Here is a 72,089-nt window from a genome sequence, read left to right on the forward strand (position 1 = left end):
AGAAGCACACAGTAGTCTTTGGTACCATCAAAAACCAATGTCACCACACAAGACATCAAGCCTGTACTACAAGCCCACCATTTATCTGAATCAGGGATCAGGTCTCCAGTTTTAGAAGTTTTGGGGCTCTTAAGGGTGTCATTACATAAATGTTTGTAAGTAACTAGTAGATTTCCCAAGCATGTCTCTGCACCTGTAAACTCTGTAAGAGTTAACTTATTACTAGTTCTCCAAGCACAGCTGTCCTGGATAGTTGTGTTGTTAAAACCTCTAGATGTTACAATCCCTTCATAATGTGGGGGTCCTGCTGATAGGCATAGCTAGCAAGATTGTGTCATGCTAAGGTCAATATTATTTAGCAAAGAAAAGGCTCCTGTTATCAGACTAAAGAGTCCCTGGCCTGTATAAGAGGGCAGCAGCAGCAGCGAAGCAGTGGTAGTAGAAGGATTCTTAGGACTTGGAGTGGGGCCCAGGGCCCTGGCAGGGGGGGCTACCTCAGCCAGTAATAGCTGGCCCTGGTCAGGTAATACTGGGTTGGGCCCTAGTGCGATGGTCATGGGAGGTGTTAAAACGACTCGCAAGGTGAACAGAATCCCTATGTCTTCCCTTCCTGGATCATAAAATTGCCTGTTAACCAGTTAGCTCTTTTTCCCTCTTCATTGAAGGTTATTGTGATTTTAGACTTTCATGGTATGGTGTGAGCAAAAGGGACTAAGTCCTTTCTGTTAACCCTTAACTAGGAGACACTGACACTGGTTTCACATTCTCAGGAAGCACAATAAAATACTTCAGGCCCCCTGTGCCAAGGTAAATGCAGGGCATCAAAATGCCCTGGAGGGCATAAGAATAAGGGGAAACCAACCTGATACTCATTGGGAAGGGGGCTTCACTGAAATAAAACCAGGAAAATATGGTAATAAATATCTCCTAGTTTTTATAGACACCTTCTCCAGTTGGACAGAAGCTTTTCCCACCAAAGGAGAAATGGCTCAATTGGTGGTTGGCACAGAGGATACAAGTTGACATCACCTGCTGTATGAGGGAGTTAAGACTGGAATATAAAAATCTGGTTTTTTCCATAGATATTTAATCTTTTTGTGTCCTAAATGTGTCCATCGATGCATTTGGATGACCAGCTCAAAGGCATCTTTCTTGGGCAACATGGTTTTGCCCTGATATTTCCAAGGTTTTTGTTGTTCATAAAAGTCTGCATTAAGTTTTCGAATAGTCTCTAGATCCTAGGTTGAATATTGGAATTATTCTGTGGAGGGGGGGCTCTGCCTGGAGTAATATTTCTGAGTTTAGTGTGGCCTTTTTAGCCATCTCATCTGCCATCTGGTTTCCCTTGGCATTAAGATTATCACCATTCTGATGTCCTGGGCAGTGCATAATGCTCACCTTCTTGGGTAGGAAGAGGGCTTTGGTAAGTGCTTACAGTGGGGCCGCCTATTCAGCGAACCCTGGTATCCATAACCTACAGAAACTGGCAGTTCCCAGAAACTCTCCGACTTCTCATGCCCTTTTGGGAGGGGGAATTTGTGCTGCAGTCTGTTTCTGACTGTCTCTTAACCAACTCTGTCCACCTTCCAAAAGGTACCCCAGGTAGGCTACTTGCTTCTTGCAGATTTATGCCTTTTTAGAGGATGTCCTGTAGCCCAGTTCACCTAATCTGGTGAGTAGGGCTTGAGTCCCTTTGAGGCATTGCTGCTTAGTCTCTGTGTCCAACAGGAGGTCATCTACATATTGGAGTAAGATTACCTCTGGACTGGTGGTGTGAAAACTGGCCAAATCCTGGTGTAGGGCCTCATCGAATAAAGTTCACGAATTCTTGAATCCCTGGGGTAATCTTATCCAAGTGAACTGACAAGAAACACCCAAATCGGGATCCTTCCATTCAAAGGCAAATAATAGCTGACTCTGGGGGCTAAGTCTCAGACAGAAAAAAAGCATCTATTAAATCAAGTACTGAGTGCCATACATGGGTCTAAGGCAGGGTGTTTAAGAGATTATAAGGGCTGGGCATTGTTGAATGAATGTCCAGGGTGCAGCCATTAACATCCCTTAGATCTTGGACTGGTCTGTAGTCCCCCCGCCCCGTGCCTGGCTTTTTTAGTGGGAGGAGAGGGGTGTTCCAAGGGGAATGGCAGGCTTTTAAGATGCCTAATGTTAAAAGTCTATGAATGTGGGGCCTGATTAATTCTTGGCCCTCGAGGCTCATGGGGTACTGTTTTATGGAAACTGGCAGTGGCTGATGGTTTTAATTCTGTTATCGGGGGAGACTGATTGTTTGTCAACCACATACCTGCAGTTTCTGCCCTGGCCTGGGGGAAATCATGGAGCATTCGTCCTCAATGGGCAGCATTCCCCAGGGAGGGGAAGCAGTTCAAACAGCCTATGTTCGTTCTCTAATCTTAACGTTAGAATTTGAAGAGCCTGGCCAGTGTTGTCAGTGACTGAGTCTCTATTTTCTGAGAAGTGAATTTGTACCCCAAGTTTGGACAGGAGGTTCCTGTCCAGCAGTGGGTAGGAGCATTCTGGAACCATGAGGAAAGAGTGGGTCACCTGGCCGGTGCTCAAATTAACTTTTCTTTCTGTGGTCCATCGGTATATATATTTCCCCTGTAGCCCCCTGAACCAAAGAGGTTTTTGAGCTCAAAGGTCTGTTTGCTTGGGGGAGGCCTGAATGCTGGGCTATTGTGTATACCAAAAAAGTGGTAGGGTGCCCCCCCACACTAGAAGGGTTACCCAGGGATCAGGGGAGGGAGCTCTGAGCCCTGACAATCCTAATCGCTGTCTTCCAGGGTTAGGACAAGAACTGGCTTTTTCTTGGGTTTAGCTGGACGTTTTGGGCAGTCCTTAATCCAACGTCCTCTTTGCAATGGGCACACTGATCTCAGTCTACGTGTGGCTGCCTTTTGTCTCCCTTTTTCTTGGGTTGCTCTACACTGCGTACTGCTGTGACCAAGATCTTGCTTAACTCGCAACTATGCTTTTTTTTCATGCTTGTTCTATCTTTCTTCTTGTTCTTTACACCTTCTTTCTTCCTTTTTCTCTGGTGTCTCTCTTTTGTTTCTTTCTGCCTCCTTTAATAAATCTTGGGGGGAGTAACCCTGCAGTCCCTCTATCCTCTGCAATTTGCTCCAAATGTCAGGTGCTGACTGGCTTATAAAAGACATTACTATATCAGCTTGGCAATCTGCTGCCATGAGATAAAAAGGTGTGTACATCCTGTACTACTCCAATAACCTTTCTAAAAACCCTGCAGATGTTTTCTCAGACCCCTGTACTATTGCTCTTACCTTAGCCAAATTGGTGGGGCATTTGCCAGCCCCTTTTAGACCCACCAATAGAATCTGATGATAGAGGCGAAGTTGCTTTTTACCAGCTAGAGTATTGAAGTCCCAATTGGGCCGGGACAAAGGAAAGGCATCCTCTATTTCATTTTGCAACTGGTTGGCCTTCTGTCAGCTCCTGGGACATTTTTCTGAGCTTCAAGGAAAATAAGTTGTTTTTCTTCTGCGGTAAAGAGTATTTGCAAAGGCTGTTGGCAGTCATCCCAAATGAGCTGGTGAGTAATCAGAACAGATTCTATAAGGGCAGTCAGCGCCTGGGGGGTCCTGAGAGAAGGAAGGGTTATGAAGTTTCCAGTTATAAAGATCAGAGACTGAAAAAGGGTAGTATTGAAGTTGGCCAGCCACCGAGCAGAGGGGGAGCACTTGGGAAGTCCATCTTTTCCTTGTAGATGTCACGCCTCTCTCTCAGTTGAGACATAGCTGGCCTGTCGGCTGTGGGCTAGACACCCCCTCCCCCAAAGCAGTCTTAGTTGAATCAGGGCAAGGGGGCATGTCAGGTTTCCTAGCAGGTTCAGCAGATTTCTCAGGAACAGGCATGAGCGGGGTGCCTCAGCCTGGGACAGAAGGGGATGGGGATAGGGAAGAGGAGGGTCGAAAAGCAGGATGTCAGACTGGGTGTCAGAGATGATTGGTGGTGTCTGGGACTTCTGTTTTGGTTGCTCTTGCATGGGAAAATTAGAAGACAAAGGGTTTGAGGGAGGAGCAGATAGGGCTGCCGCCATCCTTGGAGTCAAAAGAGTGATGGATGGCCAGGGGGCCAGTACTGGGTTTCATGTTCCTATAGATAGGACAAATGGTTTGACCCAGGAAACAAGCTATCCCAAGTTATGATGGAAGGAACTTGATCAGGAAAGCCCTGCTGGCAGGGCTGGAAGACTCTCACCTTAAGCTGCAAAATAGTATCCAGATTAAATGTTCCATCCTGTGACCAACCCACTTCAAAAGTGGGCCACTCCAAGGAACAGAATGCTTGCCAGCCTTTCTTTCAGATTTCCACAGACTGGTTGCATGCTCTGTCCTCAACTTGTTTCCAGTGGTCTAAAGTCAAAGTTAAGGGAATAGTTATTTGCTGTTCCGTTGTGCTAGATTTAAACTCAAAAACAAACACAAAAACAAAAATACAAAATGACAGACAGAGACTCAAAACCAAAAACTACACAGCAATAGACAGGTATAGAAGTGATATTACAAATATGGATGGAAGTGGGTGACAAGAGCCACACTCCCTGGGGGAATAGGGTGACCTGGTTGATCCAAGTTTCATAAATTACCCAGGAAGTGTTCTCCAGGGCTAGGCCAGGGAGTTTTACTGGGCATGTCTGCCCCACCACCTGGTCCCGTTCAAATAATAGCCCTGCACAGGTACAATTTTTTTTCCAAATTATTCATGAACATAAACGTAAATCACAATGATGGAGATAAACAAACATTCAGGTGAGCCCGATCTTTGGGTCTGAGGGCAGCCAGAACTTCCCAGCCAATGCACCAAATGTTAGGCCCTAAAGTTCCACCAAGGAGGAGGTTGCCCTAAGAGATACTCTCACCACAGATGATGCAATAGTAAGAGGAATTTTTATTTTGCTGCAGAGGCAGAGGTCCTTCAGCTCCAAGAGGAGAAGGACTTTGTCTATTACAGGCTTTTTAAAAAGAGAAAACCACAGAATCAAGGGGGTAGTACAGAACCAAAAGGGAGAGTCCAGGAATCATTTGTCAACTATTTTTACTAGTTCATTCAATGGTCAGCTAACTCTAATTGATCAAAGCTATGGCAGTTGCTCAGTGGGTTGAACAAGGAGGGATATCTGCAGGTTGTTTCACTCCAGTTCCAAGGTCTGGGTCTATTGAAGAAAAACTACAAAGGGGATGGAAAGTAATCAAAGCTACAGTGCATGTATGGCTTGTTTCCAGGGTCCTTGTTCCCAGGAAGGAGGTGCAGTAATGCTGAGGTGCCCCAAAGTCTTTCATAAGCTCTCTCCTTTAAGAGAGACTTCCTAACTCAGCGTTAGCTATAAAATTCTGCAGCTCTTTTAAGAGGTCCTGCCACAAAACACTTAAATGGTGTTGATGAAAAGCTGAACACATGCTTTTGGTTTTCAGTCATAGCAGGAAAAACACCATATTGTTTTAAAATGCTGGCTTTCTGGGCCATCCTGCCAGGGCAAACGTTGACTCTTTCAGACAGGCGGTGCTACTATGGAGTATTTTAATGTAGTTTATGAGCACACTGCTGCAGCTTGCTTGCTGTCAGGGACCTTGAAATACCATAGAGTTGTGGCAATAAACATGGCTCCAGTGGTACCTCCAACATAAGCCTAGAATCTCAGAAAGCTAAGTATGGGCTAGATCCAGCCATCAAAGCCATGAATTTAATTCTACACATATTGTTTAGCAAATTAAAGACTTATGTGGTAAGAAAAAGAGAGCTATACAGTAAAGAGAGAATCAAAGAAGAAGAAAACCATTAAATTTTTTACAATTTGTTAAAAGTATATGCAGGCTTGGGAGAGAAAAGCAAAAGGTTAAAGTCCTTAAAATAAAAAAAAAAGAAAGAAAGAGAGTAGTTTGGTGTGGTGGCACACACCTTTAATCATAACATTTGGTAGACAGAGGCAGGAAGAATTCTGTGAGTTCAAGGTGTGGTAGCACATACCTTTAATCCGAGCACTTGGGAGGCAAAGACAGGAGGACCTTTGTGAGTTAAAAGACAGCCTGATCTACAGAGTGAGTTCCAAAACAAAGATATATAGAAACTCTGTCTTAAACAGCCAAAAATTAAAAAGAAAAGAAATAGAGGTTAAATAAAGCCACATAAAAATGATAAATATTCATTGAATCTTGATACTGTATGTCATTGTGTTCTCTTTGATTTGTTTGAATGCTGAGAAAGCTGCCAAAAGATATGTGTTTATAAATCCTACTGAATTAATCCAAGATAGGTATTTTGAAAATGCCTTGACTTCAAAATTGAAGTCAAAAGATATGTTACTTTGGAGAAGAGGTTTTGCTTTTGTTTCTACAGAAGATGAGAGGCTAAGTTTTTCTGAGTTAAGAAAAATCAGGTTTAATCAATGAAGACCCCACCTGAGGAACAGGTGGCCCAGATGTCTGAGTTCTACATCCAGAACAGATGCAAGACTGCTGCCTGAGATGATCAAGACGCACAGGATACTCTAGTCAGGACTTGACCATAATTCTAAAATTTTTAGGTCCCCATAAGATTATCAGCATCCCCAACCAGCAAGAAGTAGCCTGGAAAACTATGCCCAAAGTTTCCAAAACTGGACTATGGATGTTCTTGTTTTTTTGTTTTTTTGTTTGTTTTTTTTTCATTTTTATTTTTTAGAGGTGGAAGTGGTATGGGACAATAGTCTATATTCTGTCAAATATGTTTTAAATACTGCTGATTGGCCAGTAGCCAGGCAGGAAGTATAGGCAGGAAAACCAGACAGGAAGTAGAGGTGGGTCAATGAGAACAGGGGAATTCTGGAAAGGAGAAAGCCCATTCCTCCCCAGTCCTATCCAGAAAAAAGATGTGATTTACCCCACTGAAAAATGTACTGAGCCATGTGGCTAACATATACTAGAATAAGAGCTAATAAGAAGCCTGAGTTAATGGACCAATCAGCTTATCATAATTATAGACCTCTGTGTGATTTCTTTAGGAATAAATGGTTGTGGGACTTGATGGGAGGACAGAAACCAGGCAGGACAGAAACTCAATCAACATCAGGCCATCCATTCCTAGGTGAAATAGCAACTCCAACACCTATCGCAGTGCTGAAACAATTGGGAGGGGATTGGCTAGTGATGGCACATTCCCTGGAAAGAGATGGACTCACTGCTTTGAGAGACTGAGACTGAGTCACAGAAGGGGAACCTTGAAATATGAAGCAGGAGGAGTTCTTAATTTTATGGTAGCTAAAGAAGCTGCCCTTGACACAGAAAGGATGAGTCATAGAGGAGGGGTGTTGGGCTAAAATTATCTCTGGGCCTGTACCTCGAGGCCTGTAGGACAGAGAAAAGCCTGGCTCAAGATTGAAGGATATTCTCAATGCTAACCAGTGAGGATGAGACAGCAAAATCTAGGTAGATGGCCCTCGATCCAGAGGGAGTACTTGGATGTCTCTCATTTCTGGAGGTACCCCCACATCACATAATGTCACTTAACCTATAAAAGCTGAAATTTACAGTAATAAACTGAGTTGCTGCTTTGACGTGACTCTCTATTGTGTCTGATTGTCCTGCATCATGAGGCTGCAGGTCTGATTGTTTTTGCAATGTGGAACTGTGGAACAAGCTGATAGTGCATGCACATTTCCTGGGGAATAAAGAAAATGAGGCTTGCCAGAGTGGAGAAGAGGTCAGTCCTGGGTCAGAAGTGTATCCTACTGCCCCAAAGTGAAGAAGAAGATGAAAGAGGAAGTAGCTTGAATTTTCCATACCACCCAAAGCATCCTGGGCCTGACTCATCATTCCCTGTTCTACAATCATTGATTTCTGCACAGCCATAGGCCTAGACATGCCTGACAGGGAGAACACATTTTTGGTTTAGGTAGAAGATTCTTCAGAGCACATTCTGGAGACAGCTGATACACTTCATATGAAGGTCTGGGATTGTGACATTCAGGAGTGCTTGAGTCCAGGAATCTACCTTGCTATCTGCTTTCATCCCATGACCCTTCCCTTGGCCCCTGCCTCCTTCCTCACAAAGGATAACACAGACAGCATGAAGTTGCCCAGCCTAAATCATTTAGAAAGTCTGCAAAGCCAGGATCTGCTGCTGGTGCACAGTGAGAGTAAGGACTTCCTGTCTCAAGAAACTTATGGGAGCCTTTACTACCAACCAGCCAGTGTTCTTCTTCCTACTTCTGCCTCCTTTGTTGCCTCCCACATTGACTCAATGGAATTGTTTTCTCCACAATAGTCCCCTCACATTTCCATTTAGGAGGAGCCCCCAAAAGTGCAGTTCATCTGCTCTTAAAGCCATAAATTCCTCTGGAGATTTCAGAAGCAGCCACAAGGTCATTCCTGTTCCAGTGTGAGTCACAGGTGCCACGAGGAAAAACAACCCCTCTCAGGATATTCTTGGTTCCATGGCATGCTCTCTCAACTCAAGGCTGCCTAAATAGTGCTGGAAGGAGGCACTGGCTCCCTTGGTGTTATGTCACTATTATGTCATAGTGAGACAAACTGTGAGTATGTTCCCACTTTCAACTTTCAGGGCAAGGTCAAGCTCCTACATTTGTCATTGAATTACAAGGGGCTAATATCTGTGGATTCAGTTCATTTTTGATATGCTTTAGCACTTCCATGTGCATCCCATTCCTGTGGACTCTGGAGTTTCCTGTGATATTATCCTTGTCAGTTATGTGCCCTCCCAGTTGCAGCAGGGCCAGGAGCATGCTGGTAGCCATGAAGGTGTGTGTGTGTGTGTGAGGGCAACTGATGCTACCCTGATTTTTTATTTTGATCAAGTACTCAGATAATGGGCCATGCATCTTCAACCCATTGTGATTGGTACTCCATGTTGAAGGCAGTCCTTGACAACTCAGTTTTCCTCCAATGGTGCTCTGCTTATGATGATGTAAGAGACAACCATGCCCATACAAACTTGCAATTTGGACTTCATATTATGCATCCTGTCCACAGGAAATATGCTGATATTGTCTCACACATTATGATTGGCACCCATGCCTATTTCCAACAAGTGTCTGACCTAGCCTTCAAGGCCCTCAAACTTTGTATGCCCCAGGAGAATGTCGGCTATTTCCACAGTCTTGCCCATCAAGTTGCAGAGACATTTTCTGATTTTTTTGACCCACGTCACAAACGCTGTTAAAATGCATATCCCATCTTGCCCTACAAAGGATATCTTTATTGAACAGTTCACCTGAGAGAGGATTAACACCATCACCCACAATATTATCACATCTGTTTGAAATGGAAACATTCATAAGTGGGTCTTGGCCACCCATGACATTGACAACCATAATGAGTCCATTTCTTCTCTTATGGTTTTCATCAACATTTTGGCCAATGCCAAATTTGATGAGAACAATAATTCTTCCCCATCATACTATTCCTTCTGGGGACATGGACAGTCAGGCCACTTACATAGGGATTGTCCAAAGGCTAATCCAAAGACCTAAAGCCCTAAATCACAAAAGGGCTAATGTTGGGAGTGAGACTATAAAAGCTCCCAGTGGGTCCTGATGTGAATTATAGACTGGACTAAGACTTCACTCTCCTGGTGCATGAAGGTAAGTGGTGTGTTGAAATAGGAGTGGTGGGGCTGCGTCCCCAGCACCCTGGCCGCCTGATAGCTTATGCCCAGAAATAACAACACACAAATTGTATTATTTTAAACACTGCTTGGCCCATTATATCTAGCCTCTTCTCTGATAACTCTCGTACCTGGACCAGCCCATTTCTAATAAGGTGTGTAGCACCCCAAGGTGCGCTTACTGGGAAGATTCTAGCCTATGTCCATCCTGGGTTGGAGCTTCATTGTGAGTGCCTCAGAGAGCAGAGCTATCGTGCCTACCTGGGAGAGGGAAGCATGGCGTCTCTGCACTCACTTCCTCTTCCTCCCAGCATTCTGTTCTGTTTACTCCTCCCACCTATGTTTTAACTTATGAGGGCCAGCCAAGCAGTTTCTTTATTTTTTAACCAATGATGTTCCTCCATCATTTCCCCTTTTTCTGTTTAAACAAAAAAGAGAAGGAAGGCTTTAACTTTAAAATAGCAAAATTACATATAACAAAATGGTAATCAAGTAAAAATTACAATATTTACATCTATTTTATCTTTATCATAACTAAGGAAAACTATAACTAACTATCCTTCAACTCCATCAAAGACTCCAGAAAGATACAATATTACCTAAGCACACAAATCCAAAACTCTGGAAATGACAGAGACATCTTGCTGCCCGGACAGTCACCCAAAGTTTTGCTGTACCGTTGGGGCATCCATCTTCGGCCTACATGCCCATGTTATCCAGCAGACATTTCCATGAAGCAGGAAAATTCAAAGGCAGTTCAGTCATTATCTGCTGTGTCCTGCAGAATGTCTCGCAGACTCTTTCATGAGTCAGGAACCCCGAAAGATCATCTCACCTTTAGGCAAGTTCAGTTATCTTCTCTCTGTGGGTTCTCTGTGTCCAGTTTATGCAATAGTCCAGGCAAGAGCAGTTTCTTGCCCAAATGGCTATCAAATTCCATAAGGAGCCTCTTCAATGCCCAGCTTCCTTTTGAAGTAGATTGGTGCTGCCAGGAGCAGAGTGTCTCATTGTCATGAAAAACCCTAAGTTATTAAAACATTTAAAAATGCCATATTCTGTAATCTTTGAAAAATATGAAGAATACCTATCTAAAATATATCTATGCACATCTAGTAAATCTTAACTAACATGACTACAAGCTTGACTATTATTGATTATCCATTAACAGCCTATGTACATTACATTTTTAAGTGAACTACACAATCACAATACCTTAATAAAGATCAGAAATACATATACATATAACAAAATTGACCTTAAATCTCTATCAATAAAGCAAAATCTATACTAATGCAAATTATTCATACCTCTATCATATCCCCCTTTAAATGTAAAAGAACATTTATGAACAATTTTTGGGAATAAGGGCGCAGTTATTTCTTGCCAAACTGCTTCCTGCTGAATGGGGGCGTCATTAATGAGGTCTTTAATGGTATAACCTGTGTGCTAGTTTAATCTCAGTTGGCAGTTGAGTGAAGCAATTTTCTGAAGATGTTTACAGCAACCCTTCAGGAGGGCGTGGTCCATCATACCATATTCGGATAGAAGAAATCCACAGACTCTCACCCTATGTGAAAACAAAATAAGAAACTCCTTTCCAAAGCATCGTGTCCTTAGATCCACATTTCAAAGTCAAGGCATTTTCAAAATATCTATGTTGAGTTAGTTCAGCAGCATTTATAAACAAATATCTTTTAATAGCCGTTGCTCCTTCCTTAGCATTCAAACAATTCAAAGAGAGCATAATAGCATACAGTATCAAGATTCTCTGTGTATTTTTCATCTTTGTGTGCTTTATTTTAACCTCTATTGTTTATTTATTTATTTATTTATTTATTTATTTGCTTTTTGAGACAGGTTCTCTGTATCTTTGACCTGGAATAACTCTGTAGACCAGGCTGTCCTTGAACTCTCAGAGATCCACCATTCTCTGCCTCCCAGGCACTGGGATTAAAGGTGTATGCTACTACACGTTGAACTCACAGAGATCTGTTTGTCTCTGCCTTTTAGGCACTGGGATTAAAGGCGTGTGCTACCACACCTTGAAGTCTCAGAGGTCAATCTCCCTTTGCCTCCCAAGTATTGGGATTAAAGGTGTGTACTACCACACCCAACTACTCTCTTTCTTCCTTATTTTTGTTTTTTACTTTAAGAACTTTAATTTTTAGTCTGCATATATTTTTAACACTGTAAAACATTTAAAAATTTTCTTTGTCTTTGACGCTCTCTTTACTGTATCTCTCTCTGTTTTTCTGACCACATGAGTCTTTAATTTACCAAGCAATCTCAGTAGGACTAAAGCCGTGGCTTTGTCGGCTAGATGTAGCCCATTCCTTAGCTTTCTGCCATTCCAACCTTGTGGCTGAGGTACCGGCCAGAGCTGCATTCAGTGCCACAAGTCTACAATGTTTCAAGGTCCTTGCCATCAAACAAGCTGCAACAGACAACACTCAAGTCCTCTCTCTGTAGCTGGCCCTCCTGCCTCAAACAGTCAGAGTTTGCCCTGGCAGGATGGCCCAGAAAGCCGGCATTTTAAAACAAAACAGGTTTTTTTTTTTTTTCTGCTACTGCTGAAAACAAACAAGCATTCAGTCGGCTTTTATCAACACCATTTAAATGTTTCCTGGCAGGACCTCTTAAGAGCTGCAGGGTTTTGCAGCTGAAGCTGAGTCAGGAAGCCTCTCTTTGATGAGAGCGCTTGCTTGCCTCCAGCAAGCAGAGCAGACCCAAGAAATTGCTGCTACCACGTCAGGCGCCATTTTGTTGAAATAGGAGCAGCAGGGCTGCGTCCCCAGCACCCTGGCTGCCTGATAGCTTATGCCCAGAAATAACAACACATAAATTGTATTCTTTTAAACACTGCTTGGCCCATTATATCTAGCCTCTTCTCAGATAACTCTCGCACCTGGACTAGCCCATTTCTAATAAGGTATGTAGCACCCCAAGGTGCACTTACCGGGAAGATTCTAGCCTATGTCCATCCTGGGTTGGAGCTTAATTGTGAGTGCCTCAGAGAGCAGAGCTATCGTGCCTACCTGGGAGAGGGAAGCATGGCGTCTCTGCACTCACTTCCTCTTCCTCCCAGCATTCTGTTCTGTTTACTCCTCCCACCTATGTTTTAACTTATGAGGGCCAGCCAAGCAGTTTCTTTATTTTTTAAACAATGACCTTCCTCCATCAGTGGTGTGTCTTGGTTTTTCAATGATTCAGCTGAACTAGGCAGATCTCTTTATTTTCAGAAGCATAGTAGATGTAATTTAAACGGACAGATTACTTCAATACTTTTGTTCTCTCATCTGAGGTTACTTGAGTAGTACTGTAATCAAGCTTAATTGAGATTTTGATGTCTTTTTGAATTAGTTTGAAAGCATTATAGAACACTTTTAGGTCCTCTTCCATAGCTAATGTTGGAGCAGAGTGTTTCTGCTGCTCATTCTTTGTATTCTGTGCCAGGTTCCAGGGATAATCTATAAAAATAAGCTGTTTGCTGCCCTTCAGGAAAGTCAGCATTTGCTCATGGTACTTGATAAACTCCCTGATCCAGAAGATAAAGGTATAGTTATAGATTGCAGAGATATTGTTTTAAGTAAATATAAGAGAAACAGACAACCACATAGAGAGCATGTCTGTGATAAATTGATTGCTAGGTCCCAGTATGGACATTCTGAATAATCATTTCCATCAGGAAAGACAACTTTCTGTCTTCCCCACTTATAAATAAAAAATAAAATAAAAAATGCCACACCATCAAAAATGCCATCTTAAACCACTATATTCTTTATAGATGCCAATAAAGCTATTTGGGGGCTAAACATAATGGGAGTTCAACATAAGGAAAGGGCTTATACCCAACCAAATCCTGGATTGGTACAACTATGGACGTTATTGTTGGTCCTTATGGTACTAAAAATGGCCCAATACTAACTCATACATATTTTCTTAGATTGCTGCTATGCCACATGAATATCTAAAATATTACCTTTTGCAAAATTAAAGTCCCCAAAATGATTCTATCTCCAAAATCCTGCAAGCTTTCAAGACTTACTGTAGACCAGAGGAAACCCCTCTCAAATATCCCATATCAGGTCACATACAAGGCTCCAAGTAATGCTACCAACCTGAAACCACAGAGTAGATCACCTAACTATTACTATGACAGCATTCTTGTCTTTGCTGGAGCATGCTAGGTTCCGACATCACCAATTTAATTTGTCCTTAAAAATTTGCACAAGATTTTACCTGATATAACATTGTCCAGGTGAAAACATTTAATCAGAATATTTGAAACTTTACACAATATGAATGGAATTATTGGATCATGTTCTTTGACCAAGTATAGGATCATAGAAGATCACTGCAAGACACCTCTAAACTTGTTGCATGGTGCCTTATGGGAGGGGTGGTAGTGGCTTTAATATTTCTGCTTAAGTGTCTCTCCTATAATATTGCTTAATATCAATGACCTCAATTCACCTATAAAAAGACACAGGCTAAGAGAATGGCCATGAAAACAAAATCCAGCATTCTGCTATTTATATGAAACACACCTCAACCTCAAAGACCGACATTACCTCAGAGTAAAGTGGTGGGAAATGGTTTTCTAAACAAATGGACCTAAGAAACAAGAAGGTGTGGCTATACTAATATCAAAAAAATGATTTCAAATTAAAATTGATCACAAGAGATGGAGAAATACACTTTATAATCTTAACAGAAACATTTCATCAATATGAAGTCTCAATCCTGAATATCTATGCCCTAATACAAGAGCACCCACATATGTAAAGAAACATTACTAAAACATACATCACACATCAAACTCCACACTCTAATAGTAGGAGATTTCAGCATTCCTTTCTCAACAATGAACAGGTCAAACAGACAGAAATTTAACAGAGAAATAATAGAACTAGCAGAGGTAATAAATCAAATGGACTTACAGACATCTATAGAAGATTCCATCCCAACAAAAATGAATATGCTTTCTTCTCACCACCTCGTGGAACCTTCTCTAAAATTGATCACATACTTGGTAACAAAGAAAACATCCACAAATACAAAAATATTGGGGTAATTCACTGTGTCTTATTAGATCATCATGGAGTAAAGTTAGAATTCAAAAACAATACTACTCCTAGAAAGACTACGAACTCATGGAAACTGAATAGTCAACTACTTAACAACCCCTGGGTTAAGGAAGAAATGAAGAAGTGAATTAAAACCTTTGAATTCAATGAACATGAAAGCACAACATATTCAAACCTATGTGACACTATGAAAACAGTGCTAATAGGAAAGTTCATAATTCTAAGTGCCCACATAAAGAAAACTCACATCAGAGACCTAACAACATGCCTCAAAGCTCAGAAAAAAAGAAGCTGACTCACCCAAGAGGAGTAGGAAATAATCCAATTGAGGGTGGAATTCAACAAAACAGAAACACAGAAAACCACACACAGAATTAATGAAACAAAGAACTGGTTCTTTGAAAAAATCAACATGATTGACAAACCCCTATCCAAATTAATCAAATGGCAGAGAGAGAACACACAAATTAATAAGATCAGAAATGAAAAGGGGGACATAGCAATGGGCACTGAGGAAATTCAGGGAATCATTAGGTCCTACTACAAAAGCCTGTACTTCACAAAATTGGAAAATATAAAATAAATGGATGTTTTTTTAGATAGATATCATCTAAAAAATTATATCAAGGCCAGGTGAGCAATTTAAATAGACCCATAAGCTGTGAGGAGATAGAAGCTGTCATCAAAAACCTCCTAACCAAAATGCCCAGGTTCGGATGGACAGAATTCTACCATAACTTTCAAGAAGAGCTAATACCTATAATCCTCAAAGTTTTCTACATAATAAAAACAGAAGGGTGGTTGCCAAACACTTTTTATGAGGCTACAATTACCCTAATAACCAAAACTGCACAAATACTCAACCAAGAAAGAGAATTACAGACCAATCTCACTCATAAACATAAATGCAAAAATACTCAATAAAATACTAGCAAACCTAATCCAACAACACATCAAAAAATCATCCATTATGATCAAGTAGGCTTCATCCAGAGATGCAGGGCTGGTTTAACACACAAAAATCTACCAATGTAATCCATCATATAAATAAAACAAAAGAAAAAAACATACTATCATTTTATTAGATGCTGAGAAAGCATTTGACAAAATTTAACACTCCTTCATAATAAAGGTCTTGGAGAGATTACAAGGATTATATCTAAATATAATAAAAGCAATATACAGCAAGACAACATACATTAAATTAAATGGAAAGAAACTCAAAGTAATTCCACTAAAATCAGAACTATGACAAGGCTGTCTACTCTCTCCGTATCTCTTTAACATAGTTCTTAAAGTTTTAGCAATAGCAATAAGACAACATAAGGAGATCAAGGGGACTCCAATTGGAAAGGAAGAACTCAAACTTTTGTTATTTACAGATGATATGATAGTGGGCATACGTGATCCAAAATCTCTACCAGAGAACTCCCACAGCTGATAAATACCTTCAATGAAGTTGCAGGATACAAGATCAACTCAAATAATTCTGTATCCCTCCTATACAAAAAGGATAAAGAATCTGAGAAGGAGATCAGAGAAACAGCTTTCACAATAGCCACAAATCACATAAAATATCTTTGGGTAACACTAATTAAGGAAGTGAAAAAACCTATTTGTCAAGAACTTTAAGTCTTTGAAGAAAGAAATGGAAAAAAGATACTAAAAAAATGGAAAGATCTCCCATGCTTCTTGGATAGGAAGGATCAACATAGTAAAAATGGCAATTGTACCAAAAACAATCTACAGATTCAATGCAATCCCCATCAAAATCCCAATACAATTCTTCACAGACATTGAAAGAACAATAATCAACTTCATATGGAAAAACAAAAAACCCAAAATACTCAAAACAATCCTGTACAATAAAGGAAATTCTGGAGGCATTACCATCCCTTACATCAAGATCTATTTGAGTACTACAGTAATGAAAACAGCTTGGTATTGTCATAAAAACAGAGACGTTGACCAATGGAATTGAATTGAAGACACAGATATTAAAACACACACCTATGACCACCTAGTTTTTGACAAAGAAGCTAAAATTATACAATAAATAAGAAAGCATCTTCCACAAATGGTGCTGGCATAACTGGATGCCAACCTGTAGAAGAATGAAAATAAATCCATATCTGTCACCATGAACAAAACTCAAGTCCAAATGTATTAAATACCTCAATATAAATATGACCACAAAGAACCTGATAGAGGTAAAAGTAGGAAGTAGCCTTCAATACATGGGCACAGGAGACTACTTCCTAAATATAACCCCAGTAGCACAGACAATAAGAACAACAATAAATTAATGGGACCTCATGAAATTGAGAAGCTTCTGTAAAGCAAAGGACACAGTCAATAAGACAAAAAGGAAGCCTACTTGATGGGAAAAAATCTCCACAAACCCCACATAAGACAAAGGACTGATCATATATATATACTTAAACATTTACTTAAACATTAAAATTCTAAATAACCCAATTAAATAGTGGTATACTGAACAGAGAATTCTCAACAGAAGAATTACAAATGACCAAAAGATACCTAAGAACATGTTCAACTTCCTTAGCTTTAAGGGAAATGCAAATCAAAACAACTCTGAGATACTATCTTACTCCTGTTAGAATGGCTAAGTTTAAAAACACTAATGATAGCTTATGCTGGAGAGGGTGTGGAGCAAGGGGAACACTTATCCATTGCGGGTAGGATGCAAACTTGTACAACCACTTTGGAAATCAGTGAAGCAGTTTCTTAGAAACCTGGGAGTCAACCTACCTCAGGATCCAGCAATATCAATATTGGGAATATACTCAAAAGATGCTCCATCATAATACAAAAGCATTTGTTCAATTATGTTTATAGCTGCATTATTTGTAATAGCCAGAATCTGGAAACAAACTAGATGCATGTCAACTGAAGAATGGATAAAGTATGACACATCTATACATTTCAGCAGTAACAAACAATGACATCTTGAAAAATGCATTAAAACGGATGGAATGAGAAAACATTATCCTGAGTGAGGTAACCTAGACCCAAAAAAACAAATATGGTAAGCACTCACTCATAAGTGGATACTAGTCATAAACAAAGAACATTGAGCCTTTAGTTCACAATCCTAGAGAAGCTAAGTAATAAAGTGAGTCCAAAGACCAGCATACATAGACCTACATGGAAATTGGAAACAGACAAAAAATTTGGGAGCAAGGGGGCAGGGAGTGGAACACAGGGAAGAAGGGGAGGTTGAGGAGAACTTGAGGGAATGGGATAGTCAAGATGGAGGAAGGACAGATATGAGAGCAAGGAAAGAGATATATTGATTGAGGGAGCCATTATGGGGTTAGCAAGAAACCTGGCTCTAGAAAAGTTGCCATAAATCCTCAGGCATGACCCCAGCTAAGACACTAAGCAATAGAGGAGATGGTGTCTGAACTGGCCTTACCCTGTAGTCAGACTGATGATTATCTTAAATGTCACCATAGAACCTTCATCCAACAACAGATGGGAACAGAGCAATGATCCACATAGGAGCACTGGATTGAGCTCCCAATGTCCAGTTTAAGAGTGGAAGAAGTAAGAGTATGTGCAAAGAATTCAAGACCATAAGGGGTTCATCCACTGAGACATTTTGCCTGAGCTAATTGTAGCTCTTCAACTCCAACTGGACGGGAAGTGAATGATCATGGAAACAAACAAGTCCCTTTGAAGGAAGTTGACAGTTGGGGCCAAACTGAGGGGGCACTGATAGTGACACTGGAATGTGTCTCTATTGCATATACTTGCTTCTTGGGATCCTATTCTCTTTGGTTGTATACCTTGCTCAATCTAGATGTAGTAGGGAGGGCTTTGGACTTTCCAGAGGGCAGGGTGTATTACCCCCTCTTAGGATTGGAGAGGGGTTGAGTGGAGGGTCTATAGAGACAGTGAGAAGAGAGTGGGGGGAGGGAGTGGAAATTTGTATTGGTATTTTTAAGTAATAAAATAAATAAAAATAAAAAGTGTCTCTCCTGCCGGGTGGTGGTGGCACATGCCTTTAATCCCAGCACTCGGGCGGCAGAGGCAGGCAGATCTCTGTGAGTTCAAGGCCAGCCTGGTCTAGAAGAGCTAGTTCCAGGACAGGAACCAAAAAAGCTACGGAGAAACCCTGTCTCAAAAAATTAAAAAAAAAAAAAGTGTCTCTCCTATAGCTAAGAACCTGTCATCAGTGGGTGAACAAGTCAATATACTAGGTGTTACCAGCTATGGACCATGCTGGACCAAAACATCCAAGGGAGGTTGTCCATGCTTGGCTAACACAAATACAGGAGGCAATTTAAAGCCCTAGTTCTCCTAAAAGTCTCCCCTTGTTATGACTTCTTAGGACCTTTTGGGAACCCAACCCTTTGAGTATTGGGAATCAAAATATGGGTAAGAGCCTATCAGGCAGGCCAAAGTAAGACAATCACAGCCCCCCCCCAAAAAAAAATGCCTAGAAGATGCTGAGGTGGGTTTATGAAAAATTCATAATTCCCACTTGCTCACCCAATAAAAATCAAATTAAAGGGTGAGATAATACAGGGCAATAGGATAAGCATAAATAACTACATGCAAATTTAAAATGAATAAGAAAAAAATGTCCTAAAAATCCTCTATCAGAAGCATAATAATTAATGGCACACACACATAGCCAATCACAATATGCTGGCAGTCACCGCCAGTTTCAAAAGGACGAACCAAAACTGTTCCTGCAGCAGTTTAATATCCCTAACACGATAAAAATGCCTGACCTTTTAACAATAAAGAGCTTCTGTATTATAACCTCTTAGATTCTGTGTCATTGTTTCCAAGTCTTCTCACCACCTGCCCCATGAAAAATGGGGATCATACAACAGGCAGCAGCAGCAATCCCTCAACAAACTGTGAGCTCTCTATTATGGGTGCTGAGAATGAAATTTATGTTTTCTACAGGAACACTATGTGTGTTTATATGCCAAACCATCCCTCTAGCGCCATTTACTTACTTTAAAATACACATATGAAAATAAAATATGTTCAAAGAATGAAGAAAATTACAAAAAAATACACATATGTAATTCAATGATATATCACTCACTAATTAAAATTCATATAGTATAAAGTATACAATTTTAATATAATAGCAAATCTGTTTTGATTAATTTTGTAATAAATACTCAGGTATATGGTATATAAAATTAATAAATATAGAATGGGCCTTCAGTTTTCTTTTTTTAGTTTACATCAGATTTCAGTTAGAGAATTTCATAAGGTATGAAGATTTATGAGTCATTCATGAAATTATATTTTTATTATTTTAATTCATAACTATCACTGTATTTTATATCCCATTTAGATTTATATAGCCATTTCCATGTTAGTGAGGGTTTACCTTTTTAATTGTATAATATTATAATTTTTGCCATAAAGTTAGATGTATTTACCTCTTTCAGAATTTTTTATTGTAATCACAGGGCACATTATTAATAAAGAGTTTTATTTTTTATTTAGGTTTTTGTTTTTTGTTTTGTTTTTACTTGGAAGAGAATCTTAAAATGTAATCTTATCTGGCCAGAAATTTATAATGTCACTGTCTCTACTGTCTCAATACTGGGATTCCAAGCATGTTCTCACACTTGTACCCACATTCTTGATACAAATTGCAAATACCCTTTCTAAAACATAAGAACAAGTTTTGCTATTACTCAAAGAATGTGGAAGTGACAACTTATTGTATTTTTCAGAAAATCTTATTAGTTTATTAAAATTAGACAATCTTAGTAATATAAATATTACTTGTGTATATATTTAATTGTTGTAGAAAGTTATTTGTTTTCAACTATTATTTACTCAATATTCATAAGATTGTACAACTCTAGAAGAAATAGATAAATAATGGTATTTACAAAGATATAAGTTCAATAAATACTAGGTATGTAAAACTAAGCTATTCCTTAGATCCATTTCTGAGATAAAAAAATGTTTTCAGATATTCATGACATATTTCATTTTATATGATTCAATTACAAGAAATGACAAACTCTTATAAGACCCATGCTATTTTTATAGTTTTGGAGACACTTATTTTTTGAATTGTTTAAAAGTAGTAGCTCAACAACTTTATTAGCATAATATCAAAAAGTTAAGGGAAATCATGAAATTAAATGTTGACCATGAAAACAAGAAATAATTTGGATATTCCATTGACAGATAACAGTGAGATCGATACATCAAGACATTTTGTCACAGGAAATGGGATCTGTGATGAAGGCACCCAACTAGATACCAGAAGAGTTTACCATCTTCTTTCTAGTCACTCTGATACATACCTCCTAATGTTTTATAGCTTTTCTTATTTCAGGTAAATCTCAACTGTGGTTAATTGACAAATTTCTTGTCTCTTAACTTATATATTCTCTCCAAATTTCTCAATTACAGGACTAGATTAATTTCTTAACGAAGTTCACTGAACCTCCTGTGGTCACTTCAACTCTTGGTCATTTTTAACTGTTTTTAAAGACAAAGACCTACTAAGTAAAAATCCTTTTGTTATGCTGGCCATTCTGGTCTAGATAGTTCAGTGTCATGTGATTCGGCAGTTTATATTCAAAAGCACACACTCCAGTTTTATAAGCCCCATTCTGGGACTTCTCCCTTCCTTTCTGAAACTTCATCCTCTGTGTTAAACTGGTTTTCTGTCACCAGCTTATCAAACTGTAAAGATTTCACTTTCTACTGATTAATGTGCTACACGCTGATGGAATTCACAAAAGAACATCAAGAGATTTTAACTCTACTCCCTTTCAGGTAGAAATATCTGGTTAATTTTTTCAGACTTTTGTGCTTTGTGTCTGAGGACAGCATATATTTCACTATCAAACCTGTGACCATAAGTGATTTAACAGTCAGATGCATGCTCTCTGTTAGGCAGGACTTGAAGAGACATTATAGTCTAGTCAGCAATTCATCCCTTTTGTAGGAAACTTGTTAAAGGATAAAATTTCAGCTCTAGAAATTGTAAAATATATTAAACATAAGAATATGCTTTTTCACTGAATACTCAGTACCTGCTGTAAGATATAAACATAAAAATCATGATAAATCACTATCCTCATTCAGCAAACTTTAAAAAGACTATACGGAATTTGAAAAAAAAAATAGAACCATCAGAAAACTAAAATGTTTCTAACTAACCAAAAGCATATAAGCTGATTGATATTTCTTAAGGATTATGTACTGAGAAGTTAGCTAGCAAGGCTCTATAATTTATATCTGTAGAATAAGCCATATTCTTATTTTTGTATGAGCAATATGGAGATAGTTATTCACTATTACATAAATAGATACTGGTATGTATTTTTGAGGACATAGAAAAACTTAGAGATTTTTATGCTAGTATAATAGCAACACACAGAAAAATATACTGTAAATTATGTATATATATATATGTAAAATCTGAGAAGATATTTAAAACATCTCATAAGAAAATAGATGGCCTACTCAGTTCTGAGAGGAGTATGAAGAGAAAAATGTTAAAAGAAAGAATCTTGTAGTTAGGACAGTAAATGTGGTAAATATGCCTGAAGATTAAATAATGTGGGAGTCCCTTCTGTGTGTTGTCATTATAAAGAAACTGCCTTGGCCTGTTGATAGGGCAGAGTTTAGGTAGACAGGGAAAACAGAACTGAATGCTGGGAAAAAGAAGGGTGGAGCCAGAGAGACACCATGGAGCTGCCAGAGTCAGACACGCTGAATCTTTGCCAGTAAGACACTACCATATGGTGATACACAGATATTAGAAATGGATTAAATTAAGATGTAAGAGTGAGCCAATAAGATGCTTGACCTAATGGGCCAAGCAGTGATATAATGAATACAGTTTCTGTGTCATTATTTTGGGAGTAAGTTAGCCAGACAGCTGAGACAAACAAGTGGTTCTCTCTTTCCTCCAACAAATTGGCAAGGCAATGTGGCTAACTACATACACACACACACACACACACACACACACACACACACACACACACACAAAATCCTGAAAAAGTTTTAAAGTAATTCTAGACACACAAATATGGAGTTTGACACAGCTTCTTACTATTTTCTAGAGGTATGTAGCAGCATCTCCTTTAAGAGATATCTTCCTGATTCGGCCTTAGCAGGTAAAAAGCTGTGGCCATTTTAAAATGCCAGATTTCTGGGCTAAGCTGCCAGCATGACTTCTGGCTCTTGCAGGAGAAAGAGCATTTGAATTGGGTTGATGAGGAGACTGCTGCAGCTTGTTTAATGGCAAGTTGGATCAGCTTTGTGCCTGGAACTGGGGCAGTGTGCATGGCTCAGAGGCACAAGCAGCTCCACAATGCTAGACTTGGCAAGACTAGCAGGCAGTACAATATTTGACCTAGGATGGTCACAGCTTACATTCTTAAGTGCGTAGCATTTTATTTTTTTAATATAAATTTTTATTTTATTTTATTATTATTATTGCAAATTTTCCCCTCCTCCCATTTCCCTCTCCCTCCACCATTCCCCCTCCCCCTCCCTCTCCAGGACAAAGAGCAGTCAGGGTTCCTTGCCCTGTGGGAAGTCCAAGGACCTCCCCCTCCATCCAGGTATAGGAAGGTGAGGATCCAAACAGACTAGGTTCCCATAAAGCCAGTACATGAAATAGAATCAAAACCTAGTGCCATTGTCCTTGGCTTCTCAGCACTCATTGTCAGCCACATTCAGAGAGTCCGGTTTGATCACATGCTCCATCAGTCCCAGTCCACCTGGCCTTGGTGAGTTCCCATTAGATTAGCTCCACCTTCACAGAGGGTGAGAGCACACCTCACGGTCCTGACTTCCTTGCTCAGGTTGGACCTTGGGAGCTCAGTCCAGTGCTCCAATGTGGGTCTCTGTCTCTATCTCCATCCATCACCAAATAAAGGTTCTATGGTGATATGCAAGATATTCATCAGTGTGGCTATAGTATAGGGCCAGTTCAGGTGCCCTCTCCTCAGCTGCTCAAGGAACAAGCTAGGGACATCTCCTTGGACAGCTGGGAACCCCTCTAAAGTCCAGTCTCTTGCCGACCCTCCAATGGCTTTCTTAATTAAGATATATACTTCTCTGTTCCCATATCCACTCCTCCTATATCCCAACTGTCCCATTCTCCCAAGCTCTCCCCATCCTCCCATTCTCACTTCTCTTTCCCCATCTCCCCTTACCCCAGTCACACCCCCAACCAAAAGCTCTCAAATTTTGCCTAGAAATCTTGAATACTTCCAATATCCAGGAGGATAACTACATTTTTTTCCTTTGGGTTCACCTTCTTAATTAGCTTCTCTAGGATCACCAACTATAGGTTCAATGTCCTTTGTTTATGGCTAGAATCCACTAATGAGTGAGTACATACCATATTCATCTTTTTGGGTCTGGGGTTCCTCGCTCAGGATAGTGTTCTCTATTTCTATCCATTTGCATGCAAAATTTAAGATGTCATTGTTTTTTTACAACTGAGTAGTACTCTAATGTGTATATATTTCACATTTTCTTTATTCATTTTTCTATTGAGGGGCATCTAGGTTGTTTCCAGGTTCTGGATATTACAAATAATGCTACTATGAACATAGTTGAACAAATGCTTTTGTAGTATGATAGAGCATCTTTGGGTATATTTCCAAGAGCGGTATCACTGTATCTTGGGGTAGGTTGATCCCGAATTTCCTAAGAAACCTCCACACTGATTTCCAGAGTAGTTGTACAAGTCTGCATTCCCAACCAACAATGGATGAGTGTTCCCCTTGCTCCACAACGTCTCCAGCAAAGGCTATCATTGGTGTTTTTGATTTTAGCCATTCTGACAGGTGTAATATGATATCTCAAAGTTGTTTGATTTGCATTTCCCTGATCACTAAGGAGGTTGAACATGACCTTAAGTGTCTTTTGGCCATTTGTACTTCTTCTGTTGAGAATTCTGTGTTCAGTTCAGTGCCCCATTTTTTAATCAGGGGAATTAGCAATTTAAAATCTAGTTTCTTGAGTACTTTATATATTTTGGAGATCAGATCTTTGTCTGATGTGGGGTTGGTGAAAATCTTCTCCCAATCAGTAGGTTGCCTTTTTGTCTTAATGACAGTGTCCTTGGCTTTACAGAAGCTTCTCAGTTTCAGGAGGTCACATTTATTGAATGTTGCCCTTAATGTCTGTGCTACTGGGGTTATACGTAAGAAGTGACCTCCTGTGCCCACATGTTGTAGAGTACTTCCCACTTTCTCTTCTATCCGGTTCAGCATGTTCAGATTAATAATGAGGTCTTTAATCCATTTGGACTTGAGTTTTGTTCATGGTAATAGATATAGATCTATTTTCATTCTTTTATAGGTTGACATCCAGTTATGCCAGCACCATTTGTTGAATATGCTTTCTTTCTTCCATTATATACTTTTATATCCTTTGTCAAAAATCAGGTGTTCATAGGTTTGTGGGTTAATATCCAGGTCTTCTATTCAATTCCATTGGTTGACTTCTCTGTTTTTATGCCAATACCAAGCTGTTTTCAACACTGTAGCTCTGTGATAGAGTTTGAATTCAGGGATGTAATGCCTCCAGAAGTTCCTTTATTGTATAAGATTGATTTGGCTATCCTGTTTTTTTTTTCATATTACATTGATTATTGTTCTCTCAAGATCTGTGAAGAATTTTGTTGGGATTTTAATGGGGATTGCATTGAATTTATAAATTGCCTTTGGTAGAATTGCCATTTTTACTATGTTGATTCTACCTATCCAAGAGCATGGGGTATTCTTCTATTTTCTGGTATCCCCTTCAGTTTCTTTCTTCAAAGACTTAAAGTTCTTGTCAAATAGATCTTTCACTTCCTTGGTTAGAGTTACCCCAAGATACTTTATGCTATTTGTGGCTATAGTAAAAGGTGAAGTTTCTCTGACTTCCCTCTGTGCTTCTCTATCCTTCGTGTATAGGAGGGCTACTGATTGTTTTGAGTTGATCTTGTATCCTGCCACATCACTGAAGGTATTTATCAGCTGAAGGATTTCATTGGTAGAATTTTTGGGGTCACTAATGTACACTATCATATCATCTGCAAATAATGAAAATTTGACTTCTTCCTTTTTAATTTGAATCACCTTGATCTCCATATGTTCTCTTATTACTATTGCTAGAACTTCAAGAACTATGATGAAGAAATATGGTGAGGGTGGACACCCTTGTGTTGTTCCTGATTTTAGTGGGAGGGTTTTGAGTTTCTCTTCTTTTAATTTGATATTAGCTGTTGGCTTATTTCTTTTATTATATTTACATATGATCCTTGTATCTGTAATCTCTCCAAGACCTGTATTATAAAGGGGTGTTAATTTGTCCAATGATTTTTCTGCATCTAATGAAATGATCTTATGTTTTTTTTTCAATTTATTTATATGATAGATGAAATTGATAGATTTTCATATGTTGAACCAGCACTCCATCTCTGGGTTGAAACCTACTTGATCTTAATGGATAATTTTTATTAATGTGTTCTTGGATGCGGTTTTACAGAATTTTATTGAGAATATTTGCATCAATGTTCATGAGTGAGATTGGTCTGGAATTCTCTTTCTTGGTTGGGACTTTGTGTGGTTTGTGAATCAGAGTGATGGTAGCTTCATAAAAAGAGTTTGAAAATGATTCTTCTGATTCTATTATGTGAAACACATTAAGGAGTATATATATCAGCTCTGTGGTAATATGAGCAGCAGGCTACTTTCCCCGGCACCCAGCCGCCCGCACGGCTAGCTTTACCCAAAATAATTACACGGAAACTGTATTCTTTTAAACACTGCCTGGCCCATTAGTTTCAACTTCTTAACCCATTTCTAATAATCTAGGTAGCACCACGAGGTGTGCTTACCAGGAAAGATCTTAACCTGCATCTGTCTGGAGTGGGAGAACCATGGGGACTCCCTGATCCAGTATCTTTATCCCAGCATTCTGTTCTGTTTTTTCCGCCCACCTAAGGGTTGGCCTATCAAATGGGTCTAGGCAGTTTCTTTATTAATAAGAAATCACTCCCACATCACAGCTCTTCTTGGGAGTTCTGATAAAATTGTGCATTAAAACCATCAGGGGGGCTGGAGAGATGGCTCAGTGGCTAAGAGCATTGCTTGCTCTTCCAAAGGTCCTGAGTTCAATTCCCAGCAACCACATGGTGGTTCACAACCATCTGTAAAGAGGTGTGGTGCCCTCTTCTGGCCTTCAGGCATACACACAGACAGAATATTGTATACATAATAAATAAATAAAAAAAAAATAAAAAAAAAACCATCAGGTCCTAGGCATTTTTGTTGATGTTGTTGGGAGGTTTTTTATGACAGCTTCTATTTCTTCACAACTTATAGGTCTATTTAAATTGTTTACTAAGTCTTGATTTAATTTTGGTAAATGATACTTACTAAAAACAAGTCCATTTCTTTTACATTTTCCAACATTGTGGCATATAAGCTTCTGTAGTAAGACCTAATGATTCTCTAAATTTCCTCAGTGTCTGTTGTTATGTCCCCCTTTTCATTTCTGATCTTGTTAATTTGCATGTTGTCTCTCTGCCTTTTGATTAGTTTGGATAAAGGTTTGTCAATGTTGTTGACTTTCTCAAAGAACCAGCTCTTTGTTTTATTGATTCTTTGGATTGTATTTCTATTTTGTTTATTTCAGCCTGTAGTTCGATTATTTCCAGTCGTCTACTCCTCCTGGGTGAGTCTGCTTCTTTTTTTTTTTTTCTAGAGCTTTAAGCTGTGCTGTTAAGTCTCTATTGTGAGCTTTCTCCATTTTTTAATGTGGGCACTTAGTGTTATGAACTTTCCTCTTAGCATCACTTTAATATTGTCCCATAGGTTTGGGTATGTTGTGTCTTTATTTTCGTTGAATTCAAGGAAGACTTTAATTTCTTTTTTATTTCATCCCTGACCAAGGGTTGGGTCAGTATTTGACTGTTCATCTTCCATGAGTTTGTAGGCTTTCTTGCGAGGAATTATTGTTAAAATCTAACTTTATTCCATGGTGATCCGATAAGACACAGGGGGTTACTAATATTTTTTGTATCTGTGCAAGTTTGCTTTGTTACCAAGTATATGGTTAGTTTTTGAGAAGGTTCCATGAGATGCGGAGAAGAAGGTATATTCTTTCTTATTTGGGTGGAATGTTCTATAGATGTCTGTTAAGTCCATTTGGTTCACTACATCCATAAGATCTTTTATTTCTCTCTTAGGTTATTCTCTGATTAACCTGCCCAATGGTGAGAGAGGAGTGTTGAAGTCTCCTACTATTAGTGTTTGGGGTTTGAATTTTGCCTTGAGTTCTAGTAATGTTTCTTTTACACAGTGGGTGCTTTTATATTAGGGGCATAGATATTCAAGATTGAGACTTCATACTGATGAATTTTTCTTGTTATGAATATAAAGTATCCATCTCTATCTCTTCTGATTGATTTTAGTTTGAAGTCAATTTTGTTATATATTAGTATAGCCCCACCCACTTGGTTCTTAGGTCTGTTTGCTTGAAAAACCTTTTCCCAACTCTTTACTCTGAGTAAATGTCTGTCTTTGTGGTTGAGGTGTGTTTCAAGCAAAGAGAAGAAGGTTGGATCCTGTTTTTGTATCCAATCTTTTAGTCTGTGCCTTTTTATAGGTGAATTGAGTCCATTGATATTAAGTGATATTAATGACCAGTGGTTGTTAACTCCAGCTATTTTTTCTTCTTTTTTGGTGATAGAGTTTGTCTGTTTCCCTTTTTTTGAGTTGTACTGGTGAAGGGTTGCTAGATGTCTGAGTTATTTTGGGCATTGTTGGGTTCCTTGGTTTTTGATTTTTTTCTATTACCTTCTGCAAGACTGGATTTGTGGCTACGTATTGTTTAAATTTGTTTTAATCCTGGAATATTGTGTTTTCTCCATTGATGGTGAACAAAAAATTGGCTGGGTATAGCAGTCTGGGCTTGCATCCATGGTCTCTTAGTTTCTGCAGCACATCTATCCAGGACCTTCTAGCTTTCATGGTTTCTATAGAGAAGTCAGGTATGAGTCTGGTCGGTTTACCTTTATAAGTTACTTGACATTTTTCCTTTGCAGCTCTTAATATTATTTCTTCATTCTGTATGTTTTGTATTTTTATTATTATATGACGAGGGTTTTTTTTTTTTTTTTGATCCAGTCTATTTGGTGTTCTGTATGCTTCTTGAACCTTCATAGGAATATCTTTCTTCAGGTTGAGAAAGTTTTCTTCAATAATTTTGTTGAATATATTTTCTGGGCCTTTGATCTGTAATTCTTCTTCTACCCCAATTATCCTTAGTTTTAGTCTTCACAGTGTCACAGATTTCCTGGATGTTTTGTGATGAGAATTTGTTGGATTTGCTGTTTTCTTTGATCAGTGCCTTTATTTTCTCTCAGCATCTGAGATTCTTTCTTCTATTTCTCGTATTCTGTTGGTTATTCTTGTCTCTGCAGTCTCTGTTCATTTACCTAGATTTTCCATATCCAGCCAGCCCTCGCTTTGTGTTTTCTTCATTATCTCCATTTTAGTTTTCAAGTCTTGAACTGTTTCCATTATCTGTTTGATTTTTTTCTTGGTTTCCGAGGGTATCTTTTAGGGATTTATTCATTTCTTCAATTTTTTTGTTATTGTTCTCATCTATTTCTTTAAGGGAGTTTTTCACATCTGTTTAAGGGACTCTATCACTTTCATAATTATTATTTTTTCTACTTCTTCTTGATTAGGGTGTTCAAGTCTTCCTGTTGTATTTTCACTGGGTTCTAGTGTTATCATGTTTTTTTTTTTCCAGATTGTTGCAGGAATTCTTGCATTGGTGCCTGCCCATGTCTTCCTTCAAATGCTCTCCAATGTATCTTCTGGTACAAGATTAGGGATCCTTACTGGCCAGAGACATAGCAGACAAAAGGCCTAGCTTGCTGCTTGGAGGGTAAGTAAAACAAAGGAACTCCCACCCAGTTGCATTCACCACCCCATCCCAGCCCCAAAACAGGCTGATATGGGGTATTTACTGGCCCTTAAGAAGGGAAGGGGTGCCTGGTAGCAAGCTGGGATGGGATAGGAAGAGAGAGGCAATAGCTGGGGAGAGAAGGCCCTGCAGAATGACCAGTAATTTTAGGGGGTTGAGGAGTGTCTGTGCTCCCTTTCTAGGGCTTTCTTGTCTCTCCTCTAATTTCCTAGACAACATGAAAATTTCAATCAAAGTTTTTTTTCTATCATTTTGTCTAGCAGAATATTGGATAGATAAAATATTTAAAACAAAAGCAGAAATGTATACATCTTAATCAAAGGTGATAAGTATTTGTAACCCAGTGGATATAAATGCCTAAAACCCACATATTTTTCTTTTAATGTGAAAACAAAGGCATATTTTTACCAAACATAATGCATCTTTGACACTTACTTTAAAATCAATGCTTTCTAAAGTACACAGGTTAGTATAATTTAACATTTCTTTTAAGCAGTATTAGGACAGAAAATTTGAAGATAGGAAACTGCTGGCTAGTGGAAGAGATGTTGAATGCTATCACAGTGAAGAAAAACTTGGCTTAGGAAATAAGAAGGGGGGCAGCAATGGTGGGCATAAGAGAGTGTCCTTGGTTGCCAATGTTCCTAAAAAAAATTTTTTTTTGTTAACTTTCTTTGTCCAAAATTCAGTTTTACATTGGCACAATTTTTCAATTGTAAGCTTTCAATTTCCTATACACAGGCATGCAGGTCCCTCCCTCCTGCACAAAGAGGTCTGCAGAGACCCTCATGATTCCTAGACAGGGCCTGCAGAGAGAGACATGGAGGAAAATGCTTATGTCCCTCGCTGTTCCTGAGTGGCTCCCTGGCTGTAAGGCCCAGCTGTGCCCTAGGATTGTGGCACTTCTTGGGCCACTGCTGTTTTTTCCTCCTGCCAGTACTATTCCAGTCCACACACCTCACCTCTGCCCTCTGCCCTGTCAGCCAGGTGCACTTCAACTTTGCCACCCATTTTATCTCAGGTACCTCTGATCCGTGACATACAAGTTGCCTTTTCCAGAAGGACTCCAGGGGTGTGCATCCAGCTTGCACAGAGCTTGCCACTGCCTAGTTCAGGTCCTCTGCTACATTGCATTTTCTGCATTCTCAAGGTTTGGCCCTCCTGTAGTGCACTCCTTTTTTTCCCTCCCCACATTTAAGCTCTGACAACAATTTAAATTGTATAACAGCAAGACAACTAGGCTTCCTGAATATCAAGGGGGATAGAGGGAATTTCCATGATGACAGATGTAAAGTGGCTTAAGACAAACAAAGAGACAAAGAAAATGGATGCCAACCAGGATAAAGAAAAAACAAATCTAACAATGTTCCAGGACCAATAACAAAGTGGTTTCTCTTTCTATAGTCAGGGAGAGAAACCCAAAAGTACTTCTAACCGGGAACCAGACCTCCACAAGAGGTTCCTGGTTGCTCCCTGTTAGAGTCTGATGATACAAAACAACCATATCTATGTCCCTTTCAAATGACCCAAGGCTTGTAACCTCAGTCCCAAAAGGGATCCAGATGTCTCTTTTTCCCTCCGGGATCACTGTCTGCACTTGTTCATACAAGTGAGAGCCTGCAAATAACAACTTTCTGGCCAGACAAATTAGAATAGCATGTATTACTCTTAGAAAACAGCATATATATAAATCTTACCAGTATTAGAATAAATCTCTAGACATTCATGGATCCCAGTTGGGGGGGTCTCTGGGTATCCTGGATTAGCACACAAATGTGCCCAAGTTGAGACCACCAGAGAGACCACAGGAATCTGTCAAGTCCAGAATGCAAAAGCAGCTAGCTGTGTGTAGGGAGAACTCCCTTTCCTCATTTGGGGTTGACATATATAGGCAAATACACAAGCCAGGTTTACTTAGGGTCAAGGTGGTTGGTTTTGCTGAGTACAGGGTATGGAATACTTCTGCTTCTGTGCATGCCCCCCCCCCCGCCCTCTCCCCAAACAATTATTTCTGCTTTTGTCTAGACTACAAAGCTGGATGTTGACAAGGGGCTAGCTGCTAGGGACAGCTGGTCTGCATTCTTGCAAAGGTTCCTGCTTCCAGCTGTCTCTCGGTGCTGCAAAGAACTCAAGGCAGGTGTCTTAACCAGCTCCTAACCAAGCAAAGCGTTTTTTAATGTTCCTACAACCCCATGACAATAATCATTTTAGTTTCTGTGTAGATAAAGTGTCTTTGTACCTGCCAGGTTTCATTAAAAATATTTTGCTCTATGGTCTAACAATTTGATATAACATGCTGAGGTCCATTTTTTGTTGATATTTTCCTCATTTCCATTCCCTAAGTTTTCTTGATACAAAAGCATGGAATATCTTCAGCCATTATACTCAATACATTTATTTTATTTCATTTTCTTCTTTTGCATTTTAATCTCATGATTAGCTCTATTTACATCATTTTAACTTGCTCTGTTGTTCTAGAAAATTCTTTTATGTATTTTTGTTTTTATGGTTTTAATTTGTCTTTTAATTTGACTCATTTCTACAGGTACATCTTAAAACCTACTTAATATTACACTGCTATATAATATATTCTGAGAAAAACCATCAAAATCATTCTTCAGTAGTGGAAAAATAAGTTCAGGTCATAGATATCCTATACAGTGCTTAGTACATATGATTTATCTGTTCTGGAACATTACCAACATTTTTCTCAGATTCTTAATATAGCAATTGTAGTCATAATTATTTTTATGTCTTAGTTTATATCTGATGCTTCTTTTGTCTCTTAAAACTATATTATATATATATATATATATATATATATATATATATATATATTGCTTTTCAACATGATTTGTTGTATACCAGTAAGTAAATAGGTCCTAAGTCCATTTTTGTAAGCCTTAAGTTAGCATGGTTTGTCACTTGTGAGTGTTTAGCATGTCTGTTAAGTGGCAGCCCTCAATTTACTGGTTATTTATTTTCTGTTAAGTTTAGTGGCAATCCTCAGATTAAGTGGAAAACAAAAGGATGGGATTCTCCATTATTTACAAGATTATAACATCTAAAAATTCTTAGAATTTGGCACCCACAAAATGCCATCAGGCACTCATAAAATTCACTTTTAAAATTTTTGTTAGCTCTTTGTGTCACCGTCGCTTCTGACCATGCTAAATTTACTCTGAATATGACTCTATAAATTTCCATGTTTTTGCAGATTGAGTGAGTACCCTGTGATGCCAAGTTACAGACACAGTGAAGAAAATCATTGACTTTGAGTGTATTCTGTTATTATTATTTTTCTTGTGAGAGCAGAATTTAGAACTTTTGCTTCTTACTTTTTTTTTTTTTTTTTTACCTCTAGAGAGGACTTTAATATCTCAGTGGGAAAAAACTGATTTCATGAACAGAAAAAAAATCTACTATCTCCCTCATACATACTTGTGGGATTTGAAGGAAAGAAATGAATTCTGACTTACACTGAAATTGCTGTGAAGAAATACTATGACCAAGATAACTTATAAAAGAAAGAATTTAGTTTGGAGCTTGTTTGTAATTTCAGATGGTTTGGCAGTGATGATCATAGCAGAAAACCTGGGAGCCAGAAGGCAAGTATCTCAGAGCTTATATTTGATTCACAAACAGGAGCAAAAAGCACAAAACCTGAAGAGGACTTTGTAAATTTCAAAAGCTACCATCAGTGACATACTTCCTCCAACAGCATCATAATAACTAATTTTTTCTTCCAAAATAATTCTACCATTTTGGGAACAACATTCAAATGTATAAACTTACTTTTATAAACTTGGTAGGATAGCTAATACTATAATTTTAAAGTGGAATAATATCCATGAAAAATTACTGAAAGGAAGTGTATATTTAAACTTAAGTCCTAATGATGATACCATCTTACATCTGTCAGATTGACTAAGATAAAAATATAGAAGACAGCTTTTTTTCAGAGAGGATATGGAGTCAGAGTAGCACTCCTTCACTGATGGTGGGAGTACAAACTTGTACAGTCACATTGGAATTCAGTATGGTGTTTTTTTGTTTTTAGAAAATTGGGAATCAATCTACCTCAAGACCAAGTAATACCACTTTTGGGCATATACCCAAAGATATTCAAACACACCACAAGGACACATGCTCAACCATTCATAATAGTCAGAACCTGGAAACAACCCAGATGCCCCTCAACTCAATAATAAATAAAGAAAATGTGGTAATTTACACAATGGATTATTACTCAGCTCTTAAAACAATGATATCATGAAATTTGCAGGCAAATGGGAGGAACTGGAAAAAAAATTCTGAATGAGGTAACCCAGATTCAGAAATACAAACAGGGTATGAATTCACCCATAAGTGCATATTAGACATTAAAACAAAGGATGGCTAGGCTAAAATCCACAGCTCTAGAAAAGTTAGGTAACAAGAATGACCTTATGAAGAGCACATGGATTGTCCTGGGAAGGGGAATTAGATTACATCTCTTGTGTGAACTGAGGGTAATGGAAGGCAGTAAAGTGAAGATGGGAGATGAGAATATGAGGTAATGGGAAGGTTGAGGCAGGATATGGACAGAGGGTGAGAATAATGAAAAAGAGATCTTGACAGCAAGAGTTACTATGGGATTAGGGAGAAATCTCGTACTAGAGAAATTCTGAAGACTCCATAAGGATAACCACAACTAAGACTCCTAGCAACAGTGGAATGGCTTTCTAAACTGCCTTCCCTTGAAATGAGATTGGTGAAAGCTCCAATAATCATCTGTAGGCCCATATTTTGGTATGGCACAAAAGTCATTAGCCCGGTCTAAGCTGGTCAAGTAGCTCTGCAGACCAGCTGTCTCTGCCTTAACAAAAGCCAGCATGTGCTGCTCCTAGCTTCTTTTGTTAGAATGTAGATTACCTGAGAAGAGATGTTGACTGAAGCTGATGACTTAAGAGTTTAGAGGTTCAGTGCTTCCCTTCCTTTGTAATTTGGAGGATGTCTTATAGAGATGCTAATTCATGGCCTGCCTGACTGCTAGATGCGGATGGGACTTGAGCCCAGGCACCTGATTGCCTAGGTGATGGCCTAATGTGTTTTCCTTGCTGAATTGGTGTGGATATATACGATGTTTGAAGAATAAAGAGACATATGGCCTTTCCATGATGATGGTGTAAGCTGTGTCAGTTTTATTCCTCGCGACTCCCGTTCCAGCCGGGCTAGGGAATCTGTGTTGGACCCACACAGGCTCTGACAATCATCATAGCACCTTCATCCAGCACCTGATGGAAGTACATGCAGAGATCCACAACCAAGCAACAGTCTGAGGCTCTGGGAATCCAATCAAATAGAAAGAGAATGGAATATATGAACAAGGGAGGTCAAGATCATAATAGAGCTGGCTGAACAAAGCTCATGTAAAGTCATGAACTCTAGACTGACAGCTTTGGAGTGTTCATGAGATCAAACTAGGCCCTCTATATGTGGGAGACAGTGGTGAAGTTTGGCCTGTCTGAGGGTCTTCTTGCAGTACGGCTGGTATATATTTCTGGCAAACGAGATAACTTGATAGAGTCCATTCCCTATGATGGGATGCCATGCTCAGTCTTAATTTTGGAATGAAGAGCTTGTTCTTGTTAAAACGTAATGTGGAACACTTTGCTGACCCTTCATGTGGTCTCTTACCCATTGGGAGGAGTGGATGAGAATGGGCCTGGAGGAGGTGACAGGAGGTGGGAGGAGGGGGATTAAACTGCATTTGGAATGTAAAATAAAATTTAAAAATAGTTAGATTAAAGAACACTCATAAATAATAAGATGAGAAAAACTAGAAAAACAAACAGGTTGAAATTATGTATTCAGGTAATTTCTCTGAGTTACGTTTTTTAATCATTAGTGAAAATGCCATGTTTCACTTTATTGTTGATGATGGTATTTTGGTCTATTTGGATGTATTTTGCAATATTGTTACAGTCTTGCTCTGAAGCTCAGGCTGGATCTAACTCGAATCTTTCTGCAACCTCTGAAATCTTAGAGTTTCAGGAATGTATCTCCATTTTCAGGCTTTAAAGTTAAAATTTTAATGTCAATCATAGTGTTCTATTTATTTGTCAGCAGCAAATAGGATTCCTGGTTGTTTAGTACATGTGAGGCAGTTGAATATATATATGAGATGATGAACTAGAAAAAATAGTATTCTGCCTTCATAGAACTTGCACTATCAGGAAATTATAGGGAAATGAAAGGCATGAATAAAATTAGTGTTATTATCATTAGAAAGTACTCAGGGATGTGTTTTTGGCTCCTGAATGCATGATGATGCTCTCTAGGCCCTAACCCTCTGGTGGTACATCCCAAGACCACCTCCACCCACTGAAGCCCCAGAGACCTGGAAACATCCATCCTATACCTCCAAACATCCCCTACTGCAACAGCACATTAACAACCACCAGAGCTTCTGCCCCACCTACACCAGGAGGAGAAGAGATTTTGGGCTCTGGCTGGAGAGCACAGCTCTCTAGGTCCTAGCTCCCAGTGGTACATTTCAAACTTCACCCCCATCCACAGAAATCCCAGATATCTGTCAGAAGCCCTCTCGCACACCCAACATTTCCAAATCAGTGCCTTGGCCCTAACTACAACTGGAGGAACACTCACCCGAGGCCCTTCCTTCACCTGAATGTGCAATCACCCACCAGAGCCACAGGCCCTAACTGCACCTGGAGAAAGAACAACCACCTAAGCCACATGACCCGTGAATCAACTGAAGTAAGAGGGAGACCCCTGAAGAACAGTTCTGAACTGTACCAATTGGAGGAAGTGATAGGAAGATTACAGTTTAAAAATATATTCAACAAGATAAAGAGCAATAGGGAACTACCAGAAACCAATGGTTCTACAATAGCAAGACCTGAACATCCCGACCTAGATGAAGCAGAAGAAAGCAATCATAAAAATATCATTGAGAAGATCATAGAGTCTCTTAAAGAGCAAATGAAAACTTCCTTTAATGAAGTAGAAGAACAGGCATGAGTCTGGGACCTCTGAGGAAGTAGGCAGAAACCACAGACCTCTGTGTATCTGGTTGTGAGCCTGGGACCTCCGAGGAAGTAGACTGGAGCTAGAGACCTATATGGGACCAGGTCCAAACGAGGTACCTCTGCGGAAATGAGCAGGCCCATGAAAAAGGTCAGAATCAGTGACCTAAGCTGGAGCAGGCCTGAGATAGCAAACTCTACGGGAGCAGGTACAAGGGAACAACCACTGAGGGAGTAGGCTGGAACCAGAGAACTTTGTGGATCTGGGCACAAGTATGGGACCTCTGAGCGAGTAAGCCTTAGCCACAACCACTATCAGAGCAGACCCAAGGCAGCAACCTCATCAGACAGAGCCCCCCAAAATATATTTAACAAAATCAAGCAATCTCTGTGGGAACAGGCCTGAACAATCACTGATATTGCAGAGGGAACCTCGTGAGCATTGAGCAACATCTGGATACATGGAGTTACCAACAGAGTGACTGGAACCGTGGCCCAGACTGCACCACAAAGAGCAACCACCTGAGCCTTGGATCCACTGTCACCTAGAAATTTGATCACAAGAGTCACAGACAGCCCCAATCTGAGTAAAAGATGAGTATGCCAGGTAAGATCACATGCAACAGCATAAAGAGCAACATGACATCAGTAAAAAATAGTGGTCCTACAACAGCATGACTTGAACAATTAAATATAGATGAAGCAGTAGAAAATGACCTAAAAATAACTTTAGGAGAATATTTGAGTCTCTTAAGGAGGAAATGAAAAATTCCAAAGAAATGGAGGAAAAGACAAACAAAAAAAAGGAAGATACCAAGAAATACCTTAAAGAAAACCAAATAAAATAATATAAAGGAAAGTATTGATGACTCAAAATTAAAAAAACAGAGAATAAAGAAAAAAACAATCTGAGGGAGTTATACAAGCAGAAATCATGAGAAAACGATCAGGATGCACTAATGGAACCACAAACATTAAAATAAAAGAGATGGAAGAGAAAATCTTAAGCACAAAAGATACAATAGATAAAATTAGACTCACCTGTAAAAGAAAACATTATATCTAACATAAGCTCAACAGAAAACATCTAGGAAATATGGGACACCATGAAAAGACCAAACATAAGAATAATAGGTATAGAAGAAGGGGATATCTAACTCAAAAGCACAAAAAATATATTTAACAAAATCATAAATGAAAACTTTCCCAACCTAAAGAAAGATATGCTTATGAAAATACAAGACATTTACAGAACACCATATATAGAGTAGATAAAAAAGTTTCTTTGCCACATAATAATCAAAACACTAAACATTCAGAGTAAAGTATAAGTATTAAGAGCTGCAAAGGGAAAAAAGCCAAATAACATATAATAGCAGACCTATCAGAATTACACTTGACTTCTCAATGGAAACAATGAAAACCAGAAGGTCCTGGTCAAGCTTTATGCAGACATTAAGAGACCATGATTGACAACCCAGACTACTATACCCAGAAAAAATTTCAATCACCATAAAAGGACAAAAGAAGATACTCCAAGACAGAAACAGATTTAACCAATACATAGGCACAAACCCAGCACTACACAAATTACTGGTGGAACTCCAACCCAAGGAAATTGACCATACCAACAAAAACACAGAATAGATCTCACAGCAGCAAATTCCAAAGAACAGAAAAAAACACAAAATAACATAACCAACAATGGAAACTAAAATAACAAGAGATCACAATTATTGTCCATCAATATTGGTTAATATAAATGGATTCAACTCACCAATAAAGAGACACAGACTAACAAATTTGATACAAAAACAGAATCTATCTTTTTACTACGTACAAGAAATACACTTCAAAGACAGATATTGACTCAGAAGAAAGGGATGGAGAAATTTTTTTTCCAATCAAATGGACCTGAAAAACAAGCTTCTGTACCTATTCTAACATCTAACAAAATAGACTTCAAACTAAAATCACTCAAAAGAGACCAAGGTCCATCCACATTAGTCAGTCAAAGAAAAATCTATCAACAGTAAATCTCAATACTGAAAATCTATGCCCTGAACAGAAGGGCACTTCTAAAGCTTAAATCATATATTAAACCCCACACACTAATAGGAGACTATCACTTTACTTTCATCACTGTACAAGTCTGTCAGACAAAAAAATAACAAATAAATAAGGGAACTAACAGATGCTATGACTCAAATGGACTTAACAGACATCTATAGAACATTCCATCCAAACATAAATGAATATGCCTTCTTCTCAACACCTCATGGAAGGTTCTTAAAAACTGACCACATACTAGGTAACAAAACAAACCTCAATAGATACAAAAAAAAATGGGAATAATTCCATGTATCTTAATGGATCACCATGGCTTAAGATTAGATATCAACATCAACATTAATTTCAAGAAGCCCACAAACACAATGCTCACCTGAAGCATTATAGGGTCAAAGAATAAATAAAAGAAGAAATTAAAGACTTCTTAAAATTCAATGAAAATGATCAGACAACATACCCAAATTTATGGGACTCTGTGAAAGCAGTGTTAAGAAGAAAGTTTATAGCACTAAATGCCTACATAACGAAGCTGGAAAAATCCCACAGTAGTGAATTAACAGAACATTTGAAAACTTTACAACAAAAAGAAGCAAACTCACCCAGTAGGGTTAGATGACAGGAAATAATCAAATTGAGAACTGAAATCAACAAAACAGAAACCAATAAAACAATACAAAGAATCAATGAGACAAAGAGTTGGTTCTTCAAGAAAATCAATGAAATTGACAAACATTTATCCAAATTAACTAAAAGGCAGAGAGAAAATAACCAAATTAATAAAATCAGAAATGAAAAGAGGGACATGACAACAGGCACAGAGGAAATCCAAAGAATCATTAGGTCATATTTCAAAACCATGTACTCCATAAAACTGGAAAACTTAAAGGAAATGGACAGCTTTCTGGATAAATATCATTTACCAATATTAACTAAAGTCCAGATAAGTAAATCAAATAGACCTATAACTGCTAAAGAAATAGAAACAGCCATCAAAAGTCTTCCAAGTTAAAAAAAAAAAAAAAAAAAAAAAAACCCCAACTGGTTTCAGCTAAGAATTCTACAAGATTTTCAAAGAAGAACTAATTCCAAACTCTTCAAATTGTTCCACACAACAGTAACAGAAGGAACATTGCCAAACTCTTTTATGATGCTACAATTACCCTGATATCCATAACATATAAAGATACTACTAAGAAAGAGAATTACAGATCAATCTCACTCATGAATATTGGTGCAAAAATACTCAATAAAATAGAGGCAAATCAAATCCAAGAACATATCAGAAAAATCATCCACCCTGATCAAGTCATCTTCATCCAAGAGATGTAGGGATGCTTCAACATAAGAAAATCTGTCAATGTAATATATTATATAAACAAACTGAAAATAAAAACCACAAGATCATCTCATTAGAGGCTGAAAAAGCCTTTGACAAAATACAACTACCTTCAGGATAAATGTCTTGGAGAGTACAGGGATACAAGGAATATACCTAAACATAATAAAGGCAATATACAACAAACCAATAGCCAGAATCAAGATAAATGGAGAGATACTCACAACAATCCCATTGAAATCAGGAATATGTCAAGGTTGTCCATTTTCTCCATATCTATTCAATATATTCTTGAGGTCCTAGTTAGAACAATAAAGTAGCAAAAAGCCACAGTTACCCTGATACCAAAACCACACAAAGACTCAAGCAAGAAAGAGAATTACAGGCCAATCTCATTCATGAACATCGACGCAAAAATTCTCAATAAAATACTGGCAAACCAAATCCAAGAACACATTAGAAAAAATTATCCATTATGATCAAGTAGGCCTTATCCCAGAGATGCAGAGCAGGTTCAACATATGAAAATCTATCAATGTAATCCATCATATAAATAAACTGAAAGAAAAAAAAAACATATCATCATTTCATTAAATGCTGAAAAAGCATTTGACAAAATTCAATATCCCTTTATGATAAAGGTCTTGGAGAGATTAAGGATACAAGGGTCATATCTAAATATAATATAAGCTATTTATAGCAAGCCGACAGCTAATATCAAATTAAATGGAGTGAAACTCAAAGCCATCCCACTAAAATCAGGAACTAGACAAGGCTGTCCACTCTCACGATAACTCTTCAACATAGTTCTTGAAGTTTTAGCAATAGCAATAAGACAACATCAGGAGATCAAGGGGATTCAAATTGGAAAGGAAGAAGTCAAACTTCCATTATTTGCAGATGATATGGTAGTGTACATTAGTGACCCCAAAAATTCCACCAAAAACCCTTACAGCTGATAAATATCTTCAGTGATGTGGCAGGTTACAAGATCAACTCCAAAAAATCAGTTTCCCTCCTATACACAAAGAAAAAGGAAGCAGAGAGGGAAATCAGAGAAGCATCACCTTTCACAATAGCCACAAATAGCAGAAAATATCTTCAGGTAACTCTAACCAAGTAGGTGAAAGATCTATTTGACAGGAACTTTAAGTCTTTGAAGAAAGAAATTGAAGAGGATACCAGAAAATGGAAGGATCTCCCTTGCTCTTGGATTGGGAGGATCAATATAGTAAAAATGGCAATTCTACCAAAGGCAATTTATAAATTCAATGCAATCACCATCAACGTCTCATCAAAATTTTTCACAGATCTTGAGAAGACAATATTCAACTTTATATGAAAAAAAAAAGGATAGCCAAAACAATCTTATACAATAAAGGAGTTCTGGAGGTATTACCATCCCTGACTTCAAACTCTTTTACAGAGCTACAGTATTGAAAAAAGCTTCGTATTGGCATAAAAAAAGGGAAGTCGACCAATGGAATCGAAGAGAAGACCCGGATTTTAACCCTCAATCATATGAACACCTGATTTTCGATAAAGGACCTAAAAGTATACAATGGAAGAAAGAAAGCATCTTCAACAAATGGTGCTGGCACAACTGGATGTCAACCTGTAGAAGAATGAAAATAGATCCATATCTATCACCATGCACAAAACTCAAGTCCAAATGGATCAAAGACCTCAATATCAATCTGAACACACTGAACCTGATAGAAGAGAAAGTGGGAAGTACTCTACAACATATGGGGACAGGAGGTCACTTCCTATGTATGAGCCCAGCAGCACAGACATTAAGGACAACATTGAATAAGTGGGACCTCCTGAAACTGAGAAGCTTCTGTAAAGCAAAGGACACTGTCAATACGACAGAAAGGCAACCTACTGACTGGGAGAAGATCTTCACCAACCCCACAGCAGACAAATGTCTGATCTCCAAAATATATAAAGAACTCAAGAAACTAGACTTTAAAATGCTAATTAACCCAATTAAAAATGAGGCACTGAACTGAACAGAGAATTCTCAACATAAGAAGTTTGAATGGCCAAAAGACACTTAAGGTCATGTTCAAACTCCTTAGCAATCAGGGAAATGCAAATCAAACAACTTTGAGATACCATCTTACACCTGTCAGAATGGCTAAAATCAAAAACACTAATGATAGCCTTTGCTGGAGAGGTTGTGGAATAAGGGATATACACATCTATTGCAGGTGGGAATGCAAACCTGTGCAACTACTTTGGATATCAGTGTGGCAGTTTCTCAGGAAATTCGGGATCAACCTACCCCAAGATCCAGCAATACCACTCTTGGAATATACCCAAGAGGTGCCCTATCATATTACAAAAGCATTTGTTCAACTATGTTCATAGCAGCATTATATGTAATAGCCAGAACCTGGAATCAACCTAGATGCCCTTCAATGGAAGAATGGATGAAGAAAGTGTGGAATATAATATATATATATATATATTATATTTTTTACTCAGTAGTAAAAAACAATGACATATTAAATTTTGCATACAAATGGGTGGAAATAGAAAACACTATCCTGAGTGAGATAACCCAGACCCAAAAAGATGAAAATGGGATGTACTCACTCATAATTGGTTTCTAGCCGTAAATAAAGGACATTGAGCCTATAATTTGTGATCGTAGAGAAGCCAAATAAGAACCTTCATCTGGCGATGGATGGAGATAGAGACAGAGACCGACACTGGAGCACCGGACTGAGCTCCCAAGGTCCAAATGAAGAGCAGAAGGAGGGAGAACACGAGCAAGTCAGGACCGCCACGGGTGCACCCACCCACTGAGACAGTGGGGCTGATCTATTGGGAGTTCACCAAGGCCAGCTGGACTGGGACTGAAAAAGCATGGGATAAAACCGGACTCTCTGAACATGGCAGTCAATGAGGGCTGTTGAGAAGCCAAGGACAATGGCACTGGGTTTTGATCCTACTGCATGTACTGGCTTTGTGGGAGCCTAACAAGTCTGGCTGCTCACCTTCCTAGACCTGGATGGAGGGCGGAGGTCCTTGGACTTCCTACAGGGCAGAGAACCCTGACAGCTCTTTGGACTGAAGAGGGAGGGGGAGAGGAGTGGGGGTAGGGGGAGAAGAGTAGGGAGAGCGGAAGGGAAATGGGAGGCTGGGAGAAGGTGGAGATTTTTTTCAATAAAACAAAATCATGGTCCATCCTTCTGCTTCTTACTGTTGTGCCCAGATTATGACTCCCCAGGGAGATCACCAGAAACTAGAGAAGTCCAGACTGCAACAAGCAACGTTTATTGTTATTGTAAGCATAATACAATCTAGCTATCATGGAACTTGTCACCTGCACTCTCCCTAGTCATAGCAAGGTTTGGAGGAGATAGAGTCCCTCTGCGGGTTTAGTTTTTTAATGGTAAAAACTACAAGCCCTTCAGGGCCATCAGGTGGTTTGGCATGGGTGCTAGGTCTTTGCTCTTTCCCATTCTGTTTTGTCAGCTTGTTTTTGTCTTCAGAGAAAGGTCACCCTGTCCCTGAGTCAGGATATCTTTATCAGTCTCCACCTGGTGGCCAGGCACTCTGACTCTGTGCTTGGAATTTCCTGAGGGGAGGGGCACTAACTTCTCTGGTAACATGAAAGTAGTCTGAGGTTTTTTATTTTAAATACTCTTCTAGGAAATTCCTTCTTATTCCTTTCAAATAAGGGATGAGGGTCTTACACTTACAAGAAATACACCTCAACTTCAAAGAGAGATATTACCTCACAGTAAAGGCATAGAAAAAATTTTCCAGTCAAATGGACCTTAGAAACAAGATGATGTAGTTATCCTAATATCTAACAAAATAGACTTCAAACTTAATCAAATGAGAAGAAGAAGATTTCATATTTGTCACAGAAAGATGGAATTTTAATTCTGAATATCTCTATCTCACATATAAGTATAGACACATTTGTAAAAGAAACATTACTAAAGCTTAAATCACACATCAAACACCATACACTAATAATGGGAGACTTCAACACCCATTTTCTCCACTATGTAAGTCTGTCAGACAAAAGTTTAAGAGAGACATAAAGCAAATATCAGACATGATGATTCAAATGGGCTTTACAGACATCTACAGAACACTCCACCAAAACACACACACACACACACACACACACACACACACACACCCCTTCTTCTCAGCACCTCATGGGATATTCTGTGAAATTAACCATATACTTTGTAACAAAGCAAAGCTAAACAGATTCAAACAAATTGGAATGATCCTCTGTATCTTATCAGATCACTATTGCTTAAAGTTAGAATTCAAAAACAACATTAGTTGTAGAAAGCCCACAAACTCATTGAAATTGAGCAATGCTCAAATGAATCACCACAGGGCCAAGGAAGAAATAGAGAAACTAAAGACTCCCTAGAATTCATGAAAAATGAATGAACAACATACTTAAGTTTATGTAACACTATGAAAACAGTGCTAAGAGAAGAATTCATAGAATTAAGTTCATACATAAAGAAACTGAAGAAATTTCACACTAGAAATTAGCAGCATATCTAGAACAAAAAGAAGCAAACTCATCAAGGAGGCATAAATGACAGGAAACAATGAAATGGATAAAAGAGAAAATATGAAAATAATACAAACAATAAATGAGACAAACAGTTTGTTCTTTGAGAAAATTAACATTATATACAAACCTTAATCCCAACTAAATAAAACACAGTGAGAGAATATCTAAATGAACATAATCAGTAACGAAAAGTGGTACACAACAGACAATGATGAAACCCTAAGTATCATCAGGGCATAGTTAAAAATCCTGTACTCCAGATAATTAGAAATTTAAAAGAAGCAGAAAACTTTCTGGATAGATATTACATATAAAAATTAAATCAGAAGCAGATGAATAATTTAAATAGACCTATATTCTCTAAAAATATAGAAGCCGTCAACAAAAGTCTCCCAACCAGATAAATCACAGGGACAGTTGATCTCAGTGCATTATTCTACCAGAGTTTCAAAGGAAATATAAAACCAATGTTCCTCAGGTTTTTTCAATAGATAAAAAAAATATTGCCAAATTATTTTAATGAGGCTAAAATTAGCTTCATACCCAAACCTCATAAAGATACAACTGAGAAAGAGTATTCCAGACCAGTCTCATTCATGAACAATGATGCATAAATAAAACACTAGCAAATCAAAGCCAAAAATGCATCATAAAAATCATCTACTGGATCATATAGGTTTTATCCCAGAGATGCAGAGATGGTTCAACATATTAAAATGTATCAATGACATTCACCATAGAAACAAACTAAATGAAAAATCCACATCATTATCTCTTTAGATAATGAAAAAAATATTCAACCAAATACAACCCCTTTTATTATAAAGATCTTGGAGAGATCAGGAATCAAAAGAGCATACCTAAACTTATTAAGTCAACATAAACAAGCCAAAAGCCAGCAACAAACTAAATGGAGAGAAACTCAAAATGATTCCAACAAAATCAGGAAAAAGGCTGTCAACTCTTTCCATATGTATTTAATATAGTACTCTAAGTTCAAGCTAGAGCAATAACAAAACAAAAGGAGATGAAAGGGATACAAATTGGAAGGAAAGAAATCAACTTTTGCTATGTGTAGGACAACAAGAATTTTACCAGGGAACTCCTTCAGCTGCCACTTCAGTAATGTGGCAGGATGCAAGATTAACTAAGAAAATAGGTATTTCTCCTAAATTTAGATGATAAATGGGCTGGGAAAGAAATCAGAGAAGTATCATCATTCACAATAGCCACAAAATATCAAATATATTGGGGTAACTCTAACCAAACAAGAGAAAAACTGTGTAACTAGGGCTTTAAGTATTTAAAGAGAGAAATTGAAGACGATATCAGAAAATGGAAAGATTTCTTATGCTCTTGGATAGTAAAGATCAACATAATAAAAATGGCAGTCTTACCAAAAACAGTCTACAATTTCATTGGAAAAATCAGCAAAGTGGAAACACAATTCTTCACAGATTTTGAATAAAAAATGCCCAAGTTCTTATGGAAAAACAAAAATCCAAGATACACAAAACCAATCTTTTACAATAAAGAAATTTCCAGAGGCACCATTCCTGACTTCAAGCTGTTCTATAGGCTGAAAATAATGACAACAGTTTGGTATTGCTATAAAATCAGATAAGTTGACCAATAGAATCATTCCAAAGAACCTGGTATTAATTCAAACATATAAAGACCTGATCATTGACAGAGAAGCTAAAATTATATAATGAAAAAAGAAAGCATATTCAACAAATGGTGCTGGCATAACTGTATATCAACATGTAGAAGAAAGCAAAAAGACCCATATCTATCACCATGCACAAAACTCAAGTCCAAATGTATAAAAGACCTCAACATATTTCCAGTGCACTGAACTTCATAGAAGAGAAAGTGGGAAGTAACTTTGAGTACATTTATAAAGGAGACTACTACCTACTTGTAATAACAGTAACATAGACAATGAAAGCCATAGTTAATAATTAGTAACTCCCCCAAATGAGAAGCTTCTGAACAGGATTTTGATAAGACAAAAGAGTAACCTACGGAATGGAAAAATTTCTACAAATCTCATATCTGACAGAGAACAGATCTTCAAAATACAGAAAGTACTAAAGAAAATAGACATCAATATATCAAATAATCCAATTAAAAATGGGGTACAGGCCGGGCGATGGTGGCGCACGCCTTTAATCCCAGCACTCAGGAGGCAGAGGCAGGTGAATCTCTGTGAGTTCGAGACCAGCCTGGTCTACAGAGCTAGTTCCAGGACAGGCTCCAAAGCCACAGAGAAACCCTGTCTCGAAAAAGCAAAAATAAATAAATAAATAAATAAATAAATAAATAAAAATGGGGTACAGAGCCGGGTGGTGGTGGCACACGCCTTTAATCCCAGCACTTGGGAGGCAGAGGCAGGCAGATCTCTGTGAGTTCAAGGCCAGCCTGGTCTACAGAGCTAGTTCCAGGACAGGCTCCAAAAACCAGAGAGAAACCCTGTCTCGAAAAAACAAAAAAACAACAACAACAAAAAAATGGGGTACAGATCTAAACAGAGAATTCACAACAGAGCAATCTCAAATGACCCAAAGGAACTTAAGGAATTGTTCAACATATTTAGCCACAAGGCAAATGTAAATCAATACAACTCTCAGATATTATGTTACAACTGTCAAAATGCCTAAGATCAAAATCACTGATACAACTTATGCTGGAAATAATGAGGATTATGGTGAACAGTCCTCTATCTGTTGGATGTACAAAATTGTACAGATGCTTTGGAAATCAGTGTGTCAGTTTCTCAGAAAATTTGGAATCAATCTGCCTCAAAACCAATCAATAACACTCTTGGACATATGCGAAAGATTCACACTCATACCACAAGGACACTTGCTCAATTCTATTTATAGTAGCATTATTCATAAAATTCAGAACCAGTAAACAACCTAGATGCCTCTCAACTAAACAATGGATAAAGAAAATGTGGTACATTTACATATTTCATTACTACTCAGTAAGAAAAAAAGATGGATGTCTTAAAATTTGCAAGTAAATAGGTAGAACTAGAAAAGATGATCCGGAGTAAGGTAACCTAGACCTAGAAAAAGAGACAAGGTACGTACTTACTTATAAGTGAATATTAAACATAAAACAGAGAATAACCAGACACATCCACAAAGAAGTTAGCAAACAAAGAAGACCTTAAGAGAAATATAAATGAATTCTTCTGGGAAGGGGAAATATATATATATATATATATATATATATATATATATATATATATATGTCCTGAGTAAATTGGGAAGTTGGGTGGAGGGGTAGGTTAGATGGGAAGCGTTGAGAGGAGAAAGGGAGGGGGAGGAGAACATGAGAGAATGATATGGTTGAATTGGGGGAAGGGGAAAAAAGGAGAAAAGGGAAAGTGTAAATGGAGACTGGACTTTTTCCCCCCCAGGCATCCAGAACCAAATATTCACATAAACTATATTAATTAGAACATTATTTGGCCAACAGCTCAGGAATATTCCCAGTCTCTTACATCTTAAATTAAACCATTTCTATTATTTTATATTTTACCATGAGGCTCATGGTTTGTCACCTCACATCTTGTTTATTTTTTTTTTAATTTATTTATTTATTAAGGATTTCTGCCTCGTCCCCACAACCGCTTCCCATTTCCCTCCCCCTCCCCCGATCAAGTCCCCCCCCCCATCTGCTCGAAGAGCAATCAGGGTTCCCTGACCTGTGGGAAGCCCAAGGACTGCCCACCTCTATCCAGGTCTCGTAAGGTGAGCATTCAAACTGCCTAGGCTCCCACAAAGCCAGTACGTGTAGTAGGATCAAAAACCCACTGCAATTGTTCTTGAATTCTCAGTATTCCTCATTGTCCGCTATGTTCAGCTAGTCCGGATTTATCCCATGCTTTTTCAGACCTAGGCCAGCTGGCCTTGGTGAGATCCCAATAGAACATCCCCATTGTCTTAGTGTGTGGGTGCACCCCTCGTGGTCCTGAGTTCCTTGCTCGTGCTCCGTCTCCTTCTGCTCCTGATTTGGACCTTGAGATTTCTGTCCGGTGCTCCCGTGTGGGTCTCTGTCTCTGTCTCCTTTCATCGCCTGATGAAGGTTAATATTCCTGAGGATGCCTATGTGTTTGTCTTTGGATTCACCTTATTTAGCTTCTCTAGGAACATGAATTATAGGCTCAATGTCCTTTGTTTATGGCTAGAAACCAAATATGAGTGAGTACATCCCATGTTCATCTTTTTGGGTCTGGGACACCTCACTCAGGATAGTGTTTTCTATTTCCATCCATTTGTATGCAAAATTCAAGATATCATTGTTTTATCACTGAGTAGTACTCTAATGTGTATATATTCCACATTTTCTTTATCCATTCTTCCATTGAGGGACATCTAGATTGTTTCCAGGTTCTGGCTATTACAAATAATGCTACTATGAACATAGTTGAACTTTTGTAGTATGATAGAGCATCCCTTGGGTATATTCCCAAGAGTGTTATTGCTGGGTCCTGGCATAGGTAGATCCCTGTAGACTGCTTTTAGGTGGGTTACTTAGTCTAGGGGTTGTAACCCACCCTGCAGTTCAGTTATTCCAGTGTCCTGGAGAGGCACTATCTGGAAGATAATGGGCTAAGAGAGAGGAATGAGGCTAGGCGGGGGGTCCTGTCAAAGCCTCCGTTTATTAGAGATGGGGTACAGCTTATATAGGGTAAGGAGTTGGGGGGTGGCCACAGGGGCCTGGGCTCTTGCCGCGTGGTTCACGTTGGTCACATGGTCCAGGAGGTTACCTTTGGTCAGGTCACTTAGGCCAGGAAGTCACGAGTTGACACACCTAGTTCTCTAGATAATTTGGAATGTGGGGTGGGTTCCACTAACAGATAGCTCTCCATTAACAGCCATTTTGGGTGTGGGGTAGGCTCTGTCAATAGAACGATTCCTAACACAATTAGGGGTGTGGTTTTCTCTGCAGGCTCCCCAGGGTGATGGTTCCTGTAATGATTTTAGGAGGAAACTGGCTCCTGACAGATCCCCCTTTCTTTTATAAAGACAGGCAGCTGTTAAGTTGAGGGCACCAGGTCAGAGTCCAACCATGGTGTCAGATCTAAAGGAGAAGGGACTGGGACAAGGAGAGACCCTCCTCTCAAATGGTGAAGCAATTTACCTCTCCTGGGAACAGAGGGATGCCTTATGATTCTTAGGTCGAGTGGGGACTAGGTCTTTTATCCCCCTTACCTGTCCTAGGGTTCCCAGGACCCTGTCTTAGGTTGGGGGATGTCCTGCCACAAGTCACCCATCCTTGGAGCTCCTCAAATAAAGGGTATCTAGCGAGATTTAAAGTATGCAGATCACAGGGCACCCTGTCTTAGGCCATGTGGAGGGCACTCCTCGTGCCAGGCACCATGCCATGTTGAGCCGGTTTCCCCAACCTCTGTATGGTTTGCTGTTCAGGCGAGGGTCCACACTAACTCCCATCATTGTGCCCCTGCATTTATCGTTAATGAAAAGACTGTGAGAAGCTCCTCAACAAAAGATATAATGATATAATTTGGGCACCAATAACTCCATCTTCCAGACAAGAAGAAAGGGCGTTTTCCAAACCCAGTATTCACCTGTTAGTCTGGCCTTTGGTATATCTCCTTTCTAAATGCCTACTCCACATAAAATTATGTGCGCTGCCTGCCAACAATTAGGGCAGTGTAAAAGGGATCAAAATCTGAAAATTTTAACATATGCATTAAACCCAAACACTTTACAGCGTGTGTCAAACCTTTACCAACATCTATAAGCAGTTATAAGTATCATTAGGTCAATTCTAGTAAGAGTACAATGACATACATTGTTGTTATCAAATACCACCAGTTCCAGTCTCTGAACAACAGTGACAGGAACTCCAATCTTCCCCCTTCTTAAGTGAAGAGGGGTTAGTATTTTAATTAAAATGAGTTCTGTGTCCCACAGATTAAAGTTGTCTGATGTTCAGTCTGCACTTTAGCTCCAAAGCAAACAGAATTTAAACTGCAGAAGGAGCTCAGCATTTGTGCTTCAGGGCAGGTGGGATTCCTGAGTGAGGTGAGCTGGATTCAGCTACTAGAAGCATATCCTGCTGAAATGACCCTATCCTTGAGCAATACTGACGAATATCTTGCATATCATCATAGAACCTTCATCTGGTGATGGATGGAGATAGAGACAGAGACCCACACTGGAGCACTGGACTGAGCTCCCAAAGTCCCAATGAGGAGCAGAAGGAGGGAGAACATGAGCAAAGAAGTTGGGACCACGAGGGATGCACCCACCCACTGAGACAGTGGAGCTGATCTATTGAGAGCTCACCAAGACCAGCTGGACTGTGACTGAAAAAGCATGGGACAAAACTGGACTCTCTGAACATGGCGAACTATGAGGGCTGATGAGACGCGAAGGACAATGGCACGGGGGTTTGATCCTACGTAATGTGAAGGCTTTGTGGGAGCCCAGCCAGTTTGGATGTTCACCTTCCTAGATATGGACGGAGGTGGGAGGTCCTAGGTCTTACCACAAGGCAGAAAACCCTGACAGCTCTTTGGACTGGAGAGGGAGGGGGAAAGGAGTGGGGGTAGGGGGAGAAGGGTGGGAGGAGGGGGCGTAGGGGGGGAGGAGGGGGAGGGAAATGGGAGCCTGGGAGGAGGTGGAAACTTGTTTTTTTTTTCTTCTCCTTTTCTCAATAAAAAAAAAAAAAAAAAGAAGAAGCATATCCTGGCACTTATCTCAGCCGGGTCTCCCTGGACTCTTGAGGCAGAACGACACCCTGCAGAGTGGAGCAGCAGGTTCTGTTATCAGGCACTCCTCTCCTTGGGGGCAGGAAATGCCAGACCAACGACCTCTCCCCAGTAGCCTCTGGAACTCCTCTGTGGTTGGTCTGCAGCCACGACGTCATCAGGTCCAGCTTTTATTTTCTTTCTGTGAAAAAAGCATAAACATATCCTCGACCCCAAATATATACAGGTCGGGTTTTTTCATAATGCATTGCAAGGGCTTTTCCACCTTGCCCTAGCAAAGGTCAGCCTGGTGTTATCATGCCAGATCCGTTTGCGTCAGGATCTTTTATGAGTTGCTTTGAAGGAGCCTTGTTATGCTCCATATTTTTTTTATTTATTAGCCATATATGTAGTTCTTCCATTGGAAGAGCCATTTGTAAAATTTAGCACAAAATCCTTTAAGGGATTTTTTTTTTTTTGCTATAACATTAGCAAAATATAGTTGTGTGAATTGTAGCAATAATCATCTGGGAAAAGATTATTGTTTTTGCCTTTGAATTGAGCAAAGGCACTTGTCCAGGATTCAGTCTTAAAACTATCAATGAACCAATGATATAAGTATAAGAAACATTGATCATAGTCAATATTTTGTCAAACTATTTTTCAGCTTTTATCCTGCCCTTTTGTATCAGACAGGCTACTGTTCTAAATTAAGAGTTTAATATCTTAACTAGCAAAACTGGGAAGATTTAGCCATAAACAGCATTTTTTCTAAAACTGTTGTAGAATAAGTTTTACATTTAATATACACACTTGCCATAGCTGAATTATAATTAATATACTGTATTTGTTGATTATTGTATACTTTACCTGTTGATTTATATTTTACCTGCTTGAGTACCTGTTAGGCAGCTGTTTAAGCTTTCTATTGGAAACTGTTTTTTGTAAGAATTTTATCTATTGGCTCAAGGTCTCCCATAAGAGTATTATAACTAGAGCTTTAACCATTGAATATCTAATTAAATTTTGTAAGCTATCCTCCTCTTAAGTTTTACGTGTGCCTTGCAGATAGGAAAATGGAAAAAGGAAGCATTTTAACTAATGATGCTGGCCTCATTAGATACCAATCTGTAGAAAAATAGAAAGAGATCCATATCCATCTCCATGTACAAAACTTAAGTTTAAATGAGCCAAAGGCCTTAGCATATAAAAATTATGTTGAATCTCACAGAGAAAAGTTTTGAAGTACACTTTGCCACATCTCAAACACAGCCTCAGTGGCACAAACATTGTGAGAAACCATAAATTAGATCTCCTGAATTGAGAAACTTTTGTATAACAAGACTATAGAGTGGGAAAAGATCTTTACTTATCATAAATCCATTTAAAATATATATGAAGAACTCAGGAAATTAGCTATTAAAAATTAATCCAATAAAAATATTTGTTATAGACCTAAACTGAAAACTCTCAGACAAACTAAAAATGACTGAGAGACACTTAAAAAATGTTTAAATATAACACCCTTTAGCCATCAGAAAAATGTAAAATCAAAACTCTGAGATTTTACCTTATCCTTGTAGAAATGACCAAGATTAAAAATTACTGCTAATAATTTATGCTTAAGAAAATGTGGGTAAAGAAAAAACTTTATTGCTGGAAGTGCATACTGACAGTCACCTTTGGATCACACATAGTATTGAAAAACCTGGATTAACCAGACTCCCCCAGAAGGAAGAGAAGAATCAAAAATCCAGGGCCAGCCTGCACCAGGAACTAGCAGAAGACAAAGCCAGACCTTAACCTTGAAAAACAGGTTTTCCAGCTGCAATTATCACAGTACTGTTTTAGGAACTAGGGGATTATGACCTTAGGAGTGGTTCCGAGGCAGGGAGCAGTCCTACTGCGACCACCACTGGATTTTTGGAATTTATGACCCTCCTGGACCACTGGGCTGTGGCCCCTTTTCCAAAAATTCTTTCTCCCGGTCACTCCGGGTCGAACTCCTCCCTGCCAACCGAAGTCACGTGCACGTGACCTCAGCAAGGACAGCCGCCAGCGAGCTGGGGGGGGGGGGGGGGGCGCCATCCTGAGACCCGAGTCAGAGTCTCCCCAGAACTGAGCGACCCCCATTATGTCTATTTTTTAAAATTAGGCAAATATCTACCTCAAAACTTAGCAATATCCCTTTTGGGCCTAAATATAAAGTTGTTTAACCATAAGACCATGTGCTCAGACATGCCCACAGCAGAACAAACCTATCATAGCCAGAATCTGAAAATAACCCAAATGTACCTCTTTTACACCTAGGATAAATGAGACATCATACTTTTAAATATCCATGAAGACCACAAAATATCTTGGAGTAACTTTAAGCAAGCAGGACAGAAGTTTGAGTCCCATCATCTCTGCCTGTGAAGGCAGAAATTTTTTTTTTTTATTTTTTTATTTTTAACCATTATCATTTGTTAGAGTATAATTCTGGCCCTTGATAAGTTTAATTAAGAGGCCTGAGGCCTGAGTCTCAGCAGGACACACTGAAGCCACACCTAGCAGCAGGAAAGGACCTCAAGCTGAAACAATACGACTCCCACCCAAAAGCGGGCCGTACAAATGGAAAAACTTGTATGATAAGAACTTTAAATCTTGAAAGATCTCCTACTTTCTTGGGAAAGCAGAAGAAACACAGGAAAAATGACAATTTCACTGAAAGCAGTCTACAGATTCAGTGTAAATGTCCATTAAAAATTATAGCAACATTTCTCACAGAACTCACCTACGGATTTAATGTAAATGTTCGTTTATATTATAGCAAAACTTTTCACAAAACTCGAAAGAATGATATAGAACTCAAAAGAACAATCCCCAAACTTATACGAAAGAAAAAACTCAGAATAGCCTAAACAATTTTTAAAATCCTCTGATTGTATCACAATCTTTGATTTTAAAACTTTCCTACAGAACCACAGTACTGAAATTAATCTACCTTAGATATAAACTTATACACCTACAAACTAAAGATTTTTGACCAAGAAGCAAGATTTTTAAAATGGAAAAGAAGCATATTTACTGTCCTAAATGAAGCTGCAGCTTTTTGAGTCTAGATTCCTTTATAGCAAACCTGCCTGTCAGCTTTTGCTCCATGTGGCAGGGGGTTAAAGACATAGGCTCTCTAGCCCTAGCAGCCAGCCTGCTTGGCAGGCATAGCTGTGTGGATTGTACCCTAACGTCTCATGTCTTGAGGGACTCCCTTTTGAGTCCGCAAGCAAACACATAAAGCAAATATATAAATCTCTGTTTTTGACTCTTACTCCTCTCTCCCTGATTGATTGATTAAATTCCTGTATGAATTTCTCTTCCTTTGAAAGTCCCATATCTTTTTGGATGACAGTGATCCTGCACCTACCTCATTGTGCAGATCTGTCCAAGTTCTACAGCCGCAGAATCTTCTTTTTTCTTCTTGTTGTTGTCCCGGGACTGCACTTCGTTGTCTGATAGTTGGCCATGCTCCCAGTCAATGGTTCGGGCGCCACTGTTGATTGCCTTGGCGGGTTACTTAGTCTAGGGTTTGTAACCCGCCTGGCAGTTCAGTTATTCCAGGGTCCCAGAGAGGCACTATCTGGAAGATAATGGGCTAAGAGAGAAGAATGAGGTTAAGCAGGGGGTCCTGTCAAAGCCTCCATTTATTAGAGATGGGGTACAGCTTATATAGGGTAAGGAGTTGGGGGATGCTCACAGGAGCCTGGGCTCTTGCCGCGTGGTTCACGTTGGTCACATGGTCCAGGAGGTTACCTTTGGTCAGGTCACTTAGGCCAGGAAGTCACGAGTTGACACACCCAGTTCTCTAGATAATTTGGAATGTGGGGTGGGTTCCACTAACAGATAGCTCTCTATTAACAGCCATTTTGGGTGTGGGGTAGGCTCTGTCAATAGAACAATTCCTAACACAATTAGGGGTGTGGGGTTCTCTGCAGGCTCCCCAGGGTGATGGTTCCTGTAATGATTTTAGAAGAAAATTGGCTCCTGACAGATCCCGAATTTCCTGAGAAACCACTACACTGATTTAGAAAGTGGTTGTACAAGTTTGCATTCCCACCTGCAATGGATGAGTGTTCCACTTACTCCACAACCTCTCCAGCAAAGTGTTTTTGATTTTAGCCATTCTGACAGGTGTAAGACGATATCTCAAAGTTGTTTTGATTTGTATTTCCCTGATTGCTAAGGAGGTTGAGCGTGACATTAAGTGTCTTTTGGCCATTTGAACTTCTTCTGTTGAGAATTCTGTGTTCAGTTCAGTGCTCCATTTTTTAATTGGGTTAATTAGCAATTTAAAGTCTAGTTTCTTGAGTTCTTTATATATTTTGGAGATCAGACCTTTGTCTGCTGAGGGGTTGGTGAAGATATTCTTCCAGTCAGTAGGTTGCCTTTTTGTCTTAGTGACAGTGTCCTTTGCTTTACAGAAGCTTCTCAGTTTCAGGGGGTCCCATTTATTCAATGTTGCCATTAATGTCTGTCCTGCTGGGTTTATAAGTAGGAAGTGCTCTCCTGTCCCCACATGTTGTAGAATACTTCCCACTTTCTCTTCTATCAAGTTCAGCGTGTTCAGATTAATAATGAGGTCTTAATCCTTTTGGGCTTGAGTTTTGTGCACGATGATAGATATTCTTCTACAGGTTGACATCCAGTTATGCCAGCACCATTTGTTGAAGAGGCTTTCTTTCTTCCATTGTATACTTTTTGATCCTTTGTCAAAAATCAGGTTTTCATAGGTTTGTGGGTTAATATCCGGGTCTTCCATTCAATTCCATTGGTCGACTTCTCTGTTTTTATGCCAATACCAAGCTGTTTTCCAAAATGTAGCTCTGTAATAGTTTGAAGTCAGGGATAGTAATGCCTCCAGTAGTTCCTTTATTGTATAAGATTGTTTTGGCTATCCTGGGTTTTTTGTTTTTCCATATAAAATTGATTATTTTTTTCTCAAGGGCTGTGAAGAATTTTGTTGGGATTTTTATGGGGATTGAATTGAATTTATAGATTGCCTTTGGTAGAATTGCCATTTTTACTATGTTGATTCTACCCATCCAAGAGCAAGGGAGATCCTTCCAATTTCTTGTATCCTCTTCAAAGACTTTCTTTCTTCAAAGACTTAAAGTTCTTGTCAAATAGATCTTTTACTTACTTGTTTAGAGTTACCCCAAGAAACTTTATGCTATTTGTGGCTATCATAAAAGGTAAAGGTTCTCTGAATTCCCTCTCTGCTTCTCTATCCTTTGTGTATAGGAGGGCTACTGATTTTTTTGAGTTGATCTTGTAACCTGCCACATCACTGAAGATATTTATCAGCTGTAAGTGTTTTTTGGTGGATTTTTTGGGGTCACTAATGTACACTACCATATCATCTGCAAATAATGGAAGTTTGACTTCTTCCTTTCCAATTTGAATCCCCTTGATCTCCTGATGTTGTCTTATTGCTATTGCTAAAACTTCAAGAACTATGTTGAAGAGTTATGGTGAGAGTGGACAGCCTTGTCTTGTTCCTGATTTTAGTGGAATGGCTTTGAGTTTCTCTCCATTTAAATTGATATAAGCTGTTGGCTTGCTATATATTGCTTTTATTATATTTAGGTATAATCCTTGTATCCCTAATCTCTCCAAGACTTTTATCATAAATGAGTGTTGAATTTTGTTAAATGCTTTTTCAGCATCTAATGAAATAATCATATGATTTTTTTTTGTTTCAGTTTATTTGTATGATGGATTACATTGATAGATTTTCCTATGATGAACCAGCTCTGCATCTCTGGGATGAAGCCTACTTGGTCATAATGGATAATTTTTTTAACGTTTTCTTGGATTTGGTTTGTCAGTATTTTATTGAGAATTTTTGCATCGATGTTCATGAATGAGATTGGTCTGGAATTCTTTCTTGGTTGGGTCTTTTTGTGGTTTTGGAATCAGGGTTACTGTACCTTCATATGAAGTGTTTGGCAATGACTCTTCTGATTCTATTATGTGAAACACATTAAGGAGTATAGGTATCAACTTTTCTTGAAAGTTCTGATAAAATTCTGCATTAATACCATCAGGTCCTGGGCTTTTTTTTGGTTGGGAGGTTTTTTATGACAGTTTCTATTTCTTCACGACTTATAGGTCTATTTAAATTTTTCACCTGGTCTTGATTTAATATTGGTAAATGGTATTTATCTAAATACAAGTCCATTTCTTTTGCATTTTCCAACTTTGTGGCATATAAGCTTTTGTAGTAAGACCTAATGATTCTCTGAATTTTCTCAGTGTCTGTTGTTATGTCCCCCTTTTCAGTTCTGATCTTGTTAATTTGCATGTTGTCTCTCTGCCTTTTGATTAGTTTGGATAAAGGTTTGTCAATGTTGTTGACTTTCTCAAAGAACCAGCTCTTTGTTTCATTGATTCTTTGGATTGTTTTTTGCATTTCTATATTGTTAATTTTAGCCCTCAGTTTGATTATTTCCAGTCTTCTACTACTCCTAGGTGAGTCTGCTTCTTTTTTTTTCTATAGCTTTCATTTGTGCTGTTAAGTCTCCAATGTAAGCTTTCTCTCTTTTCTTTATGTGGGCACTTAGAGATATGGACTTTCCTCTTAGCACTACTTTCATAGTGTCCTATAGTTTTGGGTATGTTGTGTCTTTATTTTCGTTGAATTCAAGGAAGATTTTAATTTCTTTCTCTATTTCTTCCCTCATCTAGGGGTGGTCCAGTAGTTGACTGTTCAGCTTCCACGAATTTGGAGGCTTTCTGGGGGTAGAATTATTGATAAATTTTACCTTTATTCCATAGTTATCCCATTAGACACAAGTGGTTACTAATATTTTTTTTGTATCTGTGGAAGCTTGCTTTGTTACCGAGTATGTGGTCAATTTTTGAGAAGATTCTGTGAGATGCTGAGAAAAAGGTGTATTCTTTCTTATTTGGGTGGAATGTTCTATAGATGTCTGTTAAGTCCATTTGATTTATTACCTCCATTAATCCTCTTATTTCTCTCTTAGGTTTCTGTCTGATTGACCTGTCCATTGGTGAGAGAGGAGTGTTGAAGTCTCCTACTATTAGTGTGTGGGGTTTGATGTCTGCTTTCAGATATAGTAATGTTTCTTTTACAAAAGTGGGTCCTTTATATTAGAGACATAGATATTCAGGATTGATACTTCATCCTGATAAATTGTTCCTGTTATGATTATAAAGTGTCCATCTCCATCCCTTCTGATTGATTTTAGTTTGAAGTCAATTTTGTTAGAAATCAGTACCGCCAAACCTGCTTGTTTCTTAGGTCCATTTGCTTGAAAAATCTTTTCCCAACCCTTTACTCTGAGTAGGTGTCTGTCTTTGTGGTTGAGGTGTGTTTCTTGTAAACAGCAGAATGTTGGATCCTGATTTTGTATCCAATCTCTTAGCCTGTGCCTTTTTATTGGTGAATTGAGTCCATTGATATTAAGTGATAATAATGACCAGTTGTTGTTAACTCTGGTTATTTTCTTTTGGTAGTAGAGTTTGTGTGTTTCCCTTCTTTGAGTTGTGCTGGTGAAGGGTCGATAGATGACTGAGTTATTGTGGCATTATTGGATTCCTTGGTTTGCTATTTTCCTTCTATTACTTTCTGTAAGGCTGGATTTGTGGTTCCGTATTGTTTAAATTTGTTTTTATCTCCTCTTTGGGTCAGATGCTATGGATCCAGCCACTAGGTCAGACATGCTGAATCTTTCCCGGTAAGCCACCATCTCGTGGTGCTACACAGATTATTAGAAATGGGTTAATCAAGATGTGAGAATTAGCCGATAAAAAGTTAGAACTAACAGGCCAGGCAGTGTTTAAAAGAATACAATTTGTGTATTGTTTTTTCGGGGCATACACTAGCCAGACATACACGGGAGCCAGGCAGCAGGAATGCTGCCTGCTGCTCCTTCTACAGAAAGCTATTAAGTTTTTCTATATTGCTAATACAAAATTTCTTTTATTCCCTTAATTACTTCCCCAATATCTTCTTAGAAAAGCCCCTTTCAATTACACTGATATGTGATTTCATTTCTGGATCCCTTTTTTCATGAATATCAATATCACAAACTATTTAATACACCAAAAAAGGTCTATTTTATTTTTACTGAAGAAAGTTTTAATTTTCTTTGTTTATCAATAAAAACAATATAAAATTCTTAAGAAAATGTGTTCTCAGATGGAAGATAGATCCATAAGTGAAACATGATGCTGTTGAAAAAGGAGAAGTCAAAAAACATTTACACATTAACTTGATAGTGCCTTCTAACATTTTATGCAATTAGGATTTGACTCTCTGAATTTTTTTCTCAGGTATGGACATTATTGAAGATATATATATATATATATATATATATATATATATATATACATACATATTCCATCTGAAAGCTTTGCTTACTTAGAATTACTTTTCTGACAAAGTAAGCATTAACTAATTGGTTATAGGGGAATAGAAAGTGTGAAAAACATATCAGGTATTAGCGGTCATTTAGTTTCTGAAAGCAGTTGTGGACAGTATGGCAAGGAATCCAGTTAGTAAACCTACTGACTTGTAAAATTGTTCTCCCTGTCAGAGAGGACATTGCCTGTGCTTTGCCAAGACTTATAAATTCTGCTCAGATTTTCTTCCCATATATTTGAAGTGCAAATGTAAACTATTGTTTGCCATCTTTGCCAGATGCTTTCTTAATATTTTTAACACATGCAATGTCTCTAGATACCCATTTAAATTTTTTACCCTTCAAACTGACAATTATTTTCAATTTTTCAAGATTCTCTTCAATGAATAAAGAAGATTAAACTTTATAATTTAAAATATATTCCAATTAAATTCTGGAGAGGAAAATGCAATCAACATTGTTGTGGACTATAATTAGTGTTATATAAAATGTTCTACTTTCTCCAAATATACATGTTATTATCATTTCAACAGCTTTTATGTTGGGTGAAAGTGATTTCACATTTTTGTAAATAAATTACAATGTTTGACAGTTCTATCTGCTAAAACTTAGTTTCTCAGTATATTTAGATTATTTTTTACATCTGTAAGCATTTCTCCTTGGTGAGCGGACATGTGTGTGCAAATGTGTAGAGGACCAAGGTTGAACCTGAATTTGTTCTTAGATTACTGTTCACCTTAATTTTTGATTTTATTTCTTTTGTTTAATCCAGAACCCATCAATTTGCCTAGGTAATGTAACCAGGTTCCTGCCTCTGATTGTCTAGTGCTAGTATTATTGGCAGGATGCTGTGTCTAAGGTGAATTTTGGGGATTCACGCTAACTCTAATTACATTGATGCTAAGAGTTTTCTTGATGCTAATCTACTTGGAAAGTATCAGTTTTTGTCCAATATATTTATTTCATTGTTCTCACAGAAAAGATCACAACCTGATGCCTAAAACCTGCAATTACTTAATAATACATGTATCTTTTAAATTGAAAATTGAAAGGCAAAATTTCTGATTGTCTTGTTTTACAGTAAAAATAGTTCTTATTTAAAATCAAAAGCAAATACAAAATGAAAGTAGGACTTGAGAGATTAAAAAAAAGAAACAGCATGTAATCATTTTGGAATCAGAGAGAAGAGATGTATATTGAAAAAAAATAATTGTATTTAAGGTTAAAGATTTTCATACAACATTTAAATGACTCCTCCCATTCACATATCTGTTACTTTGCTTGCCCTTCCTCACCTTATCATTTTGCTTTTCATGGTGTTTGTACAGTCTTGTCTAAGGGAATAAGTTTGCTAAAAAGATACATGTACATCATAGTATATTATTTAAAATACTGCTCTTATTATAATTTGATAATTTCAAAGAATGTATTTTGATAATTATCTTTGTCCTTCAATTTCTTTCCAATCTTCTGCTACCATCTCTATCCACCAAGCTTCATGTTTTCTTTCTTTCTAGCACTCTATGAAGAGAGAAAAAAGATGTATAAACTAGTCTGTGTTGGCTGAATAAATTAAGTTATGCCTGTCATACAGTATGATTAATATTCCAACTATTACTCCATTGATAAAAAGTAAGACTCTCCTCCACTAGCATCAATCAAATGACCAGGGATGGAAATTATTACCCATTTTTTTTTTCATGCTGAGACTTTGTGTGGCTTGAACTTGGGTTGGTCTCCTGAATCATGTCATAGTCTTAATGAGTTTGTATATTTATCTGCCCTGTTGAGTCTAGAAAGCAGTATTTCCTAGACATCATCTTTCCAGTCCCTCTTCTACATAGGCCCCTGAGGTCTGAAGTGAAGTATGCCATACAGACATTCCAGTTAGGGCTGAGTGCTCTAGCCTCTTATTTTCTTCATAGTGGCTGGTTGTATGTCTCCATGTTAATTTCCATCTATTGTATGTATAAGCTTCTCTGGTATTTTCGCAATGCACCAGTATATTTGTATGGCAATATATTGTTATGAACAATTTAATTGTTATGTATTGTAGTAGAATAATGATAGATTTTTTTTCCTTATGCACAAGATTGTTAACCACATTACCAGTGTCAGGCATGGGTTCTGTCTTATAGAACCATCCTTAATTCAATCAAAAGTTGGTTGATGATCCTCAAAATATCCATGCCATTATAATACCACTAGGCATATCATGTGGGACAAGTCTTTATTATTGTTTATGGAATTTAGAACTAAGTGAGGTTGATATTCCCTTTCTCTTCCATTAGTATTGTACCATCCCTCACACTATGAGTGTTAGTCAATATCAAAAAAGTTGCCATTTGAACATGTTAGAATTCTACATTTTCTATGAAACATTAATGTAGTACGTTTATAAGTCTGTGTGTTTCTGTCATGTAATTGTCTGTCACTCTGTATGTACTTCTCTGACATACAGTTTTTCTCTGTCATTATTGAACTCAGACAACAACACATGGGTGCAGGAATGGGATACTTTACAAAAAATATTAAGAGATTTTCAAAGGATTAAGTCACTGGTTTCAAGTGATCTCAGCTGACACAAGAAACATTGTGTATCAGACTATTTCTGAATATTAATGGTTGCTTTCAACATTTAAAAATAGTAGATTTTATGAGGTTACTTTGAATTTCTGCATTTTTTCTTTTTGCACGTAATACATATACATTTTCTAGGTCAGAGAACATGAGAAACACATAACTTAAGACTGCAGATATGCAATAACTTAGGTTGGGAAACTTGATTACCTAAGATATAAAAAGGAAGTAATATTCATTGCTATATTGTTTTCTTCAAGACAAACAAACAGCTTGAGCATATTTTAAGAGAGAAATCTTAAGGAACTTAAAGGTAGATTATTAATTCTAGCTGTTAGGTCTAGCAAAAGTTCCAGTCTCTTAAATGTAAGATATATTTTCTTATTATTGCATTACCACAAATGACTCTCTTCTTACCCCAGAGACACTTGATCATCCTTATTTCTTGCTTCTCAATTAATAATATGCAGAAATGAAAACAGTTAATATGTCTATCAACAGGTCAATGGATAATGAACAATTGATATATTTCTACAGTGAAACATTATTCAGTTGTTAAGAAATTGTAACTTTAAAGTTTTCAGGAAAATAAATGAAGCTAGAAACAATCATCTATATGAGGTAACCTAGATCCAAAATAATAAATACTTTATGCTGTTTTTAATATGTGAATGTTAGATTTGTGTGTGTGTGTGTGTGTGTTATTCAGAATACTAACAAAGATTAGTTAGTTAATAATGAACCTAAGAGAGAGATCAATCAGTATGTACAATATATGCAGTTCTAATTTTAGTAAGTGAAAGAAATCAATAATGTTGTAATCTGTGGCCAAGGAAATAATGAAAAACATTTAAGTTACAGGAGAAACATGGCCCTAGTAATGATAGCTAGCTCTGTTCTTGTGTGAGTTCCCTACATTTATTTTTTCCTTCCCTCTTTCCTTCTTTTATTTTTCCTATCTTCCTTATTTACTTCTATATTTTTTATATGTCATGACTTCTACATCTGAAATCAACAAATGACTACCCATCCCTTATGATTTTGTATCTTAAGAGAAGTGGACATTTGGAGCTGCCCTTTAAAAATACAGTTTTAATACTTTAATTGACACATTACAATTATATATTTATATATTAATTGCATTAATATATAAAAATAAATATATAGTGACAGGCCAAGATAACAAGCATATCTATGATCTGAAATAAATAGCATTTATGTTACCTGAAAGATTAGATTTGAACAGAAAATATCATTTTTTTTTTGAAGAGGTGATCATTCATTAGACAGTGTGGCCAATCAATCTAAACTAACCTATAAGCTAATAAATTCTTTTCCTTTGATCAATGTATGGAATTTTCATTTGACAAGAAATAACTTGCCAAAAGGAAACTCCCCAAAGTTAGATTTTTTTCTTTTCAGGAAAATTAAAACAACCATCTTGAGGAATTTAAAAACCTTCAGTCAAATAAACATTCAAAGAAGAATGAAGAATTACCCAGAAAATATAACCAAGAAAAGAAGTCATATGACCTAATGAAATCTCTGAAGTTTCCAAAATAGGATTGGATCCCAAAATGATGTTTCCAGCAGAAAAATGATAGCACTACTAAGCTGAAAATTTACCACCTAAAGATTGGCTTTGGACTACAAATTGCTTTTGATAATTTTGAGGCAACTAGCTAAGAAGATCTAACTTCACAGAATACTCTAGCAAAGACTTGATATAAGTCCTGCCCTTTCTCATTATGCAGAGACTAGATAACAAATGATACAGCTACCTTTTCAAAGACTTGAAAATTAACTCATTTTTATTTCAGCATCGACTAAAGATGCTGTCATCCCCAGAGTAGGAAGTAAATTTAAGAACACAATGCCTTGCCACATTACCAAGAGTTGGGTGAGGGAATTCTTGTTACTCAATGAGTTATGAATATTGGTAATTATTTAGAATGGTTGGTTACAAGGTATTCTTGGTAATGATCAGAAAAAAAAAGTTGAAAAAAGGAGAATAGATTCCAATTTTGTTTTGAAAATAAGAAAGTGGCATATAAGTATAAGAGAATATGAGGGTAGATTATTGAGTCTATTCTGAAAAGAAAAAAAGAGGAATATAGAAATAAGTTAGAGATGTAGAATATTAAATATAATTTTAAACAAAAAGCAACTAATAGTCCTAAATATTTTATACTGATATGGATTTTTATATATTTTTTAAGAATTTCAGATTATTTTTGTTATAACATACTGTATATTCATTTCTATTCTGTTCAAGGTATTATACCTATACATCTCATTTAACAATGTAATGTAAATTTTTAGTACTCAAAAGATAATATTACCAACTATTTAGGATAGTAAAGAATGTGGGTTAGTAGTTGGTCACCTGTTACAAACAAACTTGTAATCATATTAGGTATATTTTCAAGTAAAGCTGGAATAAATTTTAGATAGACAGATCATCTTCAAAAACTCCAGAGATTTACAGAAAATGACACTTAAGAAGTTTTAATAACATAGGTTCTTTATGGGTTCTTTTTGTTTTAAGACAATGAAATATGTCTGCTCCTGGCAACATCAATATACTTCAGAAAAAATAATGGGCATCAAAAATGGTACAGTGGAAACTTTGGTGACTGTCCAGGCAGCTAGCTCTTTTTGTTCTTCCTCACACATTTTGGAAGTTTTTTACTTGCACTTCCTGCTTACTCGGGTAATATTATTTTCTTCTCAGGTCTCTGATGGAGTTGAAGTGTTTATAGTTATAATCATAGTTTTCCTTATTTCCAGATTCAGAAAAGAAATTCACAAAAGTGGTGTGATATGTATAACTTTGAGAGACATTAAAAGATAGTTCTGTTGATACAAATTAGAATAGAATGTGAATTAGGTAAAAAAAATCTTTCAGACTAGTCAAAATAGGATAAACAACGAAACATGTTCTCTGAATTTGTTCAATGCTAATGCACTAGACATTGTTGATGCATTTATTTCCTGTATATATTATATATGGTTTTTATACTTACTGCATGCATTTTCTTATATTAGTTATAATTAATTATTTTAAACAAAAAAGGGGGAATGTGGTAAAACATTGTTTGCACTCTAACAAATAAAGTTTGTCTGAAGGTTACATTGTGGAGCTACCCACTAGTTAACCATGGAGCCCTGGTTGGGTTGGCATACACCTTTAACCCCAGCACTTGGTTTCTCATATAATTGATCTCAGGACTTCGGAGTCATATGCTTTTTATTATTATTATTATTTTTTTTTGTTGAAAAAAATTTCTGCCTCCTCTCCGCCTCCCATTTCCCTCCCTCTCCTCCCACTCCTCTCATCCTTCTCCAACTCCTCTCACTCTCCCCACACTCCTCCCCCCTCTCCCCACTCCTCTCCCCCTCCCTCTATTCCATTCCCTCTCCCGTCTGAAGAGCAGTCCAGATTCCCTGCCCTGTGGGAAGTCCTAGGTCCTTCCTCCTTTATCCAGGTCCAAGAAGGTGAGCATTCAAACAGGCTAGGCTCCCACAAAGCCAATTCATGCTAAATTATTAACTGTAGAACTATATTTCTGAGTATAATTATCTGTAATTTGTGAAAACAATTTATTATTATTATTATTAATATTAAAAATTTCCACCTTCTCCCACTTCCCTCCACCTCCCAAACTGAGATTTTACTTTGACATTTAACAATACTGAATCTTCTGTAACTCTGTGCAATTGTAATCTTTCTTTTCTGAGATCCTGGTAAACACAATGCAGTTCCACATACTGGGTCTTAAATGCTATTTATATTGTAATTAGTTTTAAGAGCCAGAAGCATGCATTTAGAAACAGATTACACAAGGTGCAATTGGAGAAAGAGAAAATTAAGAAAAAAATCTATACTAAATAACAACCTAACAGCTATGCAGGACTGCTGATGTATCAATGGTGGAATATTAGCAGATTAAATATATCAATGTTATCAATTGTAATTTAAAATAAATATTTGATTTTTAAGAGCATAAAGCAGCATTGATATCTATTATTCATGATACTACTCAAGCCAACTCCTCATATTTTTGACTAGTTTATTTATTGCATATTATTAACTTCTTTTAGTTATTATGTCTTTATGTGTTTGCAAAACTCCATCTTTTGTACAGCTTGTATGGGATCAGGGAAGTTCTTTTCAAGGATTATCCCTCAAGTTTTATTGTGTTTGCCAAAGAGTATAAACAAAACTATAAATGCCTGGTTCTTTTTCTTACTATACAAGTAAATTTTATACTTACTCTATATAATATGTTAAGTCACCCAATGCTACACCCATTCCAGAACACTGAGCTGCTTCTTCAGAAGAATAATTGCTTTAATGGGGTCATAGTTTAGCTATGGGGAGGATACTTAATGTGTATGGGTATAAATATAGACTTCATGTGATATATCTGTAATACTAAGTGGAGCAGGTCAGTATAATTTTGACAGTATTCTTTCAATGATGGATAATATGAAATAAAAATGACAACTGTTGCACTCTAGAGAAAGAAGCATTTTAACACCTCAAATTAGAAAGGATGTTATTTGAGAGAAGGACTGTCCTCTAAATTGTTTAAATCTAAATTTATGTATGAGCCAATACTCTTTTTTATTATATTATTTACAAGCCATTAATTGAGAATACACAGTAAGGTATCAACTTTAGAATGAGAATCAAAAATGTTATAGAAAAGACAAAAAAGGAAGACTTTTATAATTTTCAGAAATATTGTGTATTAGACCTCAAGATCCAGTAACAGTGCCTAGTCACGTGACTTTTGGGAGAGTCATCAGATTTAGAAATGGACATAAAACTTCACAAAACACAATGTAATAAATGAGAAAAGACTATGTGTTGCATTCTTTTCTTGTTAAAACTATTTATTAGCTAACTTATTTTGTTGAAAGGATCAGGGGCTTCTTGAAGCAGTTATTGATAAGGAGCTAAAAAATTCAAGTTTGATGCCTACAGTTTGCTGCATCTATGAGACATGCAGGCTGATACACCCCAGAATAATGCTCTTAATTAGGTTAAACAGCATGAGAAGTTACATTGTAGATGTAGCTTCTCCCAACTTTGGGAGCCCAAATGAGACAAGGGCTGAGGAAAACATTATTTTCTTTTTGAAGCTTCTTTTCATATTACTTGAAAGTTCATCTAGATCATTGTTGGTACCAATCCTTTTCTGAAATGAGAGGTTGTAAATGTACCCAGCTCATTAATTTCCCAACTGCCCAGACCCAATATAAACACATAAACTGTATTAATTGTGATTCTGTTTGGCCAATAGCTTAGCATATTTCTAGCAAGCTCTTACATCTTAAATTAAATCATTATAATATTTTTTTTATTTTATTTTACCACAAGGTTGTGGTTTACCAGTGAGGTTCTTGGGTGGACATCTGTCTTCTCTAGTGGCTACATGGTGTGACTTTGATTCTGTCCCCGCCTAGTTTTACACTGTTAAGCCATTGGCTGAAAGAGGCTTTTTAAAAACCAATTGCAATGCAACATATTTACAGCATTCAGAGGGAAATCTCATATCACCTCCCTTTTTTTGTCTAAATAAAAAGGAAGGCTTTAAATTTAACATAGTTAAATCACATATAACAAAACAGGAATGAAGTAAGAATTACAGTTACAATATGTATATCTCCTTTATCCTGAACTAAGGGAAATTATAATAACTACCTAGTCTTTAAGTCGATCAAAGACCCCAGAATATACTATGACCTAAGTTAACAGGAAGTGTATAGTAAAGAACTTGCAAAGCTCTAGAGTTGGCAGTGACATCCACTGCCTGCACAGTAATGCACAGTTCTGTATTATTGCAGCATTCGTCTTCAGCCTCTAGGCCCATAATAACAGGGAGACATTTCCATAAAGCAAAAAAAATTCAAGCACTGTTCCACCTGTACTGTCAGTTTGTCAGTCATTTTCTCCTGTGTCCTGCAAAGTGTCTGGCAGACTATTTTATGAATCAGGAATCCCTGAAAGACTGTCTCACCTTTAGACAAGTTCAGTGATCATTTTTCTATGGGTCTTACATATCCAGTTCATACAGAATAACTTCAAGGAGTCCAGGCAAGATCAGTGTCTTTCCCAAATTTCTAGCAAGTTTCATAAGGATCCCGGCTAGCTCAGTCAGTAGAGCATGAGACTCTTAATCTCAGGGTTGTGGATTTGTGAATCTTACAAGATATTGTCTGAAGGAGTTCACACAGTACTGCCGCCTTTTGTCTATATAGGAAAGTTCTAAGCATAATACAAAACTGTATAAAAATAGAACAAATTTCAAGTATAAGAATTAGAATTACAACCAAAATAAACAATATCAAGCAAGAAACATATACTAAATGTTTCAATAATAATTCTACCCTAAGGAATCTAAAGTTTGTATTAGAAATGATTGGCCAAATCATGAGAGAAAAGTAACTATGACTATCTAGTCTTCAACCTATTCAAAGATCTGAGACAGGAAAAAATATTACTTGAGTTAACAGGAAATGTGATCAAGCAACTTCTAAAATGTGCAACAAATGACAGACAACTGATTACCTGGCCAATCAACCAAAGTCTCATTTGGAACATTGGAGCAACCAACTTTGGATAAGGCCTAAAGTAACTGACAGATTATTTTCAGAGGTAAGATATATTTTAGAACCATTTTACCTTGTCTTGGCAAGGTTCAGCAGACTTTTTTTTTTTATCCCACTTGTCCTGTCCAGACCCCATGCACTTTGTCAGTGGTCAAGGCATGGGAAATCCTTTGCCATAAGGCTAGTTTTTCAAAGGAGAAAAGTTTGCCTTCATGGTCCAACATAAAATAATTCTCAGCATACTAGATGTCAATTGACTGTCCTCCCACAGGGAATGATCAATAGCCCCATCCAGTGCCAATTCTTTGTCATCCAACCATACAGAATAATGCATAAGTAATTTCCTAAACCTATAATGTAACATTATATGGATGACATTTTATTATCTGATTCAAATACAGATACTTTAGAAATTGTGTTTGAAGAAGTAAAGAAAGTTTAGCCTAAATGGGGATTACAAATTTCTCCTGAAAAGATTCAAAGAGGAGATTTTGTTAATTACCTAGGTTACAGAATGGGTTTGCAGAAGATTAGAATACAAAATGTGCAAATTAGGAGAGACTAGTAGTCAACTCTTAATTTAAAGGCTATTGAGAGACATTTTCAGTTTATGACTTACTGTTGGCATAATACCTGATCTAATAATTCATTTAAACAAAACCTTAGATGGTGATAAATACTTGAATAGCCCAGAGAACAGCTGAGACAGAAAAGAAATTGAAAGTTGTTGAGGAGAAATTACAGGAGGCACATGTGGATAGGGTGAATCCAAATCTTAATTGTATTCTAGTCATATTGCCTATAGAAATTTTATTGCAAAGGGACAATATTATCTTAGAATAGATATTTTTACCACATAAGTCAAGTAAAAAAAAAATAACAATTTATGTGGAAAAAGTTTCTGAATTTTAAAAGATAAATTGAGACTTCATCAATAGCAAGTATAGACCCAGCAGAGATTAGAGTGACTTTTACTGATGATCAAATAAAAAAAATAGTTATGGGAAGACAATGAACCCTGGTAAAGGACTTTTGCTAATATTTTGGGAGAAATTAATTGCAATTATCCCCAAAGCGATAGATTTAACCTTATAAAGAGAACTTCTTGAATTCTTTCCCAAATTGTATGTGATGCACCAACAACTGAAGCTTGTCCATTTTATACTGATTCAAATAAATCAAGGAAGGCAGGTTACAAATCAGAAGAATTAAGTAAGGTGGAACAAACCCTTATAATTCTGTCCAGAAGGCAGAATTATATGCTATTCTCATGGTACTACAGGTTTTCAAAGAACCTCTCAATGTAGTTAAGGATTCACAATATACAGAAGGGTTGTCTTGTGTATTGAAACCACTGAATTTGTAACAGATAATTTTGAATTGACTTCATTATTCATCCAGGTACAAGACATAATCAGGAATAGGCTTTGTCTTATATACATATCACACATCGGATCCCACATGGGTCTGCCATGTTGTCTAGCACAAGGTAATGCAGAAATTGGTCAATTATTGATTGGGAATGTGATTCAGGCCTCAGAATTTTATAAAAAAAATATGTCAATAACGAAGGTTTAAAGAAAGAGTTTTTTATTACATGGAAACAGACTACGTAGATTATAAAGAGATGCCCTACTGCTTTTTCTGTAATCATACACCAATGCCTGCAGGAGAGGGTACTCAAAAGAATTAGATCTGGCAGATGGATGTGTTCCACTTAATGGAATTTGGTTAACTAAAATATGTACACCAAAACATAGACACGTATTCAGATTTTTGATGGGCAACGAACTTGAACTTGCAAAAAACTGATTCAGTAATCACACATTTATTAGAAATTATGGCCATCATGGACATCCCTGCACAAATAAAGAAAGATAATTGTCCAGCATATGTATCTAAAAAATGAAATGTTTTTTTTTTGTCTATTAAAATATAAAGCACATTACAGGTATACTACAGAATCTTGCAGGTCAAACAATTATTATAGAAAGATCAAAGCATACTATAAAGGATATGCTGAACAAATATAAATGGATGGAAAATACCCCCAGAAATAAATTGCATAATGCTTTATTATCCTTGATTTTTTTTTAACGCTAGTGAGAAAGGAACAATAGCAGCAGAGAGGCATTGGACAATGGAAAAAAAAAACTTCTGAATTGAATCAACCAGTGTATTTCAAGGATGTGTTGACTTTACAATAGAAACAAGGAGATGAGATCAGGGGAAGGGGTGATGCTCCTGTTTTCACAGAAGAAGAAATACTATAGTTACCATCAAAACTAATAAAGATTTGCTTTGAAAAGGAGAGCCCTCTTGATAAAAAGAAATGATAGCTCATCTACAATGGTGACAACCATACAGGTGGTAACAAAAGCATATAGGGTTGGGGCAGGGTTCTGATCTTTTCTTTACAGGAAAATAGACATCTTCAAAAGACCCTGAATGTTTGAATGCTGTTAGAAAGAAAAATAACTATCCACTATCATCTAGAAAAAAGGAATCCCTGGATACACACACACACACACACACACACACACAAACACACACATATATATTTCTATATTCAGCTGGTTTGGAAATTGGACAATGGCTGTGTACTTCTCTAAATGCAAGTGTACTTTTAAAAGGTACTTTTAGAATTTCTGTCTTATATTGGGAACCATCTGGAATGGGACAGAAGGAAGACTTTAGGAAAATTTTTACTTTCTCTATGTCTATTGTATCTATAATATTCTTTATTGAATTATGTCTCTATGAAAATGTTTAAGTTTTCCTTGATGAACAATAGAGTTTCCTACAGATCCTTTTCCTGCAGTAATCTTTGAAGTTTCCAGAAAGAAGATGGGGCTCCACAGATGGGACTCCACAGCAACAACTCTACCTGGTTGAGATGACATTGTGATGCTGATAGCACTACTATAAGACTGGATATTGGATACCAGCTGCTTAAATGGCATACCTTCTCATGACATTCTGGCCAGAACTCCAAATAAGAACTTTGAAAAAAAATCTAT

Source organism: Microtus oregoni, unplaced genomic scaffold (assembly GCF_018167655.1).
Source record: "Microtus oregoni isolate MIOR12 unplaced genomic scaffold, Mior012 000003F_ref0000135, whole genome shotgun sequence".
Classification (NCBI taxonomy): Eukaryota; Metazoa; Chordata; class Mammalia; order Rodentia; family Cricetidae; genus Microtus; species Microtus oregoni.